The sequence below is a fragment of the Aristolochia californica genome, unplaced genomic scaffold (assembly GCF_029961685.1).
Source record: "Aristolochia californica isolate CCGP_79_NKW_82.1479 unplaced genomic scaffold, dmAriCali1.0.hap1 SCAF_5, whole genome shotgun sequence".
In the NCBI taxonomy this organism is placed as follows: domain Eukaryota; kingdom Viridiplantae; phylum Streptophyta; class Magnoliopsida; order Piperales; family Aristolochiaceae; genus Aristolochia; species Aristolochia californica.
Window position 1 is genome coordinate 9,829,108 of NW_027182214.1, and position 72,089 is coordinate 9,901,196.

At 34.4% G+C, this 72,089-nt stretch overlaps 2 protein-coding genes and 1 long non-coding RNA gene across 4 annotated transcripts; all 3 read left to right on the plus strand.

Annotated features, from left to right (window-relative positions):
* Nucleotides 1-7,816: 7,816 nt before the first annotated feature.
* On the plus strand, nucleotides 7,817-9,135 carry LOC137965232 (MADS-box transcription factor 5-like). The gene is made up of 3 exons (XM_068811589.1): nucleotides 7,817-7,994; nucleotides 8,241-8,308; nucleotides 8,950-9,135. The coding sequence occupies exons 1-3, from the start codon at nucleotides 7,817-7,819 to the stop codon at nucleotides 9,133-9,135; spliced, it is 432 nt and encodes a 143-aa protein (XP_068667690.1).
* Nucleotides 9,136-9,281: 146 nt separating this feature from the next.
* Nucleotides 9,282-9,878, plus strand: LOC137965233 (agamous-like MADS-box protein AGL61). The gene is made up of 2 exons (XM_068811590.1): nucleotides 9,282-9,468; nucleotides 9,511-9,878. The coding sequence occupies exons 1-2, from the start codon at nucleotides 9,282-9,284 to the stop codon at nucleotides 9,876-9,878; spliced, it is 555 nt and encodes a 184-aa protein (XP_068667691.1).
* Nucleotides 9,879-24,944: 15,066 nt separating this feature from the next.
* LOC137966136 (uncharacterized) lies at nucleotides 24,945-30,072 on the plus strand. Of its 2 annotated transcripts, XR_011116190.1 has the most exons (7): nucleotides 24,945-25,563; nucleotides 27,158-27,344; nucleotides 27,436-27,525; nucleotides 27,640-27,857; nucleotides 28,028-28,216; nucleotides 28,405-29,501; nucleotides 29,645-30,072. It is a non-coding gene; the product is annotated as an uncharacterized lncRNA (long non-coding RNA). The 2 variants fall into 2 exon arrangements; XR_011116189.1 differs by having other exon boundaries at nucleotides 28,028-29,501.
* The last annotated feature ends 42,017 nt before the right edge of the window (nucleotides 30,073-72,089 follow it).

The following is a 72,089-nucleotide window of genomic DNA, read 5'->3' on the forward strand; positions in this document are numbered from 1 at the left end:
CTTAAATCAAAGGTAGAAGATGATTATTAACCCTAAAACCTATCCAAAAATCTAAAGTCCAACACTAGAATTGCATCAAAATGGACACAAGAAATAATCGACCTATCTTGCACAAATTAAAACTTGAATAGGTACTGGGAAAGATCTGGACAACCAGATTGATCTTGCAGAAGTAACTTGTGGCCAGTCGTTTCCAATATAATTGTTAATTTTTCATTTTACTCACTTTAACTCCCACTTAGGTCAAACAAGTGAGGACTTTTGTGTGGGGAATAACCAAAAGAAGAAACAAATAAAACCATCTTCATCCATAACAAAAACCCACCGAATTTAATAAAGGAAAAGAGAAATATAGTATTAAATCCATATATTAAATTAGGGCGTCTAATTCCTAACATCATACACCAGTCTTCTCGTTGTCTTCTTCATTGTGGGTGTTTCTTCAAGAGATGTTCTTCAATTGAACTCCAGGTTTACATTTTGGCTTTGAAGCTTTAGACCTTGAGATGATATTGAAGGTGAAGTATCTAAAATGCTAGATTTACAAGTTATTAGCTCAATTAAGTTTTCTTATCATAAAAAATAAATGGGAGTCAACCTACGGTCAATAATAACCAATTATAGTGAGATCCAAACTTCCACCCCTTTAAGCATGTACAATGAAGTATATAGAGTTTGTTAGAACTAGGAATGCCAAAAGACATAAAAAAGAAAAGAAAATATGGTAACATTTGGTTTTTTTATGCAAAGGGAAAAATAAAAAATTTTGGCACAAAAATCTTTATAGAAAGCTTTAGTATTGCAATAAATGTTGATTCAATGATTTGGCTCATTTTTTACAGTTGCATACAAAGCTGCTTGGGATGGATGATCGATAATTTGGCTCCAACAAAATTGTTTTTTACTCCTTGAGTCCCAATGATTGATTAGACAAATCCAAATGATCGATCATACTCTATAGTTAATTATCTACCATGTTTCATACCTCCTACCCAATAACATTATGGATGATCGACCATGCACATAAAGGATGATTGATCATGCTTTATAATTGTTGTCATGTAGTATTTGAGATGATCAATCATTCATCATAAAAAGATGATCGATTATGCATTATGTTGGAAGTTTATTGCGTTCTGCATGATAAATCACATGTTTAAGTCAATAATCGATCAAATACCTTTTGGTAACGTATGCAATTAAGCTCTTAGCATGGGTAAGGCCAAAACTACGGAATTTATTATTTCTAAAGCATTTTATGACATTTTAAAAAAATATACTTTTAGATAATAATTGGAATTGGGGTGGATATCTTCTAATATAGTTTGAGTTCTTGAGATTTTCTATGAAACTTGGACTCTAAATCTTCAACTTGTTTCCTTTAAAATTCTTCTTCAACAAGACTTATTCATCCTTCGACATTTGAAGTCTTTTATGTTGATTTGATCAAATCATCCTCATAGACCTTATGTGTCTCTCTTTAAGGCAATGTACATTTCTTTAACTTGAAATGCTTAATTTGCACTATCAACTCACTAACTTAAGTGTTGTTATCACCAAAATCAAGGACTTGAGTCAATCGAGGTCGACCGACTCCCCTTTTTTTATGATGACAAAACTTAGCATATAGAAAATGAAAGTTCTCTTAACTTTGTACATGCATGTTAATTTACTCCTCATAAATTTATGCATGCATAGTTTTTTTTTTAATGTATTCCTTTTTATTTTAAGCTTACTTCCCCTTATTTTGTTCTAGGATTTTTTTCTCCCTTTTTTTTGTCATCCATAAAAAAGATAAAGAGTACAAATAAAGGATAAATAATGACATGGGGACAAATAAATCTTCATTAATTGTGATATGTCATTACCAGTTAGGGTATCGGTTTGATTTACAACTGTTGTTTTATTCATGTAAAAAACATCAAAATGTACCAAGAATAAAAAAGAGATACAAATATAGTCAATCCTATGTCAAAAAGAGCTATACAATATAAACTAGGGCCCTGACACTACTCCTGAGATGGAGGTGGAGGTGAAGGTGGAGGAGTAATATGTTGAACATACACTATGATGATATTGAAGAGCAAGTATGGAGGAGTCTTACATGACTCACACAGACAAAAGTCTCACAAAGAAATAATTAATATGGCATAGTCTAACATGAGTCTCATGGGAGGAAACCTCACATAAGTATTTTTATTTAGAGGAATTTCATTATTTTAGTCTTCTATTTATGATGTAGTTATTATTTTTTCTAGAACTTATCTTTATGATTTAGACTTTAGGTATAATTGAGACATTAATCTAATTCTACTTATTTATACTATTATAAATAGAAGATCATTGTAATCAATTAATAAATCAAGCCAGTGAATTATTTTCTTCTCCAAAAATTCAACATGGTATCAGAGCAGATTCACTAAAATTTGTGTTACATCAATCTATAGAAACAATGTATTTCTCTCTTCCAATTTACGTTTTAGTTCAGTTTAGATTTACCCATCAAAGAGTTTTTATTCATTGTCAAGTGGTTCCTAGGACGTCATTGTCTTCATCTACATTTCTTTTCACCTCCTTCTTTTCCTTTAAAAATACATATTTTTGTTCTTTTACTGCACAATCCAAGATTTATCCCTTTGTACAACATCGAAGACTCCAAATACCAGACAAAACTCCAACACTTGCTCAATTCTACCATACAATATGAGAACCATTTTTTGTCATTCTATTTTTAACCTATTACCTATGGTTCTATTTAATCTTTGCGATTCTATTTTTGACCTCATGCAAAAACTTCATCTTTCATCATCAAAATATATGTTGGTTGCTTCAAGGGGAAGAATTCAGCAATTTTTCATTCGAATTTTGGCATGTGATTGAGAAACATATTCTGAGTATTATTGCATTAGGAGTCCACATTATTTTGACCTAGTCTTCTTCCATTAGAACCATGTAGAATTTGATTCCCCAAGATGAAGTTAGATTTCTCCCGTTAAGCCATGACCCTAAAACGATTTACAAATCTCTTCCACTAAGTTGATTCATAGTCTCCCATGACAACTTTGATTCCCTCTTGAGTCCGATCCAAGGAGGACTTTTTCAGTCCCAGTATTGTTGCATTAGGAGTCCACATTATCTTGATTTAGTCTTCTTCCATCAGAACCATGTAGAATCTACCAATCTGTCATGAAGTCAACAAAGCTTCATGCAATAAGAGTTCAATTCTGATAAGTCTCAATGCCATGAGTATCACTTTCCTCTACCAAAGGCCGATGTTTTGAATAGTAAGTGCAGAAAATTTAGAAATCCAATTTACCCATTTGTGAGGAAGGCAACAACCGCCATATGAGCAGTTGAGCTATTGTTGTCTCAGTAATTAAACTTGAGCTATTGTTGCTTCAGTAATTAAACTTGATATTTTGTTATCTAACTGATTAACGTGAATTTTATACGCAATCCTATTTTCTAAAAGAAACAGAGTTGCATCCTCAAAAGGTCCAAGAGAAGCAAGCTTTGAGTCGTTAAGCAGCAGTTCATGAAACTGCTTCAATCAATTTCCATTTATTGTTACTGTGATTCATGTCTTTTTTGACATGGTTTAGAAGCTATGAGAGACCATAATTCAGAACCAAGTAAGCGGATGCGAGTATGACTTTTGCATAAAATAATTTTTGCAATTGCTCAACAAGTAGTCCCACTTCAAGTAGGACTTCATAGCCATTACAATTCCTTTATTTGCTGCAATAGAGGCAAAAACACTTCCAACTGAGTAGAATATTGCTCCAAGTTCAGAAATTAATTCATATTTTTTTCTCAGCAACTACTACTATGGACCAATCATTAAGACGTGCTATGTTTCCTTTTCCTCCCTTCTCCTTGTCAATGAGTTCTTTATCTTCTACATTGTCATCTAAAAAAATTGAGGCTCACCCTCTAGGAATTCCTTTGAGGTCATACATGGTCCAACTTATTTGTCAAGTTTTATAATTGTACTACTGCAGTCTTCCCTAAATTTCAGAAAAATGCCACTTTTTCATTGTTTTTCCTCTAATATTTCTTCAATTTATCATTTTTCATCACTTTTGAAGTAATAGCTAGACCCACTACCTACAGAGTATAGGAGTCTACCCAACATCTAGCGTGAGTCAAATCCTTTTATACTTCAGCCAAGAGGTGGTTTTCTAAGCTACCCTTAAAAACTTAGTATTTTTATGCCTAAAATTAGGCCTTTTCCACCTTTGAGTTTGAGGAATTTTCATTTTTAGATTATGACCGCTTTGACTGGTGTATGGAGTTTTGTCGTACATCTAGGAGTGATATTTTTCTCCCATATTTGTTTTATCGAAGTTGGGTTCTATGTCCTTTTATCCCCAACTTGTGGGAAAGAATTAAAAGAAAAAGTAAAAAGAAAGAGGTATTTTATTTTATGTGACAAGGATTATCAAGTAAGGGTAGAACAAAAAATGAAGATTTTGCATCTGTGAAGAATTTTTTTCAGTCAAAGAAGAACGAAGACCAAATTTTTTTTCCTTGCAAGTTGAAGTTATAAACTCCAACTTGAGGGGAATTGCTGAAGAGCAGGTACAGAAGAGCCTTACATGACTCTCGTAGAAAGAAGTCTCACAGAGCATTTATTAAAGTGGTGGAGTCTAATTGTCGTCTCATGGGAGGAAGTCTCACAGAAGTGTTTCTATTTATAGGAGTTTTAGTTATTTTAATATTTTATTTATGTTACAATTGTTTAATTATTCTAAATTTATCCTTAGGAGTTAGACTTAGGTTGTAACTAGGACATGGTAATTTTATTGTAATTTGAGTCTACTTATTTATTCTACTATAAATAGATGTTCATCTTACTTAGTTAATCAATAAAGTGAGTGAATTATTTTATTCTCCATAAATTCAACAATCCAAACCCTATTTAAAAAATAGGGTTTTGCAAAAAAATATGTTTAACTTTAATTTCACTATTAGTAGGGGATACTAACTCTTCGAGAGGAGACTTTTTAATTCAAACCATGATCCCAAGGAAATTTTCAGAAGCAAAGATCTCGAGCTTAAAATATGAAGACATTTTTTTTCTGGCATTGATGACAAACATGGATATTAGTAGCTTTTTGTTTATGTGTGGCTGGTTCAGTGGTTCTATCCTAGCTCCTATGTTTTTACCTTATAGAAACTTGGATAATTCATGTGTTTAACATGTCACATTGTTATGAATGTGCTTGGTTCCATGGGAACCACTAAGCCAATGGCTTTTCAGTTTTATTTCCACGACAACCTTAACCCTATAATAGCTTGATTTTATTCGTGGAAGTTGTTCATTTGAAAATTTCACTAGAAGTATAATAATGGTCTTTCTCTTTGATGAGTTATATTATGTGATGTTTTTTAATTATCTTGTTGAAGAGTTCTAAAAAATGTACAAGTTTGTTTGTTTTCCAAAATCACTTATTTGTATCAATGGTTACATGGGGGGTTTCTTATGTGAGGTCTTGGGTTCAAAAATATCACTGGGGATATAGGGTTGTAGTTTACTTGTATAATCAATATTTATTAAAAAAACTGCTTTGGAGTTTGTGAACTGCAATTTCTGCTTGATCTTGGGTGAAACACCCTATCTTTTCCTTTGAATAGTTTTGGGATTTTATTGCTTTTTGTTTGCTCGTTGGAGCTGTTGGACAATGAGTTGGGTTTCTAGTCTGGTTAACCATGTCATGGTGTTTATTTCTCAATCATCGGGTGATATATTACCAAAATTGATGACAACTACTGGGTCACATGAGGATCTTTTTAAGAAGGAGATTACTAAGTATGATGGTATATGTGAAGAATGATTATGTATGTCGTCCTTCAATTGGAAATGTTCATCCAAAAATAGCAGTTGATGATAACTATTAACCCTATTTCAAGGTAAGCTTTACACGAACTATTATTTATGTGTTTATTCATTTAAAAGAACAATTATATTAACTTTCAATGTGCAAATTTCAGAATTACATTGAAGCAATTGATGGTTTATCAAATTGCAATGATGAAGGGATTGAGGAAGAGGATCCAGTAGAACTTGTCGGGGATGATATAATATTTGGACAAAATCAAGAAGAAGATGAAGATGATTTGTAGAAGCTAATTAACAATCTACAGTCTCAATATCAGGGAGAAGAAGGAAAAATGAACAAACTGAATTAGCTAATCATTTTTCGTAACAATATAGCAGCTCATATACATGGGAAAATTATGTAGAGTACAATAGTTGATTTAACATGACCAATTTGTTTTTAAATAAAAAAAATTTTAAATTTTGTATTTGACATTTTTATTTTACTAAAAATTTATTGGATAAATATGGTAATGTGTGAGATTATTTATTAACTCTCATTTATTTTCCTGGAAAAGGCACTAACGTATCTATTTAATTTTCCTTGATTTTTTTTTTAAAATTCTATTTTATTTCCTAATAAGGCACTAAATAGTTTTTTATCTTAAGGTTTTTTTTTGGAAATTTATATCCTAGGAAAATCAAGGAAAAAACATTTCTAGCTTTTCCTACGATATAAATTTTCAACCAGGGGCACTAATAGGGCCTAATAAGATTTCATACTAAAGGTTTCAAGGAAATGTTTATCCTAGGAAAAAAAATTTCTTCCTTTTTTAGGATATAAAATGTCAAGATATAAAATGCTTAAGGGCTAGAAGTTCTGCTTAGAAGCATCAAAATCATATCTTGAATATACAACGAAAAGTTAGATAAGAAAACTAGCTAACAACAATTAGGGAAGATCCCATTTTCCATATTATCCAATCCAAAGGGAATTCCAAAAAATATAAGTGGAATAAAAGCTGGTAAGGCAAGCAAAAGGAGCTTTCTTCATAGACATGCAAGTGAATTACCTAGTGAAAGTAAAGGTGAAACTGAATTACTTTTTTTTTGTGTAAGTGTGCACAAAGCAAAATATAGTGAAAAGTATATAAGAAATTAATTAATAAAATAATTTAATAGATTTAAATTTTATAAAATATTTTTTATTTAAATTTTCTATTAATAAGTTAAGAAATAGTTTAACTTGTTAAAATTAATAAATAATTAATAAAATAAAATAAATTTATATATTTAATTATATATATATTAAATATTTAACTAATTTTACCTCTATAATACCCAAATGCTTAATAAAATTGTTACTTTTAATATCTAAATTCTCACTCTTAAAATATTGATTAAATATAAAATTAAAAACCATAAGTTTATGTAAATAAAAAAGAGGGTATATTTTTAAATAATTTTATAGATTTAATTTTATAAGATTGTTTTATTTAACTAAAATAAAATATATTTTAACTTGTTTTAAATTAATAAATAATTAAAAATAATGGCATTAAAGAATATGGAGAGTTCTTTCTAGAGTACAAAGGCGGGAGAGAGGAAGGGCCATTGGCTCGTGCACGGGGAAGTGAAATCGACAAAGGGGGCTATTATCACAAAGATCAAATTAAAGATTTTCTACTTGTACGTTTTATAGGGAAGAAATGATGATAATTGCATTGTTGTGACCTGAATTGAGTTTATCCATCCATTAATCAAAAGTATTACCATTACAACCCAAACATAATTGAAACCACCTCTCTTGTGTATTATTATCCCCATTTTATTAGCAAGGAAAAGGAAATAATGGCTAAATTATAGTCAAATAAGGGTTTCAAAACTGAAAGACAACTCATTTCAAGCCTCGACTTCGTAGATTTTTATAATACAAAAGAAATGAAATAAATCATAAAAATTTTGCGTTTTTATAAAGAAATCAGTTGATCTACTATGTTATTTCTTAAAAGAAATTTAGACCGAGAGCAAAGAAAGAGAAACGAAAGAAAATCCATGAGAAAGAGTAAGCTGGAGATGAAGAAGACTGAGAATCGACAAGCTCTGCAAGTCACCTTTTTGAAGCAGAAGAAGGGACAATTCAAAAAAGTTGAGGAACTCTCCGTTCTAACCGGTTTCTAACTGGTGGCGCTCTAGTTCTCGTCGTTGCCTGATTTCAGCTACAATTTCCAGAAGTGTTGGGACTTGGGTCATTGTTGTGTGGATTATTGTATAGTAGAATGTTCACTATAAGTTCATTTTCCCTATTATCCAATCCAAAAAGAATTCCAAAAAGTATAAGTGGAATACAGGCTAGTAAGGCAAACAAAATAAGATTTTTTCAGTCCTGACTCTCTCTAGTGACGAGGACTCTATATAGTGCACTTTGAAAGTGAATTACCTAGTGAAAGTAAATTACTTTTATATGTTAGTGTGCGCAATAAAAAAGTATGATGAAATGTAATTTTTTTGTTAGCTTATAGTAAAAAGTATAGAGGAAAGTATATAAGAAGTTTATTAATAAAGTATTTCTAATAGATTTAACTTTTATAACATATTTTTATTTAATTTTCCTATTAATAACTTAATAAAGATTTTAAATTGTTTGAATTAATAAATAATAAAAAAATTAAATTAAATTTATTTATTTAAGTAAATATATGAAAATAAAATACTTAACCAAATTTTACTTTTATAATGCCCAAATGCTTAATCAAATTGTTATTTTTTAATATCTAAATTGTCTCTTAAACTAATAAATTAAATATAATATTAAAAATCATAAATTTATTTAAATAAAGAGAGGGTATTTTATTACACAAAATTATTTTTACATAAAAGAGGGTATTTTATAACATAGTTTTATTTAACTAATTTTTTTATAATATCCAAATGTTTATAAAATTTTTACTCTAAAATATCTAAATTCTCACTCTAAAAATAGTCATTAAAAATAAGGAATTTATTTTCATCTAACCATTACAACCTTAGGACCCAGATTTTATCAGCAAGGAAAGGAAATAATGGCTAAAATACGAATATCGTTGATAGTCAAAACCGTTGTATTTCAAAACCGTTGTGTCTGTTAGGACAACAAAGATGATAATTGGGTTGTCGTGACCTGGATTCAGTTTATGCCCCGAGTTTACGATTACAACCCTGGGATTATTAAAACCGAATCTCTTGAGCAAGATCCTGTCAGTTATTATCCGGATTATATCAAGGCTCAAACAAGGGTTTCAAGCAACACTGCAAGACCACTCATTTCCGACTGAAACACTACCCGGCTTCCTAGATTTTTTATCACACAAAATAAATGAAATAGACGGTAAAAATATTTTGCATCTTTATAAAGAAATCAGTTATTTCTTTAACAAAGAGAAATTTTCAACGAGCGTAGAGAAAGAAAAACAGTGAAAGAATGGGGATGGGAAAGAGAAAGCTGGAGATGAAGAAGATTGAGAATCGACAAGCTTTGCAAGTCACCTTCTCCAATCGGAAGAAGGGACTGTTCAAGAAAGCTGACCAACTCTCCCTTCTAACTGGCGCTTCCGTCCTCGTCGTTGCCTTCTCTCCCGCCAACAAGCCCTTTGTCTTCGGAAACGAGGGTTTGTTGTAGCGCTATCTCAAAGGCTAGACGAACATCCCAGAGGCAGTGGAAGATGAAGATCCCTTTGTCTCGTTGGACAACATCGACTTGGAACAATGCACCCTTGATGAGCTCAAGCTTTTGATAGCCAATCTGGAGGAGGAAGAAACCACGATACTGGCGCTCGCGGATGAATTGAATGCGACCAAGGAGGCCTCTGGGCAGCAGTTGACGTTGGAGGCTGCACCTGTTGCTGTAATTGACGGAGTGGAGGCTACCAAACTGCATCACGATCTTGAGATATTTCTTATGGATACCGAAGAAGAAGGAAATACCTCATCTGAGATTTCGCTATCATCGGAAGATTTCTTTAATGATTTGCCGCCACTGGATGTCTCCAACTACTACCTGGATTCATTCCAGCGTTGATGTTGGGTTTTTTTAATTTTTATATTGTTTGATTGCTCACCATTTTTGGGTTCTGGCACTGTATTTCTGTGTTTGTCATATTTGGTTTTTTATTCTGTAGAGAGATGATTATACCTTATTCTAATTAATTGACTCTCAAAACTCTCTTTGGGATTGAATAATAATTCTTGCTCATTTTCTCCCTCTTTCACCGTTTAATTCTTCTTTACTGCATTTACTTCATGGTGGCTTGTGTATTGGGAGTGGATGTAGGCTTTTGTAAATCTCTTGCTCGTCCATTTGGAGACTAGAAGAGATGTAAATTAGTTTATATTTTTCTTAAATCAAAGGTAGAAGACGATTATTAACCATAAAACCTATCCAAAAATCTAAAGTCCAACACTAGAAATTGCATCAAAATGGACACCAAAAATAATCGACCTATCTTGCACAAATTAAAACTTGTATAGGTACTGGGAAAGATCTGGACAACCAGATTGATCTTGCAGACTAATAAATTGTTGCTTGTCCTCTCCTATGTCATTGTTCATTTTACTCACTTTAGCTCCCACTTAGGTCCAACAAGTGAAGACTTTTGTGTGGGGAAGAAACAAATAAAACCATCTTCATCCACCACAAAAACCCACTGAATTTCATGAAGGAAAAGATAAATTTAAGGAAGGGACAAAGATAGTTCTTGCAAAAACATAAGAGATTCTAAAACAAACAAAGGGTTATATTGTTATTTCATTAAAAACAATTTATTTTGAAATACTTTTTATCTATCTATTTCTAGCTATATATCCATATTATCTAATCTAATATTTACGTTAATGGAACAGGGGTCAAGTTTTTCTCAGAAACTAACTGAGACCCCGCCCCCCTCAGCCTCTTAAACAAACAGGAGTCAAAAGATAAGTGGAAGAGAAGCTCGTAGAGAAAATCGATATCATTAGACGGAAATCTATATTTTGGCACTATCTTCCGCCAAGAATCTCGATGCATGTCCAAAGGTGAATGAGGATTTTTACAGTAAAACGCTCTATGGAGGAGCAAATGAAGATAAATACATCTCATGACATCAGTAATCCTCAATCCTCTTTAATTCTGGGAGCATATGCAAATCTTTTGCTAGCTGGTAGGAATTTTTCGATCAAGGCGCGCAGTCAGGCAAGCTCGAGCAATTCGACTCTTGCCTAACTGCTGCGAAGACTTTACTTTGCTGGTAATTTTTCCATTTGCGGCCTTATTTCAGCTACAATTTCCATGACAAAGGAGTCTTGGGACTTGGCTCACTGTTGTGTGGATTATTGTAGAGTAGAATGCTCATTGTGAGTTCCTTTGTCCCTCTGCTTTTCATCTTTCTTTTGTTTGTAAGACTGAAGAGAGCTCTTAGATTTGACAAAGATTCAAGTATTTAATGAATAAAGACAATTATCAAGTGATTGTTTGGGATTTCCTTTAAAGTTCAAAAGGCTGAACAGAAAAAGAAATAGAGAACCAAGGCTGCAAAGCAAGAGAAGTGTACGGAGTAGGATATTTTGAAGTAAGAGGACTTTCTTTCACCTCTCTTTATGTTCTCTTTTTTCTGGTTGCGGGGAGAACCTTCAATTGGATCAGCAAAAGATACACCATATGCGTCGCCGGAGACAAAAAACCCACCGGATTTAATAAAGGAAAAGAGAAATATAGTACTAAATCCATATACTAAATTAGGGCGTCTAATTCCTAACATCATACACCAGTTAAAATGGACATAGTTTAAAATACATTCCGTTCAACTTCAAAGGTGGAAAAATAGCCCAACTTTAGGGCGCAATAAAGAGACTCCTCACTTTCGCAGGATATCTTAAACAAAAAAACCCCTTGGGTGAAACATAAAAAAACTTGACTCAATCTGAATGTTGGGCACACTCCTATACTTTTTAGGTAGTGGGTTTATATGCATTTATGTAAAGTAACTTTAAAAAACACAATTAGAATAATGTTCTTTGAGGAATTACACAATGCAGCTCTTCATACTTACAATTAAGAAAAGGCATTTTTAGACCAATAGATTGATAAAAAGTGATCAGGTTTACTCAAGACGGAGATCAAAAAAATAATTCCTCTATTGACATGATAATTAAAAAAACTTAGAAAAACCCCAATAAGAAAGTTTGGAAGTAGAACATAATAATGAAAACTTTCTAAAAAATAGACTTCTCAAATAAAGCAATTACTTTTTAACACAACTTGACCAATTTGCAAAGAAAATATTCAAAAGATAATATATGGAATGAGAGATGTTTTATGACTAAGATTTGGAATTTAGAATGAGCAAACAAGGCTTTCTAATTTAAGAATTTCAGACTATGTAAAAAAAGGAAACTAAACTCTTAATGGGAAAGACTTCTATTAAGGAAACTAATGTAATATGAGATTCAAAAAAAGAATTTTTTAAGAAAAGATACTCAAGTTGGTAAAATCTTGAGTAGATTTTGAAAACAATTAGGAAACTCAACCAACATTAGCAACTCAAAAAGTGAGGCAAAAAATGTAGCTTAAATTCAGATCTTCGCATGCAATAAGATACCAACATGATCTTTGATTATTTCAATGTGGATATCTCTCTATATAAAGATCAGATTGAGAAACGGTTTATTGGGATAAGAAGTAGACTCACATAAATTTCTTTTGAGATATAATTCTCAATCTAGTTCCTCAATAATGTTGCTACAAATTATTCAGGAATTTGAGGATTTCTACTACTACATAAAACTTTTCTGTTGTTTGACCTTTACTGCTTCAGATGACAATTTCTCTTTCTAGAAAAATCTGATTTCAAATATTCTTTTTGAGTCGGAAACTAGACTTAAAATATATTTCCAACATTATATAATTTTCTATATGAAATATACAGTAAGAGAGTAAAAAATCCAATGAAAAATAGGGATTTGAAAGGAAGACTAAAGGGGAAAATGAGAAACTCCCCCTTTTTTCTTTTCTTTTTCTTCTTCTTCTTCTTCTTCTTCTTCTTCTTCCTCCCCTTTTTTTCCATCTTATTCTCCTTTTTCATCTCAAATCTTTGCCCACTCTGATACCATGTTGATTTCTAAGGCCAACACTTAAATACAAGAGATCTCAAGGGAAGGAGACAAGAAAGGAACTAGCTCTTGGAAGAGAAAAGAGAAGAAACCATGAGAGAGAAAGAGGAGGAAAAGAGAGAGAGGTGTAAGGACGAATTTGAGTCAAGAGGGAAAGACTTGAATTCTCTACCCCACGCATTGAGGTTGTGTTTAGTTATAGGAAGGTCCTTACAATTGACTACAAATAACCTCAAGACTACATGCTTCAAAAGGAAAAATACATAAGAGGGCATACACTAGCTTACATATTTACAATTCTATGTCATCTCTATGAAATTTTTCCTTATTTTCTAGCTATGCCACCCCTACACATGTGAGTGTCTATTAACATATACCAATTGTTAGCCCAGGTGGTGTCTCAAGAGGGGATGAATTGAGTATAAAATTAAAATTTAAGTTCTTGAAGTACAATTAAAATAAAAAAAATTATTCATATTTAGAAGCATATGCACGCAACTATTAAAAAGTAAAGATTTTTATTTTTTATGGTCCCCTAGTGGTAATTACCACCTAATTTGTTAGGAAGAATTCATTATCTAGTGCTACTAAAATAATTGCAAAGAGATTTTAGACTTTCTTTAAGCCAAGTGTAATACCCAATTTCTCCCCAAGATATTTTCTACAACTAGATACAGGCTCTAAGGGCCACTCTCCTTCTAGATTCAAGGTTCTAGAAAACATTTGAAAAGAAAGCAAAAATTTCAACAAAAAAAATAAAAATGTGAAACTTACACCTTTCGTTTTAGAGAGAGAGCCAACTCTCTCTCTCTAAGCCTCTAATCCTTTAACCACGGGCAATAAAGTATGTGAGTTTGTTAGAACTAGGAATGCCTAGAGGTAAGTAGAGAATTTGAAAAATATGGTACATTAAGGTTTTTTCTCATACAAAGGGTAAAATCAGAATTTTTGGCCCAAAAATATTTATAAAAGGCTTTGGCATTGCAATAAAGGCTCATCCACTACTTTGGGATGAATTTGGGTCCCTATTTATAAGTTTTGTCGCAAAACTAATTATTTTTTACCGTTATACAAAATGTTCCTCTAGAGGTATAATCAATCATACATTTTCGTTGGTTGAACATTTGATCCTGTCGCCATATTTTAAATTCCGTGAGGCCTAATGAGAGATCAACCGTCAATCATGTGTTTATACTGAAATGCTTGTTGTATTCTTGATGATTTATCATATTTTTAAGTCAATGATTGATATGTTAATTTATCATGTATGCAATAAAGTAATAAATATGGATAATTCAAAAGAAAAATAATTAATTATTTCTAAAACATTTGTATGAGATTTTAAAACACAATTTTTAAATCAAAACATAATTTTACCTACGAATTAACATTTTGTTACTTTTATCCTCTTACATAGCTACAGTTGTTGAGATCTTCAAGTCTTCGTACTTCCTTCTTTGTAGCTTATAAATAAAGCAGGTTGGATTAAATAGGGTTCAAATCAAAGTATATTTACATCAAATATCAATTCATTAGCTTATAGCGAAGTATACACCATGGGTTTAGCAATGCTAAATTGCAAGATTTCTTACATGGTGTACTCATACTGGTTGCTGCAGTGTGGTCGATCTCACCCTGGAGAGCAGATGTCCAATGCACTGTCTATGGCAAGAACCAGTTGGGTATTGCCGTGGGTGTTGCTCATGTTTCCTGGCTCAGCTTTCTCTCATATTCCGAATGCCACTTCGCTTGCAAGTAAGCCAGTGATCTCCAAGGAGGGAGGGGCATAATGGCTAAAATAGGAATATCGTTGTATTTCAAAACCGTTGTGTCTGTTAGGACAGCAAATCTCCTGGATTCAGTTTATGCCCCGAGTTTACGATTACAACCCTGAGATTATTAAAACCAAATCTCTTGAGCAAGATCCTGTAACAAGCTACTGCAAGACAACTCATTTCCTACTGAAACACAACCCGGCTTCCTAGATTTTTTATCACACAAAATAAATGAAATAAACGGTAAAGAAATCAGTTGATCTGCTCTGTTATTTCTTTAACAGAGAGTCTGTTATTTCTTTAACAGAGAGAAATTTTCAGCGAGAGCAGAGAAAGAAAAAAAGTGAAAGAATGGGGATGGGAAAGAGAAAGCTGGAGATGAAGAAGATTGAGAATCGACAAGCTTTGCAAGTCACCTTCTCCAAGCGGAAGAAGGGACTGTTCAAGAAAGCTGAGCAACTCTCCCTTCTAACCGGTGTTTCCGTCCTCGTCGTTGCCTTCTCTCCCGCCGGCAGGCCCTTTGTCTTCGGAGACGAGGGTTTGTTGCAGCGCTATCTCGAAGGCTAGACGAACATCCCAAAGGCGGTGGAAGACGAAGATCCCTTTGTCTCCTTGGACAACATCGACTTGGAGCAATGCACCCTTGATGAGCTCGAGCTTTTGATCGCCAATCTGCAGGAGGAAGAAGCCACGATACTGGAGCTCGCGGACGAATTGAATGCGACCAAGCCGGCCTCTGGGCAGCAGTTGACGTTGGAGGCTGCACCTGCTGCTGTAATTCACGGAGTGGAGGCTACCCAACTGCATCACGATCTTGAGACATTTCTTATGGATACCGAAGAAGAAGAAGGAAATACCTCGTCCGAGATTTCGCTACCGTCTGAAGATTTCTTTAATGATTTGCCGCCACTGGATGTCTCCGACGAAGATTTCTTTAATGATTTGCGGCCACAGGATGTCTCCAACTACTACCTGGATTCATTCCTGCGTTGATGTTGGTTTTTATTTTATTTTTTATACTGTTTGGTTGCTCAATGATCCAGCGAGCTCGTTAATCCTCGTCCAGTATATCTCTGCTGGTATCTTCATTATTCTCATCAATCCAGTAAATCTCTGGGAAGTTGCCTCCGAGCCAGCACAGATTACTGAATATTTCTCGACTCTTCGCTGGGCTGTCCTCTATCCCGTTACACGCTGACATAACTTGCAGGTTCATCGCCAACCTATATCTTTTATTGCCTCTGCTGGAAAGTCATCTATCCTGTTACGGATTGATCTCTCTGTTCCTATAATTGATGTCTATCGTCAATCAAGCATCTCTGTCAGATTGGTTTATTTCCGGAAGTTCGCGCTCTGTCTCTGCTGGCTCACGGTAATCGGGTGGTTCTCGTCCTGTTATTGATGTGGCTTGATTTATTTTTCAGAAATTTTCTTTCACTCTGCTGCTGAGTTGCTGTTCCGCTCATGCCAGCGCTCTCCGAGGAAGACGACCGACTTGACGAAAAGACGCATTGTTGAAAATTTTTATTTTTCCTAAGTTAGGAAACTCATCGCAGGTTTTGAGTATCGCGCCGAACTGCGCCTGTTCTGACCCAACCCGAAGATTTCGCTACCGTCCGAAGATTTCTTTAATGATTTGCCGCCACTGGATGTCTCCGACGAAGATTTCTTTAATGATTTGCTGCCACTGGATGTCTCCGACTACTACCTGGATTCATTCCTGTGTTGATGCTTTTTTTTTAATTTTTATACTGTTTGGTTGCTCAATGATCCAGCGAGCTCGTTAATCCTCGTCCAGTATATCTCTGCTGGTATCTTCATTATTCTCATCAATCCAGTAAATCTCTGGAAAGTTGCCTCTGAGCCAGCACAGATTACTGAATGTTGCTCGACTCTTCGCTGGGCTGTCCTCTAGCCCGTTATACGCTGACATAACTTGCTGGTTCATCGCAAGCCTATATCTTTTATTGCCTCTGCTGGAAAGTCATCTAGCCTGTTACGGATTGATCTCTCTGTTCCTATAATTGATGTCTATCGTCAATCAAGCATCTCTGTCAGATTGGTTTATTTCCGGAAGTTCCCGCTCTATCTCTGCTGGCTCACGGTAATCGGGTGGTTCTCGTCCTGCTATTGATGTGGCTTGATTTATTTTTCCGAAATTTTCTTTCACTCTGCTGCTGAGTTGCTGTTCCGCTCTGTTTGGATGCCAGCGCTCTCCGAGGAAGACGACCGACCTTGACGAAAAGACGCATTGTTGAAAATTTTAATTTTTCCTAAGTTAGGAAACTCATCGCTGGTTTTGAGTCTCGCGCCGAACTGCGCCTGTTCTCACCCAACCCGGACCGAGCCGTCATCACCCAGTGACCCTGCTGCCCCAGCTTAAGCTTCCGTTATGCAGAGTTAACTCTCGGACCGACACAACCCGGTCCAGTTCAACTCGGTCCGATCAACCCGACTTGGCCCACTTATTTTGTTGCCTCAGTTATACGTGTCCAGATCCTGAGTTCTATACCTATTTCTTCTGTGACTCGGCTATATTAGTTTGCTAACTGACTCTGCTCGACTCGATCCTTTTCTCCAACAGGATTATTATCTTGGATTATTCCTCGGTTTTTACATATTATTTTGTACAACTTCCTTATTTAGTGATGGACTATCTGAGGATTATTTTATGAGTCTTTTTTGAAGATTTTCATTGTTTGGTATGTGAAATTGCGCTTAAAACCATTTTAGCTGCTGTTATTATGTCTCTTTGGCTGAGACGTTATTATTGAAGAAGGACTTCTCAGTTGCTGATTTTTGTCAGTATTGTTTATTCTAATGAAGAAGAAATCACATGGTGGCCCCATAATATTATCTTTTGGGTAATTACCCATTACCCCCCTTAATTGGCATTTATTACTCCTACCATTTGAGAGTCGGTGTCCTGTGGAGGGACACTGTGATGGAAGAATTTTCTTACACTTATGAGCACTGCGTATAGACCCACTACTTACAGAAGATAGGAGTGTGCCCTTCATCCAACATGAGTTATGACTGGAGTATAGAGTGATATCATACGGCTTGGAGTGATTTTACTCTCACTTATCTTATGCCAACTGGGCCTCATGGAAGAGACCACCAACGATAGGGAGTGTTAGAAGATATAGAGAATTGTCATTTTATATGAGAAGATCCTATACACCATTAACAGTAACTTGGGAGTTCTTGTTCTCTCACCACTAGCTTGAGGGGGAATGTTGGAAGATGGACCAGGCCCACACAACCAAGGCCCATAGACCTAATGTGTTGGAAGATGGGCCCAAACCCAAAAGACCAAGGAAGGCCGACACATCCAAGAGATATAGAAGATGGGCCCAAACCTATAAGACCATGGAAGGCCCACACATCCAAGAGATGTAGAAGATGGGCTCAAGGCCCATAGACCAAGGAGAATGCCCACATACCCATACAACGATGGCAAGATGGTAAATAAAGAGACATCTCATAGAGATGGCATTAATGTAATTAGGTTAAGTTCCAGGGGCATTATTGTAATATTATAGTTTAATTAATCTATAAATTGAGCTTAGGGGGAGGGTTAGGATAACAAACCCAAAACCTCTTCTTCCTCACATTCCCAATGGGTGTCTCCCTCTTTTTCCCCATGAGCTAAATCCATGGAGTCTTGAAAATCAACAATTATAATTCCTGATTTAATTAAGGCTAATTTCTAAATATACCTTCTTAGATATCATTTTTCTTAATTAATTGAAATTTGAATGCGATAAAAAATTAGGAATAAATTTCTTCACTTAAACCAAACTTTCTCCATTCAAAATTCAAAAATTGAACTAGGAGGAAAGACACAAGAGATTCTCCTAGCTACAAGTCAAGTTGAAGGAAGTTGATGAAAATTTTGATTTTATTTCATCCTAGTTTCCCATTATATTGTAGACCCAGAATCCATTTGAGAAAGAGAAAAGTTGATGTTCTTGGATTATCAGAAAGAATGATTGAGTTGATAATAAAAAAAAATTCTTGGAGTTTAACTTTATTATATCCCTCGAAATGGTTCAAATCCCATATTAAGTAGCCCAAGCTGGTTGGCATACAACCATATATGTAGAAAGTTTATGTTTAGGGTATTTCTTGGAATTAACTGTTGCTTGTCGAATTGGTGGTCCAGGTGGCATGCTTAGATATTCTCCCAAATGCCTTTGTCAGGTTTAACTACCCCAAACTACAAGTTGTTTCCACTTGCACAATTCATTGACCTCATATCTTTTGAACTTGGATCTTCATTAAAATTGAATTCAGCTATTTCCTTGTCATTGGCTCCTCCTACATGCGGCGGTCTACGGTTCTCAAATTCACCGAATTAGCCGCAAGGTCTTCTGAGATTTCATAGCATGTAACTTGGTTAACCATCCCTTCTAGAAGTTCCCACCATAATCCCACTAAACCCTTGACATCATTAAAATTACTTTTGTCATCTTTGCCTTACCTGTCCCCCTCAAACATTATTTGAGAATTGTTTTTGTCATATATGCCTTACTTGTGCCCCTTAAAGCATTAATGAGAATTACTTTCATCATCTATGCCTTACTAGCCCCCTTAAAACATTTAGCTACTACTCACTACAATTGTAGCCCCTTCAATGACCAATGACCCTCATTCTTGAGGTTCAACTATAAAGTGGCTACTCATGGAGGTAAACATAGTGGGAAAGAAATACTCTACAAATAGAGTAGCCGTCCTTAAAACGAAACTTAGGACTGATACAACATGATTAGGGGTTGATCATGTAAAAAAATCTCCTTGTTGGAAGACACCTCAAGTGGCATTAATGTAATAACATTACCCACATCAACGAGGTGGCACAAAGACTAATTAAATGCTCTTCTCATAAAAATGATACAATAGTGTAATTAAATAAAATGATATATATCTACATATCTTTTCCTTTTGGAAGCTAGTAGCCCTAAGGGCATTGTAGTCATTGAAACCTTCCTTTATAAACTATAAATAGAGGCTCAAGGCAAGAGGTAGATCATCAAGTCTCCCCTCTTCTCTCTCAAATTCCTCCTTAGACTTATCTCTCAAAGTCTCTCCCTTTCTCCTCTCCTTGGCCGTCCCTCTATCTCTTCACCTCTCTTCCTTCTTCCTCTCTTTTTCTTCTCCTCTTCTTCTTCCTCTCCTCTCTCTCACCCTCTACTCAAGGACCTTATCTTGGGATCCTAAATCCAACATGGTATCAGAACAATGGGTTTAGGATCTCAACACCAAGGTGGTGATTAACCAAGTTCTATCAAGCTTCATGTATTGTATGTTGATGAAGATTCTACTCAAGAAAACCAGCCTATCCTATGTAACGGGCTTACATGTTGTAGGAAGATATGATGTAATTAGGATATCATTTATGTAATTAGTTTATGTTTCTTGTGTCTTCTTTACTCTTACTAGGGTGACTGGTATAATTATAATATTATATTTTTATCAGTTATAGATAGAGCTTAAGGGGAAGAGTTTGGACACATGTCGAGAACCCCATTCTTCCTCCTCTCTTATCCCCAATGTGTGTTCTTCTTCTTTCTCAATGGAGTCCTGAAAAATCAACATTGTACCAAAACATTGATTTTCAGGATTCATAGCTATAGTCTTTTAGAATTCCAATCTTTCTATCTACTTGGAGCTATGGTCTTTTAGAATTTCAATCTGTAGTATAAATCTATCAATTCCTTACATGAGCTCATATGTGCAGAGGCAACTGGAAAGTCTAGGTGCACAACGTGTAGGCCTTGAAGACATGCTTAAAGAGATGAAAATAAAGGTGAGAAGTTATAGCTTAAAGGGCCAAATTTTATGCATTACTTGCTCTCTTGTGGAGGTGTAATCTATCTGCGAACCACTCTTATTCCGAGTGTTATTGAATATGCTTTTAGTTTGTAATTAGTACATTGTCATGATTGCTTATGCATATTTTTTTCACAAATGTATTTACATTTTTTATGTTTTTATGAGAGTCATAGGTTCGTGTTATTATTGATTGTCGTCCTTAGGAGCTTTATCTCTCTATTAAATTCCTCATTTTATTTAAAATAAAATATTATAAATTAAAGGAGTTATGTTTGGAAACAGTTACCTAGAATGGACATTCTCTTTTATTCAAGGAAAAAACAACACAAAAGTTGTTTCTTCCTTGGTAGCTTATGAGGATCTTTTATTGGACTTTCTTGAATAACTCTTTGAGAGGAGTCTTTTTAATTCAAACCATGATCCCAAGGAATTTTTTAGAAGTAAATATCTCGAGATTTAAATCTGAAGACATTTTTTTATGACATTGATGACAAATATAGATATTATTGGCTTTATGTGTAGCTGGTTCAGTGGTTCTATCCTGGATCCTATGTTTATGCCTTCCCTACAAAACTTGGATAGGCCCAATTCATGTGTTTAATAGGTCACATGTTATGATTGTGCATGGTTCCATTGGAACAACTGAGCCAATGACTGTTCAGATTTATTTCTAAAACAACCTTAACCCTGTAATACCTTGATTTTGGTTCATGGAAGTTGTTCATATGAAAGTTTTACTAGAATAATAATGGGATTTTCTCTCTGATGAGTTATATAGTGTGATGATTTTTTAGTATTTCGTTGAAGATTCCTCAAGAATGTACAAATTTGCTAGTTTTTCAAAATCATTTATTTTTATCAATGGTTACATGGAGGGGTTCTTATGTGAGGTCTTGGGTTTAAAAGTATCACTAGGGATATAGGATTGTATGTGTATAATCAATATTTATTAAAAAAAACTGCTTTGGAGTTGTGAAGTGGAATTTCTGCTTGATCTTGGGTGAAGCATCAAATCATTTCCTTTGAATAGTTCTTGGATTTTATTGTTTTTTGTTTGCTTGTTGGAGCTATTGGGTAGTGAGCTGGATTTCTAGTTTGCTTAACCACAAGAAGTATATACATTTCTTTGTTCTTGATGCTTACTTTTCAATCATTGGATTATATATTACCAAAACTGATGACAACTACCGGGTCACATGAGGATCTTTTCAAGAAGGAGATTGCTAAATATGATGGTATTCAAGAAGAATGATTACCTCCTTCAACTTGAAATGTTCACCCAAAAATAGTTGGTGATGATAAGTATTATCCCTATTTCAAGGTAACCTTTACACGAAATATTATTTGTTTTTATTCATTTTAAAGAATAATTATATTAACTTTCAATATGCAAATTTCATAATTCCATTGGAGCAATTGATGGGTTATCAGATTGCTATGACGAAGAGATTGAAGGAGAGGAACCATTAGAAGTTGTTGGGGATGATATAACATTTGGACAAAACCAAGAAGAAGATGAAGACGATTTGTAGGAGCTAATTGACCACCTACAGTCTCAAAATCAAGGAGAAAAAGGAGAAATGAACAAACTAAATTAGCTAACCATTTTCGCAACGATATAATAGCTCAAATGTGGGACAATTATGAAGAGTACAATAGTTGATTTAACATGACCAATTTATTTTTATAGAAAAAAAGTTTTTAAATTTGTATTTGACATTTTATTTTATTGAAATTTATCGAATAAGTATGGTAATGTGAGAGATTAATTATTCACGTCATTTATTTCCCTTGAAAAGGCACTAACAAATCTATTTAATTTTTCTTGAAAAAAAATAAATTTTCCATTTTATTTCCTAGTAAGGCACTAACATGTTTTTATCTGAAGGTTTCTTAGAAATGTGTATCCTATGAAAAACATTTCTAGCTTTTTTAGGATATAGATGTCTAACCAAGAGCACTAATGGGGCCTAAGTAGATATGTGTTTCCAAGAAACATTAAGACAATGGTCCCTCCAAACGTATTTCTACTCTGAAATATTTATTAATTTTCTCATCACCTAAAGTGGTGATGAGAAAATATATGCAAAAATTGATTAAACTAATGTTAAAAAAAATTGATGTAGTGAAATATCTAGCTTCGATTCAACCCAGGTGAACTTGATTTGACCACCATTGACCTAGTATGATATCATCCAAAATTTAAAATAAAATAAAATAAAAAATTGACCAGGGAAGCTCTCTTCCTATTATCTAGTTTTAAGTAGTAGGGAGGTGAAGGCTAGGGGTGGCATCAAGCCAAGCCAAGCTCGAACCTGCATATGTTCGAGCTTGGCTTGATCTGAATACTTTGAACTTGAGCTCAGCCTCGAGCCTAAAATTGGAATCGAGCTCCAACCAACATTTAAAACTATAAAAAATATAAAAAAATATATAAAAAATATTGTGATGAACTTAGTACTATTGAATTGCAAGCTATTGTAGAATGTGTCCTAGAGTTTGCAATGGAGCATACTAATGTATAGTTACCAACTTAATAGACCAAAAGAAAGAACAAACACCTCCACCAATAGTGTTTATTCCATTGGTAAACAACAACATTAGATGTTGAGGGATAAAAAAGGGTTGAACGATCGATCGTATTTGAGGTAAATAAGAACAACTATCAACTAACTAAAGAGGGAATTGACGAGACCTATTAGAGTTAAGGGTATTTTCATAAAAAAAATTATGCTAACAAGTTGGCTCACAAACTAACAAGTCGAGCTTGAAAATTCTCGAGTTTGGATTGCTATACTTAATGAGACTTATTTCTAGTTTGAGCTCGAGCCAAGCTCAAGAAAAACTGAATTGAGCCGAGATTTTTTCAAGCCAAGCTCGAACGGTTTCCGAGTCAATTTGGCTTGGTGCCACCCCCAAGTGGAGTCTTGCCCCACCTCTTCTGGTTTTCTTTGACTATTAGAAAATAACTAATCAAAACCGCCTTTTTAATCTGAAAGTTTTTGAAATGGCGAGATATAAAATGCTTATGTGCTAGAAGTTCTACTTAGAAGCATCAAAATCATGTCTTGAATATACAAAGAAAACATAGATAAGAAAACTAGCTAACAACAATTAAGATATATCTCATTTTCCCTATTATCCAATGCATAAAGAATTCCAAAAATAATAAGTGGAATAAAGGCTAGTAAGGCAGCAAAAAGGAGTTTTTTTCATAGTCATGCAACCCTAGTGATGAGAACTCCAAAGAGGGGGAGGTATATTAGAAATTTATTAATAAAATATTATAATAGATTTAATTTTATAATATATTTTTTATTTTATTTTTTATTAGTAAGTTAAGAAAGATTTTAAATTGTTTGAATTAATAATATTAAAAATAATAATTATATTTATTTATTTAAGTAAATATATCAAAATAAAATACTTTACAAATTTTTATTTTTATAATGCCCAAATGCTTAATCAACTTGTTACTTCTTAATATCAAAATTCTCTCTTAAAATATTAATTAAATACAATATTAAAAACCATAAATTTATTTAAATAAAAAGAGGGTATTTTACTATACAAAATGACTTTTATAGATTAAATTTTAACATAGTTTTATTTAAATAAACTAAAATATATTTTAACAATTTTAAATTAATAAATAATCGAAAAAAAATATATTTTTTAATTAAATAAATAAAATTAAAATGATTAAAAAATAATAATTTTTATAATATCCAGATGTTAATCAAAATTTCACTTTAAAATAACTAAATTCTCACTTTAAAAATAGTCATTAAAAATAAGGAATTTATAAAAAAATAAAAATAAAAATATTTAACGTATGATTATTTTTATAATTTCAAAATTTTACTTTAAAATATCTAAATTCTCACTCTTAAAATAGTTATTAAAAATAAGTAATTTATCAAATAAAATTGGTATTTAAAATTTAATAGATTTAAAATTTATTTTAGATAGTTTGATTTGTTTAAAATAAAATAATTTTAACACCTTTTAAATTAATAAATAATTTTAACACGTTTTTAATTTATTAATAATTTTTAAAAATAATTAGTTATTTAACTTAATTTATCAATATAAATGATAAAACTTACTTAATTATATAATATCCGTATTGTTAATTTTTTAATAGCTGCTCTGCCCTCTGTTGCCAAAACATCAAATCAAATAGAAAACTACCAATTTCGTTCACATATTTTAACATTAAATAAGAAACTACCAAAGCAATGGTGATAAATTAGGAAAGCAGGGTTTCTTATATTTTTATCAGACAAAGAAATGAAATAAACGGTAAATTTTTTTTTGCGTCTTTATAAAGGAATCAGTTCTACTATGTTGTTTCTTAAGAAAAAATTTAGAGCGAGAGCAAAGAAAGAGAAGCGAGAGAGAAGCCATGGGAAAGAGGAAGCCGGAGATGAAGAAAATTGAGAATCGTCAACCTCTGCAAGTCACCTTCTCGAAGCGGAAGAAGGGATTGTTCAAGAAAGTTGATCAACTCTCCATTCTAACCGGCGCTTCAGTCCTCTGTTGCCTTCTCTCCCACCGGTAGGCCCTTTGTCTTCGGAGACGAGGGTTTGATGCAACACTACTTCGAAGGCGAGACGAACTTCCCAAAGACGGTGGAAGACGAAGAGCATTTGTCCTTGGACAACATCGACTTGGAGCAATGCAGCATTGATGAGCTCGAGCTTTTGGTTGCCAATCTGGAGGAGGAAGAAGCCAATATACTGGAGCTCGCGGACGAATTGAATGCGACAAAGCCGGCCTCTGGGCATCAGTTGACGTTCCCGACGTTTGAGGCTGCACCTGCTGCTGTAATTGACGGAGTGGAGGTTACACAACTGCATGATGATCTTGAGATATTTCTTGTAGAGACCGAAGAAGAAGGAAATACCTCATCCAAGATTTCGTCAGCATCGGAATATTTCTTTAATGACTTGCCGCCACTGGATGCCTCCGACTACTACCTGGGCTTCTATGCCTGATCCTGGGGTTGGGTTTTTTTAATTTTTATATTGTTTGATTTCTCACCATTTCTGGGTTCTCACACTGTATTTCTGTGTTTGACACATTTGTTTTTTATTCTGTAGAGAGATGATTATACCTTATTCTAATTAATTACTTAACTCTCAAAACTCTCTTTTGGATTGAATAATAATTCTTGCTCAGTTTACTTCTTTACCGTATTTACTTCGTGGCGGCTTGTGTATTGGTTTCTGTGAATCTCTTGCCCGTCTGGAGACTGGAAGAGATGTAAATTAGTTTTATATTTTTCTTAAATCAAAGGTAGTAGACGATTATTAACCCTTCAATTCTGGTTCTAGGATTGAATGATTACTTGGGTTCTAGTCATTTTGATGTGGACTTGGATCCGTTCTTAACATGGTATTAGAGTGGCGTGTTTGTTTTGTTGGACTTAGTTTGTTCCATGTTCAGTTTTTACCTTATTTATGTTGCCTTTGTTTTAGGGTTGTTGTCTATCTGTATAGACAGGGCTGTGAGGGGCTTTTCATGTAAATTATCCCATATTTCCAAATGCTAAGAGAAATCCTGTGATGATTAATTGGGAAATGACATCCTAATCTTGGCTAGTCGTTTTGTGATGGACTTGAACCCTTATTATATTATTTTTGGGATAAATTGCGATGTCGCTAGGAGGAATACTAAATGTAGTATTCATTAAAATAAATCCAACACTAGCAAATAAGAAGTCACTTGCTGGAGGATTTTTTTGGTTTGTCTCTTTTCATTTTATATGTTATTGAATGCTTAGGTGTGTGTAGTTTCACTTTCAAAATAATTTCCTATCATTGAAAGAAAAATATTTTTTGCTTTCTTGACTCTTTATTACTAAAACCAAAAAAAGAGTAGGATGGCAAATTTTTTTTTTTTCACTTCAAAGGTAGAAAAAGGTTGTTTTAAAAGTTTATTCACAGTGCTTGCAGTTGGTGGTCTGTTCTAATGATTAGTGAAGTATTTTTTTAGGAGTTTTATTTTTTTAAAGTATTTGTGTTGGGCATTCAAATACTCAATTCAAAGAGTATCCGAACACTTGGATATCACATCTTTGTTTCCTTTTATGGGGTTTTGTCAGCAACATATTTGCATGAACTAAATATGCTATTGTCTTTGACCTCTACAGTATTGATAAAAAGCTCTCTCAAAATACAACCAAATACAACCATTGTGTTGAGGAAATGCTATACAGTAAATCTTGCTGTTAGAAAGCTTATTATCTGTATTATGAGTCATATATGCCCTATTTCTAACTGCTGTCGAAAGTTATTTAGGTAAGGGATTATACATTTAACCTGAGTTCTGAGTCACCCCTTCTGGAGGTTTCAAGTCTGCAATGGTGTTCTCCATGCAGATTGATTGATTTTGATTTTTCAAGTGTTTTAAAATTCTTTTTCATTTCTATCTAAGAATGATTGTTTGTGTTTTTTTTCTTTTCTTTTTCAAAATTTATAATGCATATTTGGTAAAAAAATTCACGTTCACTTGTTTTTAATGCAACTACGTTCACTTGTTGTCCAGCGAACCTACATTCACTTGTTATTTCTACTAATGTATTGTCATTTCCCAGGTTTACTAGAAGAAGTTATTTTGACTAGCTATTCAGTGAAGGAATCAGATTTGGAGAGATTCTGATAATTTTTGTTGATGAGTTCTTTTTCGTATATTTTGCACATGTAAGCTCATTTGGTTGAGCATGTCTCATTTATGTTCTAACATCCAGCGTGTGCATCCTTTAATGGCTTTTCTTGTCATAGGTACCATTTCCTTTCTCTCACTATCCTCACTTTTTTTTTTCATTTTTTATGGCCCCTTGGATTAATATCTTTTGCTTTTCTCCTTATGTAGGTTAAAAAATGATGGAGATGATCTCTTATTCCAGCAGTTCTGTTTTTGTTCATGATACTGAACTCACATCAGAGATCACCAAACTTTCTGGTATTCCTAGACTTTAATTAGTATTTTGTCTATAGAAACTGTTTTGCCTGCTAAGAAGATAATGCAGCATTTTATATTATCTTCTAAGAAGATAGATTTCTTTCTTTTTTGTAGCTTTGGTTGGTTTCTTATGGCCACAAGCCTCACGATGTATGCAACTTGTCAACAACTTCAAGCCCAGGCCCAGGCTCATGCGGCAGCAGCCAGTGGCCTGCTTGGTCACACCGAGTTATGGCTTCAAATGCCACCTTCTATTGCTTTTGCAATGAGAGGAAGATTGCAGGGCCTCAGACTCCAACTTGCACTGCTTGATCATGAATTGGATGACTTGGGTATGAAAATGTGTAGTTATGCAAGGATGCATTTGTTTTGCATCATAAATATTTTAAGAGATTTGGTGGAGAACTAGTGGTATTACTTGAAGTTTATGTTAGTTCCTATCAGTTAACTAGAGGTATTTGGAGGCCTACATGGTTGAATTGCATCATTTACTTCATTGCAGATTACGATGCTCTGAGAGCACTTGACAGTGATAATTCTTCTGGTGCTCCCTCAATGAGTGAGGAGGAGATTAATGCTCTTCCAGTTCACAAATACAAAATTCAGTCTAATCAGTCATCAAGTCCACAAAAGGAAGTTTCAAGTTCTTCAGTTATGGTCTTATGTTTGCTATATTAGTCTGTAATAATAGGTATTAAAATGTTGTTTATTTATATTTGATTGATCAGTCTATTGGTCTCTTCATGTTCTCTATTCATGACCTTGGGTGTGCTTTATTTGGTTTTGGACTAACAATGGAGAACCATTTTTTTTCTTCATGGATGAGATGCTCTGATAAATTTTGAGGAGGAACTAATGCAATATCTTTCTCTTCTACAGTGAGGGATCATCACTTCAGCAGGCTTCTTCTTCTGGTATCGTTTCTTCTTTATTTAGATGGGAGAGCCTTATCTACACACAAATATCTATTATTTTAGTAATGTGAAAATTCTTATTGGTTTCCTTTTTCTTTTCTTTTTTTCTTCTTCTTTATTATGGCACATTGTCTTGCTTTTCGGTTTCTGTTTGTTGGCTATGTCAACATGGTCATAGTCCCTGCATTTGGCTCTTATTATGGTCACTTGGTGGATGTTCATATCGGTATTTTTGTTCACACTTGGTGACTAAGACTATTCTTTCATATCTATAAGTAGATCTTCATGTACTGCCTAGGGTGATTGTCTCTCATGATTATGTCAACATCATCATGTGATACCTCATCTTGGGGTGTGATTAAAAGGATACAAATGCAGGATAATACAGGAAGCTGTATTATCTATACAGATGGATGGCAGGAAAAGTCAGTTAAATTTGTAATTTTCTTTGGTGGAAACTCCACTGTTAAATGATTGTTAAACTCTTAAAAACATTTTGATATCGTGTGGTCAGTGGTCCCTCTTGCCATTTTATACCTTGGTGGTTTAAAGTCTTTTTATTGAGATGACATGCACAAATCTTAGGGAACTTGTTGCCTTGGGCATTCCAAGCTCCTGTCTATTTTTCTACTCTTCGATAGGTTTTTAATACTACTTCCCTGTTCAAATTTATTTTCGCTCGCTGTTCCTCTCAGTGGTCCCAATCAACAAAGCATGGGAAGTTGAAATTTCAATGGTGCAGCTAGGGTACAAGACCTATAGGCAATAGGGGAAACATGCTGCCTTAGGACTATAGCACTCGTGTCTTAATACTTGAGAGACTTCTGGTGCATTAGCCCAAGTATCAATGAGGCACAAAAAATCCCTCTCATCCATATGGTTCCTTATATTTCTTCATCTTAGTTCTTTCTGTTGTTGTTTATTTCTTTTATGCAAAGAAAACAGGACTCATCTAAGTTGGATTGGAGTACCACAAATCCCGATGATGAGCTCACTTGTAGTGTTTGCTTGGAACAAGTCAATGTTGGAGAGCTGATTCGTAGTCTTCCATGACTGCATCAGGTTTTTCTAAAACTAGAACCAATTAGCTTTTTGGCTTAATGGAAATTTGTGTGGATGCCTATTTACATAGTTGCTTAAGTGTTCCACTGGATTTGTTGATTGGTAGACCCATTATTTAACTTCTACTGTCAAATGTGTTTCAGTTTCATGCAAACTGCATTGATCGTGGTTGCGCCAACAGGGAACCTGCCCAGTCTGCAAATTCAAAGCAGCATCTGGGTGGCAGGAAAATTCAGAGAGCGGAGTAGAAGGCTCATACATGCTTTAGTTTTTGCTTGCAACAAACTGTTCACTCTCAGACGTTAGTCTTATGTGTTGGAGAACCTTTTGGTTGTTGGAAGTAGTCAGTAAATACATGAAACCAAAACATTTAAATACATGGATAGAGTTGTAGATTGACACAAATATGTAAAATTCCTTTTTCAACATGGGAAGGAAATCTAGGTTATAGCACTCAGTGTATCTAGTAGCAAGATTGACAGAAGTAGTTTTTAGGTGTGGATTTCTGGCATGTGTAGTTATGGATGATCGATCACAATCAGTGACTGATCTATCATTCCAATGCTAGACTAAAAATGTATATTTTATAAAGAATAAGAATTTCTCTCTAAGTACTTTAACATGTTTCTAAGTTATATGTATGATGATTCTAAACATGTCTATATGCAAATTATATTTTAAAGCTCCAATCTCACAAGTACTTAAAGAATAGGAATTAGAATACTATCTTACAAATATTGACCGAATTTAAACGTATGTCTTTGATGATTGAACTCGAGTCTTCTCGTTGTCTTCTTCCTTGTGGGTGTTTCTTCAAGAGATGTTCTTCAATTGAACTCCAGGTTTATATTTTGGCTTTAAAGTTTTAGACCTTGAGATGCTATTGAAGGTGAAGTATCTAAAATAATAGATTTGCAAGTTATTAGCTCAATTAAGTTTTGCTATCATAAAAAATAAGTGGGACTCAACCTACGGTCAACAATAACCAATTATAGCGAGATCCAAACTTCCACCCCTTTAAGCATGTACGACGAAGTATATAGAGTTTGTTAGAACTAGGAATGCCAAAAGACAAAAAAAAATAGAAAATATGGCAAATTTTGGTTTTTTTTATGCATAGGGTAAAATAAAAATTTTTGGCACAAAAATCTTTATAGAAAGCTTTAGTATTGCAATAAAGGTTTATTCAATGCTTTGGGTCATATTTTACAGTTGCATACAAAGCTGCTTGGGATGGATGATCAATCATTTCGCTCCAACAACTTTTATTTTTTTACTCCTTGAGTCCCAATGATTGATTAGACAAATCCAAATGATCGATCATACTCTATAGTTAATTATCTACCATGTTTCTTACCTCCTGCCTAGTAACATTATGGATGATCGAGCATGCACATAAAAGGATGATTGATCATGCTTTATAATTCTTGTCTTGTAGTATTGGGGATGATCAATCATTCACCATAAAAAGATGATCAGTCATGCATTATGTTGGAAGTTTATTGCTTTTTGGATGATAAATCACATGTTTAAGTCAATAATCAATAAAATACCTTTTGGTAGTGTATGCAATTAAGCTCTTAGCATGGGTAAGACCAAAACTAAGGAATTTATTATTTCTAAAGCATTTTATGATATTTTAAAATATGGTTTTAGATTTATTCTCTAATCCTCCAAAATACACTTTTAGATAATAATTTGAATTAGGGTGGATATCCTCTAATATAGTTAGAGTTCTTGAGATTTTCTATGAAACTTGGACTCTAAATCTTCAACTTGTTTCCTTTAAAATTCTTCTTCAATGCGACTTATTCATCCTTCAACATTTGAAGTCTTTTATGTTGATTTGATCAAATCATCCTCATAGACCTTATGTGTCTCTCTTTAAGGCAATGCACATTTCTTCATCTTGAAATGCTTAATTTACACTATCAACTCACTAACTTAAGTGTTGTTATCATCAAAATCACGGACTTGAGTCAACTGAGGTCAACCGACTCCCCTTTTTTTATGATGACAAAACTTAGCATATAGAAAATGAAAGTTCTCTTAACGTTGTACATGCATGTTAATTTACTCATAAATTTTTGCATGCATAGTATTTTTTTTAATGTATTCCTTTTTAGTTTAAGCTTACTTCCCCTTATTTTGTTCTAGATTTTTTTCTCCCCTTTTTTTTTTGTCATCCATAAAAAAGATAAAGAGTACAAATAAAGGATAAATGATGACATAGGAACAAATAGATCTTCATTAATTGTGATATGTCTTTACCAGATAGGGTATCAGTTTGATTTACAACTGTTGTTTTATTCATATTAAAAACATCAAAATGTACAAGGAATAAAAAAGAGAATACAAGTATAGTCAATCCTATGTCAAAAAGAGTTATACAATATGAACTAGGGCCTTGACACTACTCCTGAGATGGAGGTGGAGGTGAAGGTGGAGGTGTAATATGTTGAACACTACTATGATGATATTGAAGAACAAGTATGGAGGAGTCTTACTTAACTCTCACAGACAAAAGTCTCAGAAAGAAATAATTCATATGGCATAGTCTAACATGAGTCTCATGGAAGGAAACCTCACATAAGTATTTTTATTTAGAGGAATTTCATTATTTTAGTCTTCTATTTATGTTTTAGTTATTATTTTTTCTAGAACTTATCTTTATGATTTAAACTTTAGGTATAATTGAGACATTAATCTAATTCTACTTATTTCCACTATTATAAATAGAAGATCATTGTACTCAATTAATAAATCAAGTCAGTGAATTATTTTCTTCTCCAAAAATTCAATATGGTATCAGAGCAAGTTCACTAAATTGGTGTTACATCAATCTACAGAAACAATGTATTTCTCTCTTCCAATTTAGTTTTTAGTTCAGTTTAGATTTACCCATCAAAGAGTTTTTATTCATTGTCAAGTAGTTCCTAGGATGTCATTGTCTTCATCTACATTTCTTTGCACCTCCTTCTTTTCCTTTAAAAACACATATTTTTGTTCTTTTCCTGCACAATCCGAGATTTATCCCTTTGTACAACATCAAGACTCCAAATACCAGACAAAACTCCAAAACTTGCTCAATTCTACCATACAATATGAGAACCATTTTTTGTCATTCTATTTTCAACCTGTTACCTATGATTGTATTTAATCTTTACCATTCTATTTTTGACCTCATGCAAAAACTTCATCTTTCATCATCAAAATATATGTTGGTTGCTTCAAGGGGAAGAATTCAGCAATTTTTCATTCGAAATTTTGCATGTGATTGAGAAACATATTCCGAGTATTATTGCATTAGGAGTCCACATTATCTTGATCTAGTCTTCTTCCATCAAAACCATGTAGAATTTGATTCCTCAAGATGATGCTAGATTTCTCCCGCTAAACCATGACCCTAAAACGATTTAAAAATCTCTTCTACTAAGCTGATTCATAGTCTCCCATGACAACTCTGATTCCCTCTTGAGTCCTATCGAAGGAGGACTTTTTTAGTCCCAGTATTATTGCATTAGGACTCCACATTATCATGATCTAGTCTTCTTCCATCAAAACCATATAGAATTTGACTCTTCAAGATGATGTTAGATCTCTCCTGCTAAGCCATGACCCTAAAACGATTTACAAATCTCTTCCGCTAAGTTGATTGATAGTCTCCCATGACAACTCCGATTCCCTCTTGAGTCCTATCGAAGGAGGACTATTTCAGTCGTGCTCTGCCTTTGGTCTTGCAAAAAATTGCAATTCAACAACAAGCAAGTATCTAGTCACATAACACAACAACACAATGAATGGTCTTATGAAATCAACAATAACCTCAGTTCATCTTGTCGCGGGACTATTGGTTTTCCATTGGCAACCAAATCAAGGCATTCGAAAGTTTCCTCTACGTTCACATGCAGCATCATCAAATCTACCAATCTGTCATGAAGTCAACAAATCTTCATGAAATAAGAGTCTAACTCTGATAAGACTTCATGCCATGAGTACCACTTTCCTCTACCAAAGGCTGATGTTTTGAACACTAAGTGCCAAAAATCTAGATATCCAATTTACCCATTTGTGAGGAAGGCAACAACCTCCATATGAGCAGTTGAGCTATTGTTATCTCGGTAATTAAACCTGAGCTATTATTGCTTCAGTAATTAAACTTGAGTTGTTGTTATCTTACTGATTGACGTGAATTTTATACGCAATCCTATTTTCTACAAGAAACAGAGTTGCATGCTCAAAAGGTTCAAGAGAAGCAAGCTTTGAGTCGTTAAGTAGCAGTTCATGGAACTGCTTCACTCAATTTCCATTTATTGCTACTGTGATTCATGTCTTTGTTGACATGGTTCGGAAGCTATGAGAGACCATAATTCAGTAAAAAGGAAGCAGATGAGAGTATGACTTTTCCATAAAATAATTTTGGCAATTGCTCAACAAGTAGTCCCACTTCAAGAAGGACTTCATAGGCATTACAATTCCTTTATTTTCTGCAACAAATGCAAAAACTCTTCCGACTGAGTAGAATATTGCTCCAAGTTCGGAAATTAATTCATATTTTTTCTCAACAACTACTACTACAGAACAATCATTATGACATGTGCCATGTTTCCTTTTCCTCCCTTCTCCTTGTCAATGAGTTCTTTATCTTCTGCATTGTCATCTAAAAAAATTAAGGCTCGCCCTCTAGGAATTCCCTTGAGGTCATATATGGACCAACTTATTTGTCAAGTTTTATAGTTGTATTGTTACAATCTTCCCTAAATTTCAGAAAAAAAAAAACCACTTTGTCATTGTTTTTCCTCTAATATTTCTTCAATTTATCATTTTTCATCACTTTTGAAGTAATAGTTAGACCCACTACCTACAGAGTATAGGAGTCTACCCAACATCTAGCGTGAGTCAAATCCTTTTATACTTCAGCCAAGAGGTGGTTTTCTGAGCTACCCTTAAAAACTTTGTATTTTTTATGCCTAAATTAGGCCTTTTTCGCCTTTGAGTTTAAGGAATTTTCATTTTTAGATTATGACCGTTGTGACTGGTGTATGGAGTTTTGTCATACATCTAGGAGTGAATTTTTTCTCCCATATTTGTTTTATCCTAGTTGGGTTCTATGTCCTTTTATCCCCAACTTGTGGGAAAGAATTAAAAGAAAAAGTAAAAAAAAAGTGGTATTTTATTTTATGTGACAAGGATCATCAAGTAAGGGTAGAACAAAAAATGAAGATTTTGCATTTGTGAAGAATTTTTTTTTTCAGTCAAAGAAGAACAAAGACCAAATTTGTTTTTCCTTGCAAGCTGAAGTTATAAACTCCAACTTGAGGGAGATTGCTGAAGAGCAGGTATGGAAGAGCCTTACATGACTCTCGTAGAAAGAAGTCTCACATAACATTTATTAATATGGTGGAGTCTAATTGTCGTCTCATGGGAGGAAGTCTCACAAAAGTGTTTCTATTTAAAGGAGTTTTAATTATTTTAATTTTTTATTTATGTTACAATTGTTTAATTATTCTAGGATTTATCCTTAGGAGTTAGACTTAGGGTGTAACTAGGACATGGTAATATGTAATTTGAGTCTACTATAAATAGATGTTCATAATACTTAGTTAATCAATAAAGTGAGTGAATTATTTTATTCTCCATAAATTCAACAATCCAAACCCTATTTAAAAAATAGGGTTTTGCAAAAAAATATGCTTAACTTTAATTTCACTATTAGTAGGGGATACTAACTCTTCGAGAGGAGTCTTTTTAATTCAAACCATGATCCCAAGGAAATTTTCAGAAGCAAAGATCTCAAGCTTTAAATATGAAGACATTTTTTCTGGCACTAATGACAAACATGGATATTATTAGCTTTTTGCTTATGTGTAGCTGGTTCAGTGGTTTTATCCTGGCTCCTATGTTTTTAGCTTCCTTACAGAAACTTGGATAGGCCCAATTCATGTGTTTAACATGTCACATTGTTATGATTGTGCATGGTTCCATGGGAACCAATAAGCCAATGACTTTTCAGTTTTATTTCCATGACAACCTTAACCCTATAATAACTTGATTTTATTCGTGGAAGTTGTTCATTTGAAAATTTCACTAGAAGTTTAATAAAAGGTCTTTCTCTTTAATAATGGGACTATAATAGCTTGATTTTGTTCGTGGAAGTTGTTCATTTGAAAATTTCACTAGAAGTTTAATAATGGGTCTTTCTCTTTGATGAGTTATATTGTGTGATGCTTTTTAATTATCTTGTTGAAGGGTTCTCAAGAATGTACAAGTTTGCTAGTTTTTCAAAATCACTTATTTGTATCAATGGTTACATGGAGGGTTTCTTATGTGAGGTCTTGGGTTCAAAAGTATCACTGAGGATATAGGGTTGTAGTTTACTTGTATAATTAATATTTATTAAAAAAACTGCTTCGGATTTTGTGAATTGCAATTTCTGCTTCTTCTTGGGTGAAGCACCATATCTTTTCCTTTGAATAGTTTTGGGATTTTATTACTTTTAGTTTGCTTGTTGGAGCTATTGGATATTGAGCTGGGTTTCTAGTCCGCTTAACCACATCATGGTGCTTATTTCTCAATCAGCGGGTGATATATTACCAAAACTGATGACAACTACTAGGTCACATGAGGATCTTTTTAAGAAGGAGATTACTAAGTATGATGGTATATGTGAAGAATGATTACATATGTCCTCCTTCAACTAGAAATGTTCATCCAAAAATAGCAGATGATGATAAGTATTAACCCTATTTCAAGGTAAGCTTTACATGAACTATTATTTATGTGTTTATTCATTTAAAAGAACAAATATATTAACTTTCAATATGCAAATTTCAGAATTGCATTGAAGCAATTGATGGGTTATCAGATTGCAATGATGAAGGGATTGAGGAAGAGGATCCTGTAGAACTTGTTGGGGATGATATAGTATTTGGACAAAATAGAGAAAAAGATGAAGATGATTTGCAGAAGCTAATTAACAATCTACAATCTCAATATCAGGGAGAAGAAGGAAAAATGAATAAATTGAATTAGCTAATCATTTTTCGTAACAATATAGCAGCTCATACGTGGGACAATTATGTTGAGTACAATAGTTGATTTAACATGACCAATTTGTTTTTAAATAAAAAAGTTTTTAAATTTTGTATTTGACATTTTTATTTTACTAAAAATTTATTGGATAAATATGGTAATGTGTGAGATTATTTATTAACTCTCATTTATTTTCCTGGAAAAGGCACTAATGTATCTATTTAATTTTTCTTCCTTTTTAAAAAAAAAATCCATTTTATTTCCTAATAAGGCACTAAATAGGTTTTTATCTTAAGGTTTTTTTAGAAATTTATATCCTAGGAAAAGCTAGAAATGTTTTTCCAACGATATAAATTTTCAACCAGGGGCACTAATAGGGCCTAATAAAATTTCATACTAAAGGTTTCAAGGAAATGTATATCCTAGGAAAAAACTTTTTTGGCTTTTTTAGGATATAAAATATCAAGATATAAAATGCTTAAGTGCTAGAAGTTCGGCTTAGAAGCATCAAAATCATATCTTGAATATACAAAGAAAAGTTAGATAAGAAAACTAGCTAACAACAATTAGGAAAGATCCCATTTTCCCTATTATCCAATCCAAGGAAAATTCCAAAAAATATAAGTGGAATAAAGGCAAGTAAGGCAAGCAAAAGGAGCTTTCTTCATAGACATGCAACACCAATGACTAGGACTTTGGGGAGGTTGGGAGGGCATTTTGAAAGTGAATTACCTAGTGAAAGTAAAGGTGAAACTGAATTACTTTTTTTTGGGTTAGTGTGCACAAAAGGAAAATATAGTGAAAAGTATATAAGAAAAGTATATAAGAAATTTATTAATAAAATACTCTAATAGATTTTATCTTTTATAAAATATTTTTTATTTAATTTTTTTATTAATAAGTTAAGAAATATTTTAACTTGTTAAAATTAATAAATAATTAATAAAATAAAATAAATATATATTTTTAATTATACATAAATTAAATATTTAATTAATTTTACCTTTATAATACCCAAATGCTCAATCAAATTGTTACTTTTAATATCTAAATTCTCACTCTTAAAATATTGATTAAATATAAAATTAAAAACCATAAGTTTATGTAAATAAAAAAGAGGGTATTTTATTTTATTTTTAAATAATTTTTAGATTTAATTTTATAAGATTGTTTTATTTAACTAAAATAAAATATATTTTAACTTGTTTTAAATTAATAAATAATTAAAAATAATAGCATTAAAGAATATGGAGAGTTCTTTATAGAGTACAAAGGCGGGAGAGAGGAAGGGCCATTGGCTCGTGCACAAAGATCAAATTAAAGATTTTGTACTTGTACATTTTTTATGGAAGGAATGATGATAATTGCATTGTTGTGACATGCATTGAGTTTATGCATCCTTTAATCAAAAGTATTACCATTCCAACCCAAACATAATTAAAACCACTTCTCTTGTGTATTATTATCCTCATTTTATCAACAAGGAAAAGGAAATAATGGCTAATTTATAGTCAAATAAGGGTTTCAAAACTGAAAGACAACTCATTTCAAGCCTCGACTTCATAGATTTTTATAATACAAAAGAAATGAAATAAATTATAAAAATTTTGCGTTTTTATAAAGAAATCAGTTGATCTACTATGTTATTTCTTAAAAGAAATTTAGAACGACAGCCGAGAAAGAGAAACGACAGAGAAGCCATGAGAAAGAGTAAGCTGGAGATGAAGAAGATTGAGAATCAACAAGCTCTGCAAGTCACCTTCTCGAAGCGGAAGAAGGGACAATTCAAAAAAGCTGAGGAACTCTCCGTTCTAATCGGCTTCTTACTGGCGCTCCAGTTCTCGTCGTTGCCTGATTTCAGCTACAATTTCCATGACAAAGAAGTGTTGGGACTTGGGTCACTGTTGCATGGATTATTGTATAGTAGAATGCTCATTATGAGTTCATTTTCCCTAGTATCCAATCCATAAAGAATTCCAAAAAGTATAAGTGGAATAAAGGCTAGTAAGGCAAGCAAAATAAGATTTTTTCACAGTCCTGCAACTCTCTAGTGACGAGGACTCTATAGTGCACATTGAAATTGAATTACCTAGTGAAAGTGAATTACTTTTATCTGTTAGTGCGCGCAATGAAAAGTATAGTGGAAAGTATTTTTTGTTGATAGTGTATAGTAAAAAATATAGTGGAAAGTATATAAGAAATTTATTAATAAAATATTCTAATAGATTTAACTTTTATAAGATATTTTTTATTTAATTTTCCTATTAATAAGTTAAGAAATATTTTAAATTGTCTGAATTAATAAATAATTTTAAAAAATAAATTAAATATATAAAAATAAAATACTTAACCAATTTTTACTTTTATAATGCCCAAATGCTTAATGAAATTGTTACTTTTTAATGTCTAAATTGTCTCTTAAACTAATAAATTAAATATAATATTCAAAATCATAAATTTATTTAAATAAAAAGAGGGTATTTTATTACACGAAATTAGTTTTAAAGATTTAATTTTATAACATAGTTTTATTTAACTGATTTTTTTTTATAAAATCCAAATGTTAATAAAAAATTTACTTTAAAATATCTAAATTCTCACTCTAAAAATAGTCATTAAAAATAAGGAATTTATAACCCCGAGATTTTATTTTCATCTAACCATTACAACCTTAGGATTTCTTGTGCGAGATCCAAGTTTTATCAGCAAGGAATGGAAATAATGGCTAAAATACGAATATCGTTGATAGTCGAAGTAGTATTTAAAAACCGTTGGGACCCACCATGAGGTCGAGAGATGTCAACAAGGGTCCTCATACAAGTTGGCTCAAGCTAGGAGATAAAGAACATAAGCTAGAATTAAATAAAATATTTGAAGATCAAGTGGGACCCACAAAGATACCACGAGCTGGTATCTCTATCAACATGAGTTGGAAGATCATGTGGGACCCACAAAGATAAGATCATGAGATGGATTTCTATCTTGGTTCACGTGCTTAAAGAAGAGTTATAACTTGAGTTAAATTAGTCTCTTAAATAGATAATGTAATTTTATCATGATAGGCTTATCTTAGAGAGTTCTAGTTGAAATGTAATTACGAGTCCTAAAATTACTTGTATATGGACTCTATCACCTCCTCAACTATAAATAGAGGTGTTTGTAACTCGAAGATTAATCAAGAAAACCTCTTAGTTTCTCGTCTCTCATGTGACGCTCTCTCTCTCTCCAAACCTCTTTTATTTTTTCTTCTTCTCTCTCAACCCGAGAGTCTTTCTTGTTTTTCTCCTTTTCTTTCTCTCTCCCCTTGCTTTAGGTATTATTCATTGGGTCCTAAATTCAACATGGTATCAGAGTTAACAATTTAGAATCCCCATATGCACTTTGAAGATATGATTAAAAGCTTCTCATAGAAGGCTCCTTATGAAGCAAGATTGAAGCTCATGCGATAAGTATTTATTTTTTATATTATTGATTTTATGCTACTAGTTTTTGGTATTAGGAGGTGGTTTATAGAGGTCATTATGCATGTTTTCATCTTATGATTTTATGAAAATAAATGCATCTCGGATTATCTTTGATTAGAAGAAATTATCAAGGTGATTTTTTGTCGGTTTGCACAATATTTTGACCGAGACTAGTGCATATTGATTTTTTTATAACTCTGTGGAAACAAGATTCTCGGATAAAGAAGGATGTTGTTGAGCCTTTTATGAGTCATTATCCATTAAAATTAATTACTTAGATTTTATGCTAAGCATCGCCGTTAACCGAGTTGGTTAAAGCCTTTGGTCATATTTTGATTACTTAATTGGAGAACTATTTTACAAATCGAGATGCCTACTATGGCTGAAGATAATATGAATCATAAGATTGACATAATCAGAATCACCACCATAATGAACTGGTCCACATCGGGTCATCGGTTTCTTATCACAAATGACCTAGTTGGTCATCTCACCAACCGAGGACCACATATTGATGAAGATGATATATTCTATACCAAATGGTTAAAGGAGGATACATTGTTTATTAGTTGGCTTATCAACAGTATGGAAGAACCTGTCTCCAATAATGTCATTCACCTAGAGACGGCTAAACAAATTGGGGAGACATGTGCCAAGTTGTATTCAAGCTCCGACAACTTACAAAGGCCATATGATATTTTACAATGGAGGCTTACCACCAAACAAGAAGACAATATACATGAATATTTGGACGCTTTCGAGGCTTTCTTCAAAAATGGAAGCTTGTCTAGCCAACCTCTATAGATATCTCTGTCCAAGATAAACAGAAAGAGGCCTTGATAACTGTCATATGCCTTGCAAATATTAAACCACATCTTGAAGTTGCTAAGACTCACCTTCTTAGCTCTTCCACGGTTCCCCATTTTTGATGATGTATGTGCTACACTTCTTCGTATTCAGAACACTTCTCCCTCTCTATTGAAATATCATCCACTATGTACTCTGGATATAGGGGCACACCATCTGACCAAGGCCGATGCCGAGGAAGAGGAAGAGGTGGAAGGACTAGTTTTGACTGAACAGATGAGAAGGAATGCACCCATTGTAAGGAATATGGCCACACTAGAGACACATGCTTTCACCTGAAGGAATGCTCTATATGTGGTAGATTGGGTCACTCTCGAGAAAGATGTTATAAGGCTAATGAGAATAAGACTAACCAAACCTTAGTAAGTTATACAAAATTGGAGCAATCTACCACAAACTCTGCAAAGAATACATTTACTGATGAAGACTATGAACTGTTCCAGAAAATGAAGATCATGATGGGGTCCTCCCCAAGTACTTCTTCGCCGACCGCTGCCACCACGAATTCAGGTATGATTTATGTCTCCTCTTCATCCTGGATAATTGACTCAGGAGCCTTTGAGCATCTTACAGGTAACAGACATCTACTATACTCAGTTTCTCCATGTCTTTCACATAAATTTGTTACCATTGTTGATGGTTCACAAAATAAAGTTCAAGGGAAAGAATCCACTTATGTTACACCATCACTTTCGCTCACTGATATCCTTTTTGTTCTCACTTTTCGTTTGAATCTTTTATCGGTTAGTCAGCTCACCAAACATTTTAATTGATCTATCACTTTCTTACCCACTTCATGTGTGTTTTAGGATCTTACAATGAATCGGGTAATTGGTGGAGGCCGTGAACAAGGGGGGCTCTATAACCTGAATGTGCCACAAATAACTACAGCATCCACCTGTGACACTGAAACCAGGTTACGGCACAATCGGTTAGGACATCCATTAACTCAATCTCTTCATCATATTTTTCCTAAAGTGAGGTCGGACCTTCATTGTGATCATGTCAAATGAGTAAACATCAGAGGTCTACATACTCACCTCATCCAAAAATTAAAAATGTCTCTCTTTTTTCATTAATTCATACTGATGTATGGGGACCCTTGAGTGACTCCAACATTTCTCAAGTGAAATATTTTATTATATTTATTGATGACTTCACTCGTACCACTTGGTTTGTTTTAAAGAGCATTTTAAAATACCATTGATATTTAAATCTTTTCATGCGATGGTACTCACTCCGTTTGGGCAAAAAATTAAAGTCCTTCAGTCGGAAATTTCCAAAGAATACACATCCAAAGATCTTGACTCGTTTTGTCAAGAAAATGGCATTATTCATCAGATATCATTTGCCTACACCCGTCAACAAAATGGTATAGCCAAACGGAAGAACCATCATATTCTTTAGGTAGCTCGCGGATTACTATATGCCATGAAAGTTCCATGCTTTTATTGGCCGAATGTTTTCTTATAAACCGGTTACCATCTTTCGTTCTTGGAAAAAAAATTTACTACTCTCTATTATTTCCTGATGATGATCCTTTTTCACTGCCTTTGAAAGTCTTCGGCAGTCAATGTTTTGTCCATATTTCCTCCCCAAGACACAGTAAACTTGATCCAAAATCTATCAAGTGTATCTTTTTAGGATACTATCATACACAAAAGGGTTATGTTTGCTATAATCCTACTCTTCAGCATTTACTTGTGTCTAGGGATGTCACATTCTTTGAAGACTCTCCATATTATTCTGATAATGCTCCTTCAGGTTTATCTTCCATACCAGGTTCTCCTCGACCAGTTGTGCCTCGTGCTACAGAAACTACTATGCCCCAGAAACAATGGTTGACACCACACCTGCTGAGTTTTCGGATCCTACCGAGGTAAGTCCATCTTCTCTAGTTATTTTTGGCCCACAATATGATACTTGTCCTATTGCAATTAGGAAAGAGCCCAGATCATGCACCATGCCCTCTACTTCTCATCCCAGAACAAACTTTGTGTCTCATCATCGTCTATCCCCTGTTTGTTGTCAATTTTTGTCCGCTATTTCCTCCATACCTGTTCCACAGTTCTATCGGAAGGCTCTCAAACATCCAGCATGGAAGGTAGTTATGGACGAAGAAATGCAGGCCCTTTATGAAAATCAGACATAGACTCTAGTCCCACTTCCATTAGATAAGAAACATGTCGGTTGCAAATGGGTGTTTACTGTGAAACTCAATCCAGATGGGTCCGTAGCTCGGTTGAAAACTCATCTTGTTGCTAAAGGCTATACACAATGTTATGGCATTGATTATGAAGAAACTTTCTCTCTAGTGGCAAAATTGAACTTGGTATGTATGTTATTATCTCTAGCTGCTAACTCTTCTTGGCAGGTATATCAACTTGATGTCAAAAATGATTTTCTCTCCAGTGGCCAAAAATGAGGAGAAGGCGTTTTTAGACCAATAGATGGATAAAAAGTGATCAGGTTTTACTCAAGATGGACATAAAAAAAATAATTCCTCTATTGACATGATAATTAAAAAAACTTAGAAAAACCCAATAATAAAGTTTGGAAGCAAAACATAATAATGAAAACTTTCTAAAAAATAGACTTCTCAAATAAAGCAATTACTTGACCAATTTGCAAAGAAAATATTCAAAAGATAATATATGGAATGAGAGATGTTTTATGACTAAGATTTGAAATTTAGAATGAGCAAACAAGGCTTTCTAATTTAAGAATTTCAGACTTTGTCAAAAAAGGAAACTAAACTCTTAATGGGAAAGACTTCTATAAAGGAAACTAATGTAATATGAGATAAAACAAAAAAAAAATTAAGGAAAGATACTCAAGTTGGTAAAATCTTGAGTAGATTTTGAAAACAATTAGGAAACTCAACCAACATTAGCAACTCAAAAAGTGAGGCAAAAAATGTGACTTAAATTCGGATCTTTGCATGCAATAAGATACCAACATGATCTTTGATTATTTCAATATGGATATCTCTCTATATAAAGATCAGATTGAGAAACGGTTTATTGGGATAAAAAGTAGACTCACAGAGATTTCTTTTGAGATATAATTCTCAATATAATTCCTCAGTAATGTTCCTACAAATTATTCAGGAATTTGAGGCTTTCTACTGCTACATAACATTTTTCTATTGTTTGACCTTTACTGTTTCAGATGTTGATTTCTCTTTCTAGAAAAATCTTATTTCAAATGTTCTTTTTGAGTTGAAAACTAGACTTAAAATATATTTCCAACATTATATAATTTTCTATATGAAATGTACAGTAAGAGAGTAAAAAATCCAATGAAAAATAGGGATTTGAAAAGAAGACTAAAGGGGAAAATGAGAAACTCCCCTTTTTTCCATCTTATTCTCCTTTTTCATCTCAAATCTTTGCCCACTTTGATACCATGTTGATTTCTAAGGCCAACACTTAAACACTAGAGATCTCAAGGGAAGGAGACAAGAGAGGAACTCTAGCTCTTGGAAGAGAAAAGAGAAGAAACCATGAGAGAGAAAGAGGAGGAAAAGAGAGGGAGGTATAAGGACGAATTTGAGCCAAGAGGGGAAGACTTGAATTCTCTACCCCACGCATTGAGGTTGTGTTTCGTTATAGGAAGGTCCTTACAATTGACTACAAATACCCTCAAGACTACATGCTTCAAAAGGAAAAATACATAAAAGGGCATATAGTAGCTTACATATTTACAATTCTATGTCATCTCTATGAAAGTTCTCCTTATTTACTAGTTATGCCACCCCTAGACACGTGAGTGTCTATTAACATATACCAATTGTTAGCCCAGGTGGTGTCTCAAGAGGGGATGAATTGAGTATAAAATTAAAAATTAAATTCTTGAAGTACAATTAAAATAAAAAAAAAATTGTTCATATTTAGAAGCATATGCACACAACTGTTAAAAGGTAAAGATTTTTATTTTTTATGGTCCCCTAGTGGTAATTACCACCTGATTTGTTAGAAAGAATTCATTATCTAGTTCTACTAAAATGATTGCAAAGAGATTTTAGACTTTCTTTAAACCAAGTGTAATACCCAATTTCTCCCCAAGATATTTTCTACAACTAGATACAGGCTCTAATGGCCACTCTCCTTCTAGATTCAAGGTTCTAGAAAACCTTGAAAAGAAAGTAAAAGTACCAACAAAAAAAATAAAAATGTGAAACTTACACCATTCGTTTTAGAGAGAGAGCCAACTCTAAGTCAGAACCAAGCCTCTAATCCTTTAACCACGGGCAATAAAGTATATGTAGTTTGTTAGAACTAGGAATGCCTAGATGTAAGTAGAGAATTTCGAAAATATGGTACATTAGGGTTTTTTCTCATACAAAGGGTAAAATCAGAATTTTTGGCACAAAAATATTTATAAAAGGCTCATCCACTACTTTGGGATAAATTTGGGTCCCTATTTATAAGTTTTGTCACAAAACTAATTATTTTTTACCGTTATACAAAATGTTCCTCTAGAGGTATAATCAATCATACATTTTTGTTGGTCGAACATTTGATCTTATCGCCATATTTTAAATTCCGTGAGTCCTAATGAGAGATCGGTCTTCAATCATGCGTTTTACCAAGCTTGGCAAATCTGAATGATCGATCATACATTATAGCCAATGATTGATCATGCTATATGCACCTGCCTCACAACATTTTGAATGAAAGACAATGTTTTATAATACTTACATTGGAGTATTCATGTACCCATAAAAAGATTATCAATCATGCATTTATACTGAAATGCTTGTTGTATTCTTGATGATTGATCATATTTTTAAATCAATGATTGATATGTTAATTTATCATGTATGCAATGATTCAAAAGAAAAATAATTAATTAGTTCTAAAACATTTGTATGAGATTTTAAAACACAATTTTTAGAAAACCATCAATCGAAACATAATTTTACCTACGAATTAGAATTTTGTTACTTTTATCCTCTTACATAGCTATTGTTATTGAGATTTTGTACAAAAATCTTCAAGTCTTCATACTTCCTTCTTTGGTAATGTACATTTTTTTATTCAAAAAATGCTCTTAAAGTACTTCTTCAAGACTACTAGTTCTTCATTTAGCTTGAGGTCTTTTGGTTTAATTTTGTGTGTGGTGCCTCTTAAAGGTAATGTACATTTTTTTCTATCCTGAAATGCTCAATTTACAATATCACTTCTCTAGCTTATAGCGAATAAATAAAGCAGGTTGGATTAAATAGGGTTCAAATCAAAGTATATTTACATCAAATTAAGTATGCATTCAAAGTTGAATGTATGTGCACAAAAAAGCGAAGTATACACCATGGGTTTAGCAATGCTATATTGCAAGAGTAGATTTCTTACATGGTGTACTCTTACTGGTTGCTGCAGTGTGATCCACTCACTCTTCCATCGTTTGCCTCCATCTGTCTATCTTAACTCTGCGATTGTTACTACTGTCACGCACTGCAGGCCTCAGAAATTTGGCTGTCTCGATCTCACCCTGGAGAGCAGATTTTAATCTCCTCAGATGTCCAATGCACTGTCTATGGCAAGAACCAGTTGGGGTATTGCCGTGGGTGTTGCTCCATGTTTCCTGGCTCAGCTTTCTCTCATATTCCGAATGCCACTTCGCTTGCAAGTAAGCCAGTGATCTCCAAGGAGGGAGGGGCATAATGGCTAAAATAGGAATATCGTTGTATTTCAAAACCGTTGTGTCTGTTAGGACAGCAAATCTCCTGGATTCAGTTTATGCCCCGAGTTTACGATTACAACCCTGAGATTATTAAAACCAAATCTCTTGAGCAAGATCCTGTAACAAGCTACTGCAAGACAACTCATTTCCTACTGAAACACAACCCGGCTTCCTAGATTTTTTATCACACAAAATAAATGAAATAAACGGTAAAGAAATCAGTTGATCTGCTCTGTTATTTCTTTAACAGAGAGTCTGTTATTTCTTTAACAGAGAGAAATTTTCAGCGAGAGCAGAGAAAGAAAAAAAGTGAAAGAATGGGGATGGGAAAGAGAAAGCTGGAGATGAAGAAGATTGAGAATCGACAAGCTTTGCAAGTCACCTTCTCCAAGCGGAAGAAGGGACTGTTCAAGAAAGCTGACCAACTCTCCCTTCTAACCGGCGCTTCCGTCCTCGTCGTTGCCTTCTCTCCCGCCGGCAGGCCCTTTGTCTTCGGAGACGAGGGTTTGTTGCAGCGCTATCTCGAAGGCGAGACGAACATCCCAAAGGCGGTGGAAGACGAAGATCCCTTTTTCTCCTTGGACAACATCGACTTGGAGCAATGCACCCTTGATGAGCTCGAGCTTTTGATCGCCAATCTGCAGGAGGAAGAAGCCACGATACTGGAGCTCGCGGACGAATTGAATGCGACCAAGCCGGCCTCTGGGCAGCAGTTGACGTTGGAGGCTGCACCTGCTGCTGTAATTCACGGAGTGGAGGCTACCCAACTGCATCACGATCTTGAGACATTTCTTATGGATACCGAAGAAGAAGAAGGAAATACCTCGTCGGAGATTTCGCTACCGTCTGAAGATTTCTTTAATGATTTGCCGCCACTGGATGTCTCCGACGAAGATTTCTTTAATGATTTGCCGCCACTGGATGTCCCCAACTACTACCTGGATTCATTCCTGCGTTGATGTTGTTTTTTTTTTTTAATTTTTATACTATTTGGTTGCTCAATGGTCCAGCGAACTCGTTAATCCTCGTCCAGTATATCTCTGCTGGTATCTTCATTATTCTCATCAATCCAGTAAATCTCTGGAAAGTTGCCTCCGAGCCAGCACAGATTACTGAATATTTCTCGACTCTTCGCTGGGCTGTCCTCTATCCCGTTATACGCTGACATAACTTGCTGGTTCATCGCCAACCTATATCTTTTATTGCCTCTGCTGGAAAGTCATCTAGCCTGTTACGGATTGATCTCTCTGTTCCTATAATTGATGTCTATCGTCAATCAAGCATCTCTGTCAGATTGGTTTATTTCCGGAAGTTCCCGCTCTGTCTCTGCTGGCTCACGGTAATCGGGTGGTTCTCGTCCTGCTATTGATGTGGCTTGATTTATTTTTCGGAAATTTTCTTTCACTCTGCTGCTGAGTTGCTGCTCCGCTCTGTTTGGATGCCAGCGCTCTCCGAGGAAGACGACCGACCTTGACGAAAAGACGCATTGTTGAAAATTTTAATTTTTCCGAAGTTAGGAAACTCATCGCTGGTTTTGAGTCTCGTGCCGAACTGCGCCTGTTCTGACCCAACCCGGACCGAGCCGACATCACCCAGTGACCCTGCTGCCCCAGCTTTTGCTTACGTTATGCCGAGTTAACTCGGGTCAACTAGGACCGACACAACCCGGTCCAGTTCAACTCGGTCCGATCAACCCGACTTGGCCCACTTATTTTGTTGCCTCAATTATACGTGTCCAGATCCCAAGTTCTATACCTATTTCTTTTGTGACTCGGCTATATTAGTTTGATACCTGACTCGGCTTGACTCGATCCTTTCCTCCAACAAGATTATTATTTTGGATTATTACTAGGTTTTTACATATTATTTGGAACAACTTCCTTATTTAGTGAAAGTTAGTGTCAACTTCCTTAGGTTTTTACATACTATCTGAGAATTATTTTATGAGTCCTTTTTGAAGATTTTCATTGTTTGGTACGTGATATTGCGCCCAAACCCATTTTAGCTATTGTTATTATGTCTTTTTGGCTGATACATTATTATTGAAGAAGGACTTCTCAGTTGCTGATTTTTGTCAGCATTGTTTATTCTAATGAAGAAGAAATCACACGGAGGCCCCATAATATTATCTTTTGGGTAATTACCCAATACCCCCCTTAATTGGCATTTATTACTCCTACCATTTGAGAGTCGGTGTCCTGTGGAGGGACACTGTGATGGAATAGTTTTATTACACTTATGAGCACTACGTAGAGACCCACTACCTATAGAAGATAGGATTGTGCCCTACATCCAACATGAGTTATGACTGGAGTATGGAGCGATGTCATACGACTTGCAGTGATTTTACTCTTATCTTATGCCAACTTGGCCTCATGGAAGAGACCACCAGCGTGATAGGGAGTGTTGGAAGATATGGAGAACTATCATTTTATATGAGAAGATCTTATTCACTATTAGCAGTAAGTTGGGAGTTCATGTTCTCTCACCACTAACTTGGGGGGGAGTGTTGGAAGATGGACCAAGCCCATACAGCCAAGGCCCACATATATAATGTGTTGGAAGATGGGCCCAAGCCCATAAGACCAAGGAAGGCCCACACATCCAATAGATGTAGAAGATGGGCTCAAGGCCCATAAACCAAAGAGAAGGCCCACATACCCATACAACAATGGCAAGATGGTAAATAAAGAGTCATCTCATAGATATGGCATTAATGTAATTAGGTTAAGTTCCAGGGGCATTATTGTAATATTATAGTTTAATTAATCTATAAATTGAGCTTAGGGGGAGGGTTAGGATAACAAATCCAAAACCTCTTCTTCCTCCCATTCCCAATGGGTGTCTCCCTCTTTTTCTCCATGAGCTAAACCCATGGAGTCTTGAAAATCAACAATTATAATTCCTGATTTAATTAAGGCTAATTTCTACATATACCTTCTTAGATATCATATTTCTTAAATAATTGAAATTTGAATGCGATGAAAAATTAGGAATAAATTTCTTCACTTAAACCAAACATTCTCCATTCAAAATTCAAAAATTGGACTAGGAGGAAAGACACGAGAGATTCTCCTAACTACAAGTCAAGTTGAAGGAAGTTGATGAAAAACTTGATTTTGTTTCATCCTAGTTTCCCATTATATTGCAGACCCAGAATCCATTTGAGAAAGAGAAAAGTTTAATTTATATATAATTAAATATATAAATTTATTTTATTTTATTAATTATTTATTAATTTTAACAAGTTAAAATATTTCTTAAATTATTAATAGAAAAATTAAATAAAAATTATTTTATAAAAGTTAAATCTATCAGAGTATTTTATTAATAAATTACTTATATACTTTTCACTATATTTTCCTTTGTGCACACTAACACAAAAAAAAGTAATTCAATTTCACCTTTACTTTCACTAGGTAATTCACTTTCAAAATGCCCTCCCCTCCTCCCCAGAGTCCTAGTCATTGGAGTTGCATGTCTATGAAGAAAGCTCCTTTTGCTTGCCTTACTAGCCTTTATTCCACTTATATTTTTTGGAATTATCTTTGGATTGGATAATAGGGAAAATGGGATATTTCCTAATTGTTGTTAGCTAATTTTCTTATCTAACTTTTTTTTGTATATTCAAGATATGATTTTGATGCTTCTAAGCAGAACTTCTAGCACTTAAGCATTTTATATCTCGATATTTTATATCCTAAAAAAGCCAGAAGAATTTTTTCCTAGGATATACATTTCCTTGAAACCTTTAGTATGAAATCTTATTAGGCCCTATTAGTGCCCCTGGTTGAAAATATATATCGTAGGAAAAGCTAGAAATGCTTTCCCTAGCTTTTCGTAGGATATAAATTTCCAAAAAAAAACTTACGATAAAAACCTATTTAGTGCCTTATTAGGAAAATTAAATAGATACGTTAGGGCCTTTTCCAGGAAAATAAATGAGAGTTAATAAATAATCTCACACATTACCATATTTATCCAATAAATTTTTAGTAAAATAAAAATGTCAAATACAAAATTTAAAAACTTTTTTATTTAAAAAAAAATTGGTCATGTTAAATCAACTATTGTACTCTACATAATTGTCCCACTATGAGTTGCTATATTGTTACGAAAAATTATTAGCTAATTCACTTTATTCATTTTTCCTTCTTCTCCCTGATATTGAGACTGTAGATTGTTAATTAGCTTCTACAAATCATCTTCATCTTTTTCTTGATTTTGTCCAAATAATATATCATCCCCAACAAGTTCTACTGGATCAATGCAATTATGAAATTTGCATATTGAAAGTTAATATATTTGTTCTTTTAAATGAATAAACACATAAATAATAGTTCATGTAAAGCTTACCTTGAAATAGGGTTAATACTTATCATCATCTGCTATTTTTGGATGAACATTTCTAGTTGAAGGAGGACATATGTAATCATTCTTCACATATACCATCATACTTAGTAATCATCTTCTTAGAAAGATCCTCATGTGACCTAGTAGTTGTCATTAGTTTTGGTAATATATCACCCGGTGATTGAGAAATAAGCACCATGATGTGGTTAAGCATACTAGAAACCCAGCTCATTGTCAAATAGCTCCAACGAGCAAACTAAAAGCAATAAAATCCCAAAACTATTCAAAGGAAAAGATATAGTGTTTCACCCAAGAACAAGCAGAAATTACAGTTCACAAAATCCAAAGCAGTTTTTTTAATAAATATTGATTATACAAGTAAACTACAACCCTATATCCTCAGTGATATTTTTGAACCCAAGACCTCACATAAGAAACCCTCCATGTAACCATTGATACAAATAAGTGATTTTGGAAAACTAGCAAACTTGTACATTCTTGAGAACCCTTCAACAAGATAATTAAAAAGCATCACACAGTATAACTCATCAAAGAGAAAGACCCATTATTAAACTTCTAGTGAAATTTTCAAATGAACAACTTCCATGAACAAAATCAAGCTATTATAGACCCATTATCAAAGAGAAGACCCGTTATTAAACTTCTAGTGAAATTTTCAAATGAATAACTTCCTTGAACAAAATCAAGCTATTATAGGGTTAAGGTTGTCATGGAAATAAAACCGAAAAGTCATTGGCTTAGTGGTTCCCATGGAACCATGCACAATCATAGCAATGTGACATGTTAAACACATGAATTGGGCCTATCCAAGTTTCTGTAAGGAAGATAAAAACATAGGAGCCAGGATAGAACCACTGAACTAGCTACACATAAACAAAAAGCTAATAATATCCATGTTTGTCATCAATGCCAGAAAAAAATGTCTTCATATTTAAAGCATGAGATCTTTGCTTCTGAAAATTTCTTTGGGATCATGGTTTGAATTAAAAAGACTCCTCTCGAAGAGTTAGTTTCCCCTACTAATAGTGAAATTAAAGTTAAATATATTTTTTGCAAAACCCTACCTTTTAAATAGGGTTTGGATTGTTGAATTTATGGAGAATAAAATAATTCACTCACTTTATTGATTAACTAAGTAAGATGAACATCTATTTATAGTAGAATAAATATGTAGACTCAAATTACAGTAAAATTACCCATGTCCTAGTAACACCCTAAGTCTAACTCCTAGGATAAATCCTAGAATAATTAAACAATTGTAACATAAATAAAAGATTAAAATAACTAAAACTCCTCTAAATAGAAACACTTCTGTGAGACTTCCTCCCATGAGACGACAATTAGATTCCACCATATTAATAAATGCTCTGTGAGACTTCTTTCTACGATAGTCATGTAAGGCTCTTCTATACCTGCTCTTCAGCAATCTCCCTCAAGTTGGAGATTATAACTTCAGCTTGCAAGGAAAAACAAATTTGGTCTTCGTTCTTCTTTGATTGAAAAAAAAAATTCTTCACAGATGCAAAATCTACATTTTTCGTTGTACCCTTACTTGATGATCCTTGTCACATAAAATAAAATACCTCTTTTTTTTTTACTTTTTCTTTTAATTCTTTCCCACAAGTTGGGGAAAAAGGACATAGAACCCAACTAGGATAAAACAAATATGGGAGAAAAAATTCACACCTAGATGTACGACAAAACTCCATACACCAGTCACAGCGGTTGTAATCTAAAAATGAAAATTCCTCAAACTCAAAGGCGAAAAAGGCCTAATTTTAGGCATAAAAAATACTATGTTTTTAAGGGTAGCTCAGAAAACCACCTCTTGGCTGAAGTATAAAAGGATTTGACTCACGCTAGATGTTGGGTAGACTCCTATACTCTGTAGGTAGTGGGTGTAGCTATTACTTCAAAAATTATGAAAAATGATAAATTGAAGAAATATTAAAGGAAAAACAATGGCAAAGTGGTTTTTTTCTGAAATTTAGGGAAGACGGTAACAGTACAACTATAAAACTTGACAAATAAGTTGGACCATATATGACCTCAAGGGAATTCCTAGAGGGTGAGCCTTAATTCTTTTAGATGACAATGCAGAAGATAAAAAACTCATTGACAAGGAGAAGGGCGGAAAAGGAATCATGGCACATGTCATAATGATTGTTCTGTAGTAGTAGTTGTTGAGAAAAAAATATGAATTAATTTCTGAACTTGGAGCAATATTCTACTCAGTCGGAAGATTTTTTGCCTTTGTTGCAGCAAATAAAGGAATTGTAATGGCTATGAAGTCCAACTTGAAGTGGGACTACTTGTTGAGCAATTGCCAAAATTATTTTATGCAAAAGTCACACTCTCATCCGCTTCCTTTGTACTGAATTATGGTCTCTCATAGCTTCTGAACCATGTCAAAAAAGACATGAATCACAGTAGCAATAAAAGGAAATTGAGTGAAGCAGTTCCATGAACTGCTACTTCCTCTCTACCCGAGTTTTTTTTTCTCTCTCTCTCTTTGATCTTTTTCTTCTCCCTCTCTCTTCTTGCTCGAGGTTTCAATTATGGGGTCCTAAATTCAACAACTCTCACCAAACCAGTCACTCATAAGATCTTGTCCACCACCTGCAATGTTTTTTCACCCCCAGCTTGAGGGAGAGTTTTACAAGGTGGGGCCCACCATGATCACACGAGTTGGTGGGACCCACTATGTTCACATGAGGTGGCATGATGACTCTCACAATAAGAAGTCTTACAAAGCCAAAATTATCATGGAAGCAGGTCTCATAGAAGAGTTTTAGTTTAAAGGTGTTTTAGTTATGTTACTCTTCTATTTATGTTAAGTTATTTAATTATGCTAGGACTTATCTTTAAGTGTTAGAGTTTGGGTGTAATTGGGACAAGGGTAGTTTAATTGTAATTGGACTCTACTACTTTCCTCTATTATAAATAGTGGTTCATGTAATCTGATTATATCAAGTCGATGAAGCTCTCCACTTCTCAACTCGTGAAAAATCTCTCTCTAGCCTAAACTCTTTTCTCTTCTTTCCTCTCTACCCGAGTTCTCTCTCTCTCTCTCTCTCTCTCTCTCTCTCTCTCTCTCTCTTTGCTCTTTTTCTTCTCCCTTTCTCATCTTGCTTGAGGTTTCAATCATGGGGTCCTAAATTCAATAGTTGTGCTAAGGAAAGATGGTGTTTGACCAGTTTCAAGGTTTGATCTCATTTTAGCAGAGCTTCTTCTACAACAACGATATGTGTGGTGCCTTTCGCATATGATGAAATGTCCAAGGAGGTTTGCCATAATCTACTTTAGAAAAGGGGACATCTTCATGGATAAATGATATGAAGTGTTGTAAGACTATTCTACCCAAGAAAGATTGAAGCTCTAAGAAGATGGTTTTTCGCCTATGAACCTATGCAAGTAGGTCTCTAAGCATTGGTTGACCACTTTGGTTTGGCCATCCATTTGAGGATGATAAGCCGTAGTCATTTGTAGATTTTTGCCCTGCTATAGAAAAAATTCTTTCCAAAAGGTGGTTAGAAAAATTGAATCTCTTTTTGAAGTAAGAGTTCGTGGCATGCCAAGTAGCTTGGCTATATCAAGTGAAATAAGCTTTGACAATGGTCTTTATAGTGTAAGGGCGTTTGAGGGCACAAAAATTGGCATATTTACTTAGTCTATCCACAGTGGAAAAAATCACCATCTTGATTTTTGAAGGACAAAGCCCTTTGATGAAAACCATCGATACATTTTCCCAAACTTTTTTTGGGATAGGTAAGGGTTGCATAAGGCTTTTTGGTATTATAGTGTTGTATTTGACTTGTTGGCACACATCGTAATTGGCCACTTATGCCTTGACATCAATTTTGAGGCTTGACAAAAAAGAAAGATCTTTACACCCTATGGTAAGCTTTTATAAAGCCTTCTCGTCCCCCAATGGGAGAGTTGTGCATTTCTATGAGTATTTCTTGGACCAAGGGTTTGTTAAGTGTTGAGACCACTACTCGATTATAAAAAAATTCCGCCTTGTGGTGGGACATTATGGATGGAGTTTTTGGAGCATTTCTTGTATGGTTAGATCCTTCATATAAGATTCTTTGATATCATGTAACAATAAAGAAACAAGTGTGGTAGTAAACTAGTGGAGAGTTGTATCATACTAAAGGGAGAGACTCTCAGCCATTGCATTCTCAATTCCATTTTTGTAAGTAATTTCCCAAACTCTGTTTGGGATAAGTAAGGGTTGCATAAGGCTTGTTGGTATTATAGTGTTGTATTTGACTTGTTGGCACACATCGTAATTGGCCACTTATGCCTTGACATCAATTTTGAGGCTTGACAAAAAAGAAAGATCTTTACACCCTATGGTAGGTTTTTATAAAGCCTTCTCATCCCCCAATGGGAGAGTTGTGCATTTCTATGAGTATTTCTTGGACCAAGGGTTTGTTAAGTGTTGAGACCACTACTCGATTATAAAAAATTTCCGCCTTGTGGTGGGACATTATGGATGGATCTTGATGGAGTTTTTGGAGCATTTCTTGTATGGTTAGATCCTTCATATAAGATTCTTTGATATCCTATAACAATAAAGAAACAAGTGAGGTAGTAAACTAGTGGAGAGTTGTATCATACTAAAGGGAGAGACTCTCAGCCATTGCATTCTCAATTCCATTTTTGTAAGTAATTTCAAAGTCGTAACCCATCAATTTGACCAAGCACGTTGCATTGGTGTACTGATGGGCTGTTGTTATAGATATTTGAGAAAACACTGGTCGGTTTGAAGAGTGAAGCTTCTCTCATATAGATAAGGCTCCCATTTTTGTACAACTAAGACCAGGGCATAGGTCTATTTTTCATAAGTGGACCAAGAGAGCATCCTATGTTTGAGAGGTCTACTATAGTAAGAAATTGGTGGTCCACCCTACATCGACACTACCTTAATACCGGTTCCCAATGCATCACATTCAATGAGCGGTTTCAAAAAAATTGGTAGAAATACACACTGAAGCAATACACATTTTCTATCTGAGCCTCTCAAAAGCTTTGGTGGCATCATCAACCCATATAAAAACATCTTTTTAGTAGGGTAGTCAAAGGTCGAGCAATTGTGGCAGAATCCTTAATAAATGGTCTATAATATCCAGTAAGACCTAAACACCCTCAGAGTTTTTCCAAGGTTCTTAATAAGGGCCAATCTAGCTTGGCTTGGACCTTATCTTGTTTGATCAACACTCCTTGAGAGACCTCATGTCCAAGAAAGTGGACTTTGATAAAGGAAAAGTGCACTTGGATATTTTGATATGGAAGTGGTGTTGTTGAAGTGTGTTCAAGACCTTACGTAGATTACATAAAATTAGGGTCACATATTTAGAGAACTTAGGCTTTGTAGGTAGAAGGTGGAAAAAGAAGAAAAGAGAAGAAAAGCGAGGAAAGGAGAGAGATCGAGTAGGCAAGAAAACAAGAGTGACTAGAGTGAATTAGAGTTAAGAGGACGTTGTGATGCCCTCCATCTCAAACCTTTATTTATAGCCTTGAGGGAATAAAATCCTAGTACATGAGTAATGTAAAAGGACTTAAAGAATTGGCATAATTACATCCACATGGCACTCACTCTCTAAATTGCATAAAATGCCACTAACACCACTCTGAGGAAGAAGAATTGATGTTGGACTCATAACTATTGAAGATGATGGTGAGTCTATGAAACTGAGCTTGAATTTTTATTAGAAATATCAATTCATTGTCTAAATAGATATAAGAAAAAATGCAATGCTTGAAGACATGAGATTGCAAAGCTCAAAGAGGAGCTTAGTGCCTTGAAGGAAGCAAATGACAGCCATATGGCCAATGCTTCAAGGCAAAGTGGATTTAGACAAGCTATCATGTGATAAACTTGTGTTATGGTCTCTGGCCATGGATCGAATGATTCGACGATGTGAGAGGTCTTCTTATAAATCGAGGGTAGAACCAGGACGCTGAGACCTTACCTATGGTGACAGTTTTGTGAGGAACAATAGAATGGAATGGATAAAGTGAGAGAAGAGGAGAGATGGATTGGCGAGAAGGAGGATAACCAGGCTCATCAAAGGGAGTCTGCACCTTGGGTTCTAGGGGAACGCCGACCTTGGTTCATTGAAGGAGAACGCAGATCCCTTGTAATTTTCTTCTATTCTTTCCTTTCTTCTCGATGGCCTAATAAAGCAAAGGCTCGAGCATAGTGTTTAAGATTATTACAATACTGCCCTCGTGGGCTCCCTACTTGACATTCATGAATTTAAAAGAACATAAACTGGCTAAGGTACTTTACTACTCCATTGAGTCACTGACTCGTCCGCGTCGTCTCTGGATTACTCATTTTGCTATCGAGTCTACAACAACTTGCATTTGAAAAGAGGATTATAGACTTAGAACAACAAGTCAAAATTCAATCTCAAAAGTCCACACCCAAGAGGAAAGTTGGGGAAAATAAGAAAAGACAAATCAAGACGTTCTCTCCCATTCCTGGCATTCAATGCCACTATTGCAATGAGGTGGGTCACTATGCCAAAATTATCTAAATTACAACACAAATGACATCAGGGGAGGGGGTGGGTTAGTGCACAACGGGTTCAAGTTCAAGTTCATATGGTTACATGGTTCATTCACTTGAACCCGTTAGTACTGCACCTAAAGCCAAGTTCAAGTAAATGAACCAGTTCATTCCCTTGAACGGGCCCCATAGTGAAGTGGGTGAATCAGGATTCCCACTGAAATCCTGGTTCATTCACTTGAACTCATCGGGCCCGAAAAGTTTTCTCCCACCTCTCTCTCATTCTTCATTCTCTCTTCTCCCTCTCGCTCTCTACTCTCCCTTCTCCCTCTTGCACTCCCCTCTCCCTCTCGTACACGCTCTCCCTCTCCCTTCTCCCTCTGGCTCTCACTCTCAGCGACTTTCTTTTTCCTCTCTCACCTCCCTCTTGCTCTCACTCTCACCCTCGGCCGCCCATCTCCATTTCCCTCTCGCTCTTGGTGACTTTCTTTTTTCTCTCTCATCTCCCTCTTGCTCTTTGAAACTTTCTTTTTCCTCTCTCATCTCCCTCTCTCTCTTGGCGACTTTCTTTTTCCCCTCTCATCTCCCTCTCGCTCTCGGTCCACAACAATGTTGCCTCTCTCTGTCCGACTTTCCCCTTCGACCTTCATCCACTCTACGTCATCTCCAACATTCCTCCCCTCTAACCTCTACCTCTCTTTTTTCCCCCTTTCTCTTGCTTCTCACTCTCTTTTCCCCAAACAACCCTCCTAATTTCCTTTGATTTCCCAATAAACAGTTTGTCACGTGTTTACAAAGTCTTTGTTGCAAGAAGTTCTCAACGTAGGTGTCTTTAATTTTTGACAGGCAAGAACGACCGAAGAGATGCCGCTTTAATGGTTAGTCCATAAATTCAAAGAAATCACGGATAAGTATGTCCCTCACCTTCATTGTCCATAGAATTTCTTTACTATTAGATTATTTTTCATCTATATTTGCTTTTGTAGTCTTGTTAATTTTTATTCTTCTTCCTCTGTTTTTTCATTTTCTTCTTCTTCTTTCTTTATGTATTGTCAGTGCTCAATCTCTTTTCTTCGGATTTGCCCTATCATTTTCAATATGCTAAAGATAATGATAAACGTACTCAACTAGCAACATACTTTCACACTATTAAATAGATTGAGGGTGGTACCTGTTCAAACTGTCGCTGATTTTCCAAAAAATAGATCAATAGGTAGAGTTGGGATTCATACTGTCCCCTTTGTTGTTTGTTATTTTTGGAATCAATTTCTTATGTACCCTTTTGGTTTTCAATGATGAATGTTTCTCAAACCGATTGGGAGTTAGAGCATCGAATTCGTATCAGTTGTGCCTGATGCATGTTACATGGCTTTACAATAGTCAGAAAGAGGTATTATGTTCTGGCACTTCATCATTATTTTGTTTGACCTCCTTCATCATTTGTTGTTTTGCTATCTTGGTGGATTGGGGCGTTTTGGCTCAACGCTACATGGTGGTTGGATTGGGCTTTTGAGTTGTTGTCTTGAGTGATTCCTTTAGACTCCTGTTGTTTGTATGATAATTAAATGATATCTCATTTTGAGTTGTAGTTACTGAATGGGTGAATCGAAGGCCTATGGAGGAAATATTGACTATCAAAAACATGTAAGTTGTATTTTTAAAATGTATAACGTTCTTAAAGAAACTAGTACATAAGGCATCTAACATCGATTACTCGTGGTTTTTTCATTTAGAACAATTTTACTCAATGAAGTAATAGAAAATTTATATGAGAAGAAGGTGAAATTTGTGGAAGTTTGAGGATGAGAACGAGGTGAATAAATGTGTTATTGGGAAACGTTGTCTAATCACATTTACTACAAGTTCTAGTAAGTTAAGTTATTTATATTTTTTCTTTCAAATTGTCTTTGTCTATTGCTAAGTTTTATTGTTCACCATATAAATGGTTGTTCTCTTTGCCATAAAATAGAGGAGTGGCTAACTTTTTTGTACTCTCTTCACTTCAATTTTTGAAAATGTTGCATTAGTTATATTTCCATATATCTGGACTTTTAGTCCAACCTCGAAGAGCAATTTTTTTTTGGTTGCTGGCAGCACTGGGGATTCACTGCAGCATTTGGAACACCTTGAATGTAGTTCCTCTTGAAATTTTGTTTCTAAGTTAATGTTTTCAACCCTTCAATTTAGGAGGAGATGCAAGAACAAAAACTTATTTTTTATTTGAAAATTTTCCTTTTTTCCCCTCATGTTATGTAATTTATGAAGCCAAGCAAATATTCAAAAAACTTTCAGCAACGTGTAACAGGAGGTGAAATCGAAGCTATTGTTGCAAGTATATATTGTTCTTTTGGTTTTTGGTATAGTTGGGTGGGTGAAATGATTTTTGCTAAGTGGCAGGCCAGACGAAGATTTCAAGATCATACTAGTGCTTGAGAAGACAAAATTAGTCAAATGGTGATTCAGTTGACTCCATACAGAAGCTACTGGCCTCCTACATCGATGTAACAATATTTGATGACTTTGAAGGTCAGGATAACATGAAGAGACAGGGAGGCTCGGAGATAGAATTGCCTCCTTAGGTCAATAAACAAAATGCATCCCTACAATATCAGACTATTTACCATTTGATGCTCTTGATTGGGCTCTTGAAAATCAATATTAGACAATAAATGTTGAGGAATATGAACAAATAGAATTGGTTGAGGAAACAAAGGAAAATTAAGTTTCCTAGAATTTTGGGTGGAGTAAAGCTAAGCTGAGCTTGTGTATCTTAAGTTATTAATAAAATATTATATTTATTTATTATATTCAATTTTTTTTATTTATATATTTTTTATAATTAATTAATACACAGTTAATTGTCACACGTAATTATTGTATTATTTTAAAATAAAATGCAATCATTTAATAATATAATATCTTATTTAATTAATTAGTATATTAATATATTTTAATTCTACATTAAATTAGTTATTAGTGTAGTAATCATGTTTGTTTTGGTTAATTATATGTTTAGGTATATGTTTTATTTAATTATATTATAAACAGTTTACTCATTCTCTTGTTTACATCATATTTTTTTATTTTTTGCACTATCACTAGAAATTATTTTTCAATGCACTTGAACTCGTCCACATTAACACCAACAAGTGCTTGAACTTGAACTAGCTCATTCACTTTTACTTGAACTTGAACTTGAACCCAAAGTGCACTAACCCACCCAAACAAAGATGGGTACCCAAAACAACCGGAAGGTTTGTGGTAACCCACAAGAATTTGGGCAAACAAGTTTGGAAGCCAAAATCACCAAGTGCTTCAAAATGTTATCACAAAGGGACCCAACATAAAATGGATCTCTAAGGGCTAATCTCTTGTAATGTTGGTTTGTCTCTAAGTCAAGGCACCAAACAATGTTTGGATTTTGGATAGCCGTTGTTTGAAGCACATGACAGATGACAAAAAGCTCATAGAACTCAAACCTAAAGATGATGGTCATGTAACTTTTGGAGACAATAGCAAAAAGGAATTGGTGAAATCGGTACCTCAACCTCTTTCATATCCGATGTATATTATGTTGAAGGGTTGATTCATGATTTACTTAACATTAGTCAATGTTGTGAGAAAGGTGACAAAGTTTAATTTGAAAAAGACTAATACTTAGTAAAGAACAAAAATGATGAATTAATTCAAGAGGGACAGAGAAATAGGAACCTCTATGTTGTGAACATAGTTGATTTTCCCTTAACTAGTGCCATCTATTTGGGTGCAAAAATTGATGAATCGTTTTTATGGCATTAGAAACTAGGACACATAGGAATAGATTAATTGAACAAATTAGCAAACAAAAACCTAGTGAGACGACTATCTAATAAAAAAATTGTAAGAGAGAGTTTGTGATCCTTGCCAACTTGGAATGCAATACAAAACTTCTTTCAAATAAAAGAATGTAGTTTCAAACTCTTGTCCTCTTCAACTAATCCACGTGGATTTAGTTGGAACCGCCTGAACCATAAGCTTAAATGGAAAGCGTCTCACCTTAGGGGTTAGTGCCCCAAATGGATTCTTGAAGATCAAGTTCATGTCCAACATGAAGATCATGTCAGTCATGTACATGAAGATCATCTTCGCTCTTGGTGTTAATGTTGACGACTTCATGTGCACTGGAAAACAATTTCCAGTGTTAGTGCCCCAACATGAGAAAAACATAAAAAACAAGAGAATCTCTAAACCTTTACGGTGCACTTAATTACAACATAATCCTTAAACCCCAAATTAGGTAAAACAACCATTATTACTACACGAATAAGTTATTTAATGTATAATTAAATATATTAATATATTTATTAATTAAATTAGATATTTTATTGTGCATTAATATGGTAATTACATGAGCCAATGAAATACGTATATGATTAATTACAAATAATAAATAAATAATGTTATAAATAAAAAAACGAAAGTAATACGTTAAGTTATTAATTTATTAATAACATATTATATACTTTAACCTAAAAATGAATATTTTAAGAGAAAAAATTGATCTAATCATAACTTTAACACACAATATATTTGTACATAATATATTTTATGTATTATTAATTAATAATATATTATCACAAAATTTAAAACCATTGGTTTAATTAACTATAGTAATCGGATAATTATGCCAAAATAATTTATCAAATATTTATGTGAACAATATTTTAATTATGAATATTAAATCACTATTTTAATATAGTAATTGTAAAATAAAAATAATTATTTTATAAATAAAAATTATAAATTAATGATTTTTATGAAGATAGTTTAATTTTTCCTAACTTAGGAAAAATTAAATATCTTCGTCTTCCTCCGCAGTGAGTCAGCGGGCAACGGCGATGGCGACGGGGACGGGCTAGGCAAAGGCGACGGCTGGCGACGGTGGCGAGCAATGCCGACAGAGGCGGCGCTCTGACGGTACGCCGAGAGGGAGAAGAGAGGGAGGCCGAGAAGCTCTGCAACAGAGCTCGACCTCCCGTGCTCTGCGGGAATGAGAGAGGGAGCAGAGAATGAGAGAGGGGCTGCGGGAATGAGAGAGGGCTGCGGGAATGGAGATGAGAGAGGGTTGCGGGAATGGAGACGAGAGAAGGCTGCGGGAATGAGAGAGGGCTGCGGGAATGGAGACGAGAGAGGGAGCAGAGAATGAGAGAGGGCTGTGGGAATGCAATGGCAGAGAGGTGTGCAGCAGAGAAAGCCCCGAAAGACAGCCCCGCGCGAGAGTCATGTAGATGATTCTCAAAATCAGGCGAAAAGCGCTTTCCGTCGTTTACTCTTGGGACATGAACTCCTGATTCATGTATATTCATGTACATGACATGAATTTTGGCACCCCCTACCGACACCAGGACATGAACTGCATAATGCGCATGAAGATCATGTCCTGAGTCATGTGCACTAACCCCCCCTTAGGGGGGTTAGTCCACAATGAATTGGAAGGAATTCCCCCTATATTACTTGGCGGGGGGGGGGGGGGGGGGGGGGGGGGGGGGGGGGGTTAGTCCGCAATGAAGTGGAATGAATTCTCCCCGCATTATGTAGTTCATTAAAAATGGCGTTAGTGTAGAAAGAATTGAATTGAAGGGGGGTTAGTGCACATGACTCAGGACATGATCTTCATGCGCATTACACAGTTCATGTCCTGAGGTCGTTAGGGAACACCGAAATTCATGTCATGTACATGAACATCCATGACTCAGGAGTTCATGTCCCAAGAGTAAACGGCGGAAAGTGTTTTCTGCCCGATTTTGAGAATCATCTACATGACTCACGCGCAGGGCTGTCTCTCGGTGAGCGGAGCTGTCACTCGGGGCTCTCTCTACCACACACCCTCTCTGCCATTTCATTCCCGCGGCCCTCTCTCGGTGTTTCCGCAGCCCTCTCTCGGTGTTGCCGTAGCCCTCTCTCGTTCCGCAGCCCTCTGTCGGTGATGCCCGTCGCCGTCGCCGTTGCCTACTAGCCCGTCCTCGTCTCCATCGCCGTTGCCCTCTAGCTCACAGTTGAGGAAGACGACGATGGTTTAATTTTTCCTAAGTTAGGAAAAATTAAACTATCTTCATAAAAATCATTAATTTATAATTTTTATTTATAAAATAATTCTTTTTATTTATAAAATATTTTTTTATTTATAAAATAATAAATTTTATTTATTTAATATATTTTTTTTTAAATTACTATATTAAAATAGTGATTTAATAGTCATGATTAAAATATTATTAAAATAAATATTTGATAAATTATTTTTGGCATAATTATCCAATTGCTATAGTTAATTAACCAATAGTTTTAAATTTTGTGATAATAAATTATTAATTAATAATACATAAAATATATTATGTACAAATATATAGTGTGTTAAAGTTATGATTAGATCAATTTTTTCTCTTAAATTATTCATTTTTAGGTTAAAGTATATCATATGTTATTAATAAATTAATAACTCAACGTATTACTTTCGTTTTTGTTATTTATAATATTATTTATTTATTATTTGTAATTAATCGTGTAGGTATTTCATTGGCTCATGTAATTACCATATTAATGCACAATAAAATATCTAATTCAATTAATAAATATATTAGTATATTTAATTATACATTAAATAACTTATTCGTGTAGTAATAATGGTTGTTTTACCTAATTTGGGGTTTAAGGATTATGTTGTAATTAAGTGCACTGTAAAGGTTTAGAGATTCTCTTGTTTTTTATGTTTTTCTCATGTTGGAGCACTAACACTGGAAACTATTTTCCAGTGCACATGAAGTCGTCAACACTAACACCAATTGCGAAGATGATCTTCATGTACATGACTGACATGATCTTCATGTTGGACATGAACTTGAACTTGAAAAATCTATTTGGGGGACTAACCCCCCCTAAGTGAGATAACACCATTTCATTCGCTCAGGTAAAAACAGGGGAAAGTTGATTCCTACATATTTTGCGAATCATCAACTTTCCTCGTGCGACGTGCGTTGCTTCTTGCCCCCCCTCTCCCGCCTCATTCTCCTCTCCCAACGATTTTTCGCCCCATCTTCTTCCCCCACCCCTGTCGGCCTTCCTCCCTGTCGACCTCCGTCGCAGAGCACGGGAGGCCAAGCCTCTCAGCCTCCCGACTTCTCTTCTCTCTCGGCCTCCCTCTCTTCGCTCCCCCCCCCCCTCTCCCGCCAAATGAAAAATTTCTTCTCATTCTCCTCTCCCAACGATTTTTCGCCCCATCTCTTCCCCCACCCCTGTCGGCCTTCCTCCCTCTCGGCCTCCCTCTCCTCTCCCTGTCGACCTCCGTCGCAGAGCACGGGAGGCCAAGCCTCTCAGCCTCCCGACTTCTCTTCTCTCTCGGCCTCCCTCTCTTCGCTCCACCCCCCGTCGGTCTTCCTCCCTCTCGACCTCCGTTGCAAAGCAGGGGAGGCTAGCCTCTGTCGCAGAGACTCTCGACTTCTCTTCTCTCTCGACCTCCCTCTTTTCTCCCTCTTGGCGTACCGTCAGAGCGTCGTCGTTGCCCACTCGCCCGCCGCTAAGGAAGACGACATGCGGGAAGACGATATTTAATTTTTCCGAAGTTAGGAAAAATTAAACCATCATCATAATTGGTTTAATTATCCAATTAATTAAACCATTATTTTTTATTTTTTAATATATTATTAATTAATAATATGTAAAATATATATTATGTTATTGATAAATTAATATATTTATTTATTTATTATGTATTTTTTATTTTGTATTAAAATAGTGAGTTTTAATTTTAAACTATATCTTATGATATTACAAAATAATTTATTTTTTTATTATATTCACTTTTGTTATTTTTAACTTTTTTATTTATTTTAAATAATTTATTCTAGTCACACGTAATTAGTATATTAATTTATAATAAACTATAATCATTAATTGGTTTAATTATCCAATTGCTATAATTAATTAAACCATTAGGTTTATTTATTATATTCTCTTATGTTATTTTTTTATTAATTTTATATAATTTATTCTAGTCACACGTAATTATTGTTTTAATTTATAATAAACTATAATCATTAAGTAATATAATATAGTTTTTCATTAATTAGGATATTAATATATTCTAATACTACATTTTCAATCACTTATAAGTGTAGTAACCATATTTATTTTGGTTAATTATATGTTTAGGTATATGTTCTATTTAAGTATATTATAAAAGGTTACTCATTCTCTTCTTTAAATCATATTTTTCATTTGGGGGTACAAACACTGGAATCTGTTTCCAGCCACTTGAACTCGTCTACACTAACACCCAAACATGAGTTGAAGTTGAATCAATTCATTTCACTTCAATTCAAGTTCATTGTGGACTAACACCCCCTTAGTTCATTAAATAATATTGTTAGTGTAAAATGAATTAAATTGAAGTTAAATTACATCACTTTATTCTCTTAGGCAAAAATCAGGGAATTTGGTTTCCCACCTATTTTTCAAATCAACCAGTTGAATAGCGCGTTGCATAACAACCATCCCCCCCCCCCCCCCCCCCCCCCCCTCGTCCCTCTCGTCCTCCGTCGCAGAGCCTCTCGGCCTCCCGACTTCTCTTCTCTCTCGGCCTCCCTCTCTTCTCCCCTCGGCCTCCCTCCCTCTTGTCCTCAGTTGCGCAGTACAAGAGGCCGAACCTTTGTCACAGAGCCTCTCGACCTCCTGACTTCTCTTCTATCTCGGCCTCTCTCTCCTCTTCTCCCCCCCCCGTTGGCCTCCCTCTCTTCTCACTCTCAGTGTACCGTCGAAGTGTTGCTAACCCGCCGCTGAGGAAAATGACGTACGCCCTGAGGAAGAGGATGGTTTAATTTTTTCTAAGTTAAGGAAAAATTAAAACATCGTAATAAGAATAATAATTTACATTTTTTATTTATAAAATAATAATTTTATTTATTTAATATATTTATTTTATAATTACTATATTAAATTAGTTATTTAATAGTCATAATTAAAATATCTTTCAAATAAATATTTGATAAATTGTTTTGGTTTAATTATCCCTTTGTTATAATTAATTAAACCAATGGTTTTAAATTTGTGATAATATATTATTAATTATTAATACATAAAAATATATATTATGTTATTGATAAATATATATATTTATTTATTATATATATATTTTTTAAAATATTAAATTAGTGAGTTTTAATTTTAAAATATTTCTTATGTTATTACAAAATAATTTATTTATTTATTATATGTGCTTCTGTTATTTTTTTACTTTTTATTATTTTTTAATAATTTATTCTTGTCACATGTAATTAATGTATTAATTTATAATAAACTATAATCATTAACTAATATAATATAGTTTTTAGTTAATTAGGATATTAACATATTTTAATACTACATGTTCCCCCCCCCCCCCCCAAATCACTTATAAGTGTAGTAACCATGATTATTTTGGTTAATTATATGTTTAGGTATATGTTCTATTTAAGTATATTATAAAAGGTTACTCATTCTCTTGTTTATATTATACTTTTCATTCGGGGGCACTAACATTGAAATCTGTTTTCTAGTGCACTTGAACTCGTCTACACTAACACCTAAGGATGAATTGAAGTTGAATCAATTCATTTAGTGTGCGCAATAAAAATTAAAGTGTAAAGTACTTGTTTGTGTTAGAGTGTACAATGGAAAATGTAGTGTAAAGTGTAGATAAATTATTTATTAAATAAAATATTTTGATATATCTGACTTTTAGAAAATTAAATTAATATTAGTTAATAAATAAAAATATTAAATATAATAATTAAATAAATGCTTACTTTTATATTATTAAAATTATAATTTTATAATATCAAAATATGAAATAATTATACAAACATCGGACTACAGAGCGTACTACACAAACATCGTAATAATAAAAATAAAAATAATACAAATATAACTCAATCACTTATTTAATATATACAATTGTATATATAAAAATACAACACACAAAATATTTGTCAAATTAGGGTGGGGAAACAGGGTGGATCTAGTTCTTTTTTTTAGCCTTTTTTTTTTTGTCAAATTAGAAGTAGGGGTTTAAGGTTAAGGGTTTGGGGTAAAGTTGAGTTCTTAAAAATATGGCTCGAAGTTAGTTTGAGTGTTTAGAAACTCCACTTGACCCAAATATTAAATAAAGTTAAAATTATTTTAAAAGGAATGAAAGAAAATAAAAATAAAATATTAGTTTTAATTATAATTTATAATTAAAAAATAAAATTGGGAAGTAATTAAATACTAAGTATTGAATAATGAAGAAGTCCAAAATATGAATATAAAATCAAAAACAGAAAAACGAGATTATAAAAAAATAAAAAAAACATAAATAATAACAATGGTTATTTAAAATAAAAAATTAATAATAATAATGATTTACTGTAGCTTGTCTTCGTCGCTCCGCGAGTGGAACGAATAACAGTAACGGAGGTTGCGGAGAGGGGAGAGAAGTCATCGGTGCAAGGGACGGCGAGAGGAAAAAAGTCTAGTGCAGGCGAGAGGAAGGCAGAGGGGGCGACTGAAATCGTCGAAGGTTGCGAGCGAGAGAGGAGCCGGAGAGGTTGCAAAGAGGGGAGAGAAGTCGTCGAAGGTCGTAGGTGCTGGGGACGGCGAGAGGAAGGGAGTCGAGCGCCGGAGACAGGTCGCACAAAGGGCAATTGAAATCGCCAAAGGTCGGTTGCGAGCGAGAGAAATTTTTTTTTTCTCCAAAACCGTCATTCAACAGTCAACAGAGCCCTCCAGACATCCCCAGCCCGAGCCCAATGTAATTGAGAGAGGGAAAGTGAATTTATAGCTCGACCCCTTTGAATCCACTTTCCCTCCCATTATGCCTAAAATGGGAGAAAGGGAAATACAATTGTATTTAACTTTTCCCCTGCACTTACGTTACGCACTAACAACTTTTGGCATGTTTTACCTAGCATAAGTGAAATACATTTCACTTATGCTGAGCAGGGCCTTAGAAATATCATCTTTATTGGGCTTTACCAATCGACCCACTATTGTGGGCCTAGAAGGATGATTTCGGCAATCCAGAAATGTTAAGTACTTTAGTTTAATTGAGCACTTGACTGGACCCGTATAATAATGTCGGTTTGGGTGGTTATCTCTTAGTCTCCAATTAAATAAATATTAAAACAAGCACTATCATTAATGTATCTAAGTCAAGGTTTAGAGATGATCGTCATGGTTCACTTCTACCAAAACCCTAACAAGTGCTACGCAATATGGAGTGTTCAAGATCAAAAGCAGATTCTTCTGATTGCATCATGACACTAGTGTGCTTGACCATCTACATGTTTTAATTATGAGTTGTCAATTATTACATATACCAAGTTTGAAGATGAAGTTTACTTAGATTAATATGAAACAAGAGACGAAGATGAACTTTAAATTTTCAGTTTGTTGACTAACCAGTTTCCAGTATTTATGCTCCAAAATGAAAAAAATATAAAAAACAAGAGAATCAGTAACTTGTAACAGTATATTTAATCAAAACATAATACTTAAACCCAAAATTAGGTAAAACAAATATGATTACTATACAAATAAGTAATTTAATGTATAATTAAAATATAATAATTAATTAAATTAGATATTATATTATTTAATGGTTGCAATTTATTGAACATTAATACAGTAATTAAGTGAGCCAATTAAATATGTACAAGATTAATTAAAAAAAATAAACAAAAAAAATTGATCAAATGCTAACTTTAACACACTATATTTTTACGTATTATTGCATCGTTCAGAGGAAAAATAGCACTAGAGGCGGACGAAATTGTATCGTCCAGAGGAAAAGCAGCGGTTGAGAATAGGATTTGCAAGTTTTTTTTATATATAAAAAAAATCACACTTGCGAAACTTGCACGTGTGAGTTCCCACGCTATGCGGGACAGGGCGTCGAGGGGGGAAAATAATTTTCCCCCTCAACTTAGGTATCCGAGGGGTTCTGTACGACATCGGTGAGAGCAATGGCTAGCTGATCTAACGGCGGTAGCAGGCGGCAGGCGGTGGTAGGGGGTGACAACGATGGGAGAGGGTTTGGCACAGCTGCTATGGTTGGGGTACGACAAGGCGAGGACGAGGCTACAAGAGTCGACGACGACAGCGATGGGTGACAGAGAAGGCGATGTGCGGGGGAAGAATTAGGTGTGGCGGTGGCGACAGGGGCAATGGCAGTGAGAGGGAGAAGGGCGATGGAGGCCAAGAGGGAGGAAAAATTTCAGAGGAAGAAGAGACAAGAGAAGAAGGAGACTGAGAGAGGGTGCGGGAGAGAGACCCAAAAAATATTCGATGAGGGTTTGACGCGTCCCGCGTGCTTCATTCGGATGATTGGCAATATACTACGGAATTCGGATTCCCAAAATTAAACCATGAAGATGATTTTTGGATTCATCTTATTCATTAACATGAATCAAGCGTTGCTGCTCCACTAACAATGTCAAGAGATGAACTGAGTAATGAGACTGAAGTTCATCTCCTGTGTCAAGTTGACTAACCCCCCCAAGGATTTAGATAAGATGAGTTTTTTGGTAAAGAGATAATTAAAATAACCGCCTTCAGATGATTTCCTATGACATTAAAGTAAAGATGAGTTAATCATATATTTAGCTAAATATTAATTTTTACAAGTGAATATCAACTTCGATGTTACTTGTATAATTTCTATTGTTATTTTAGTGACTTATTGTTTAAATTTTATTTTTGCTCATTCACCTATTTAGCCTCAAATAGGTGGGTAAGTAAATAGGTAAGAATGGTCTCTTTAACTACTTCAAATATTTTGGTAAAAGAGTTTATATAATGTATATAACAATCCAAGTATGGTATTAGTTCTCGTTCAGTTTAATAAAACAACAAATAGTGAAGGAAAATGGGATTTGAAAACTTAACAATCAGAGAAACTTCATTAATTGTCTCCAAAAGAAAACTCTAAATTGCACCTAATACTGATAGATACTCCTTGGTGAAGGTCCTATGTTTTTCTTGAAATTACAAAGTTGGATTGAGAAGATTGAAATAAAAGAGAAGGGAAGAAGATTGTATTGAAGTAGAAGAAGAGAGAGAGATAAAGGTAGAGCTAAAATGAAAAGAGAAGAAAAGAGGAGAAAGGAAATGAGAGTGTTATGAAGCATTAGTGGCATATCTTGTAATTAAGTCGATAAGTGACACTACTTATAATTTTATAGGACTTTAAGTTCCTCTTTTCTTTCACTTGCACTAGGGTTTCTAACCCACATCTATAAATAAGAATTAAAGGGGAGTGGCTCAAATCCAATGAGCTCTCCTTGTTTGTCAAAGCCTAAGGACTCAAGCTCTCTCTAAGTCTAATCTTCTCCTCTCTTCTCCTTATTTCCTCTTACTTTAGCCTCTTTTAGACTTGAAACTCTAGAATCTAATATGGTACTAGAGCAGGGATTCTAGGGTTTTACTAAGCTTCAAAAAACTGAAACAAAGTTTAAGTTTTGAAGACATGAAAGGGGTCGTGCATATCAACTTATGAGTCCTGAAAACAAATTCTAGTAGGTCTCTTGGTTAAGCCAGATTCCAAAATCATCTTCATTCATGTTTTTAATGCTCAATAATTCATATTTTTATTCCCCTTGATGTCCTTATAATTGAAATTCCAAGTTTCTCTAAAAAAATCGTTTTGAGGCCTATCGAGGTCTGAAATTTGGTGTATTGAATTGTTGATCATATGGCTTCAAAATTGTATCAAAATTGATGCCATAAATTCCTAACTATATTTTCAAAAACTTTTCTATTGAATTTTGATTAGAATTTCCAAATTAGGATGTTTTTTTTACTAATTTTGAGCCATCAAACTATAAGTTAGGGTTTCAAGTTTATGGTTAAATGAAAAGTTGTTGTATTTTAAGAGTTTGATTCTTCCAACAATTCTGAAATTTTTGTGGGTATATTTATATTAGCTTTGATATATTGCCTAATTTAGTCCAGCCATGATGAAGTTGAGCCAACGCTCATAGTTTTCGAAATTTTCATGCATGATGGGTATGCATATGAGCTGAATTTTGATGTTAAGTTGTTTGTTTTTTCAACCTAATTTTGACAATGCATGGCCTTCCTCTTTTTGAATCTTCTCGAATAGTTTGGCAAAGGCTAGAAAAACATCACCTTGTAAGCTAGGAAATCTACCCATGTGGACCTAGAATAGTCATCTACAACCACTAAGGGGGGGTTAGTCAACATGACTCAGGACATGATCTTCATGCACATTACTTAGTTCATGTCCTGATGTCGTTAGGGAGTGCCAAACTTCATGTCATGTACATGATCATCCATGACTCAGGAGTTCATGTCCCAAGAGTAAACGGCGGAAAGTGTTTCCCGCCCGATTTTGAGAATCATGTACATGACTCACGCGCAGGGCTCTCTCTGGCACAACCCTCTCTCGTTTCTGCAGCCCTCTCTCGTTCCCGGAGCTCTATCATCTCCATAAACCCCGAGCTCTCTGCTCCCTCTCTTGTCTCCTCCATCCCTCTCCGGTCTCCCTCTCTACGGCCTCTCCCTCTCGACCTCCGTTGTAGAGTATGGGAAATCGAGAGGCTCTGCGACAGAGGTCAAGAGGGAGGGAGGCCTTCC

Bases quoted from the DNA above. Each gene is read 5' to 3' on its own strand.
- LOC137965232 (XM_068811589.1), top strand. From the start codon at position 7,817: ATGTTATTTCTTAAAAGAAATTTAGACCGAGAGCAAAGAAAGAGAAAC. The intron at 7,995-8,240 runs GTTTCTAACTGG...GACTCTATATAG, and splicing joins GGAACTCTCCGTTCTAACCG to TGCACTTTGAAAGTGAATTA. The intron at 8,309-8,949 runs GTATGATGAAAT...TGTGTCTGTTAG, and splicing joins TTAGTGTGCGCAATAAAAAA to GACAACAAAGATGATAATTG.
- LOC137965233 (XM_068811590.1), top strand. From the start codon at position 9,282: ATGGGGATGGGAAAGAGAAAGCTGGAGATGAAGAAGATTGAGAATCGA. The intron at 9,469-9,510 runs GTTTGTTGTAGC...CGAACATCCCAG, and splicing joins CTTTGTCTTCGGAAACGAGG to AGGCAGTGGAAGATGAAGAT.